The following is a 72,089-nucleotide window of genomic DNA, read 5'->3' as shown; positions in this document are numbered from 1 at the left end:
AATATTTGTCTCGAATATCAAATACGGCCTTAGAAACCATTGTCACCGCCCCGCCATGACCAAATAACATTTTTAGGCATTTTATGGCCATAAAACTAGAAATCCGCGCGAGTCCCAAATTTTTGTGTGCTATAGCCCATGCCTTCCGCCTTGGGCCCGGATGGATCCGTCCTGGAATCGCCTAATATTTGTCCTGGACATCAAATACGGCCTTAGAAACCATTGTCACCGCCCTGCCATGACCAAATAACATTTTTAGGCATTTTACAGCCATAAAACTAAAAATCCGCGCGAGTCCCAAACTTTTGTGTGCTATAGCCCATGCCTTTCGGCTTGGGCCCGGATGGATCCGTCTTGGAATCACCTAATATTTGTCCCAGACATCAAATACGGTCTAAGAAACCATTGTCACTGCCTCGGCATAACCAAATTACATTTTTTTGCATTTTACAGCCATAAAACTGCAAATCTGCGCGAGTCCCAATTTTTTGTGTGATATAGCCCATGCCTTGCGCCTTGGGCCCGGATGGATACATATTGGAATCACCTAATATTTCTCCCGGACATCAAATACGGCTTTACAAAACATTGTCACCGCCCCTCCATGACCATATAACATTTTTAGGCATTTTACGGCCATAAACTAGAAATCCGCGCGAGTCCCAAATTTTTGTGTGCTATAGCCCATGCCTTCCGCCTTGGGCCCGGATGGATCCGTCCTGGAATCGCCTAATATTTGTCCTGGACATCAAATACAGCCTTAGAAACCATTGCCACCGCCCTGCCATGACCAAATAACATTTTTAGGAATTTTACAGCCATAAAACTAAAAATCCGCGCGAGTCCCAAACTTTTGTGTGCTATAGCCCATGCCTTTCGGCTTGGGCCCGGATGGATCCGTCTTGGAATCACCTAATATTTGTCCCAGACATCAAATACGGTCTAAGAAACCATTGTCACTGCCTCGGCATAACCAAATTACATTTTTTTGCATTTTACAGCCATAAAACTGCAAATCTGCGCGAGTCCCAATTTTTTGTGTGATATAGCCCATGCCTTGCGCCTTGGGCCCGGATGGATACATATTGGAATCACCTAATATTTCTCCCGGACATCAAATACGGCTTTACAAAACATTGTCACCGCCCCTCCATGACCATATAACATTTTTAGGCATTTTACGGCCATAAACTGGAAATCCGCGCGAGTCCCAAACTTTTGTGTGCTATAGCCCATGCCTTCCACCTTGGGCCCGGATGGATCCGTCCTGGAATCGCCTAATATTTGTCCCGGACATCAAATACGGCCTTAGAAACCATTGTCACCGCCCCTCCATTACCAAATTACATTTTTAGGCACTTTACGGCATAAAACTAGAAATCCGCGCGAGTCCCAATTTTTTGTGCGATTTAGCCCATTCCTTCCACCTTGGGCCCGGATGGATCCGTCCTGCAATCGCCTAATATTTGTCCCGGACATCAAATACGGCCTAAGAAACCATTGTCATCGCCCCGCCATGACCAAATTACATTTTTGGCATTTTATTGCCATAACACTACAAATTCACGCGAGTCCCAAATATTTGTGTACTATAGCCCATGCCTTCCTCCTTGGGCCCGGATGGATCCGTCCTGAAATCGCCTAATATTTGTCTCGAATATCAAATACGGCCTTAGAAACCATTGTCACCGCCCCGCCATGACCAAATAACATTTTTAGGCATTTTATGGCCATAAAACTAGAAATCCGCGCGAGTCCCAAATTTTTGTGTGCTATAGCCCATGCCTTCCGCCTTGGGCCCGGATGGATCCGTCCTGGAATCGCCTAATATTTGTCCTGGACATCAAATACGGCCTTAGAAATCATTGTCACCGCCCTGCCATGACCAAATAACATTTTTAGGCATTTTACAGCCATAAAACTAAAAACCCGTGCGAGTCCCAAACTTTTGTGTGCTATAGCCCATGCCTTTTGACTTGGCCCGGATGGATCCGTCTTGGAATCACCTAATATTTGTCCCAGACATCAAATACGGCCTAAGAAACCATTGTTACTGCCTCGGCATAACCAAATTACATTTTTTGGCATTTTACAGCCATAAAACTGCAAATCTGCGCGAGTCCCAATTTTTTGTGTGATATAGCCCATGCCTTCCGCCTTGGACCCGGATGGATCCATCCTGGAATCACCTAATATATATCCTGGACATCAAATATGGCCTAGGAAACCATTGTCACCACCCCTCCATGAACATATAACATTTTTAGGCATTTTACAGCAATAAACTGGAAATCCGCGCGAGTCCCAAACTTTTGTGTGCTATAGCCCATGCCTTCCGCCTTGGGCCCGGATGGATACATCCTGGAATCGCCTAATATTTGTCCTGGCCATAAAATACGGCCTATGAAACCATTGTCACCACCCCTCCATGACCAAATTACATTTTTTGGCATTTTACAGCCATAAAACTGCAAATTCACGCGAGTCCAAATTTTTTGTGCGATTTAGCCCATGCCTTCCGCCTTGGGCCCGGATGGATCCATCCTGGAATCGCCTAATATTTATCCCGGACATCAAATACGGCCTAAGAAACCATTGTCACCGCCCCTCCATGACCAAATTACATTTTTTGGCATTTTACAGCCATAACACTACAAATTCACGCGAGTCCCAAATATTTGAGTACTATAGCCCATGCCTTCCGCCTTGGGCCCGGATGGATCCGTCCTGAAATTGCCTAATATTTGTCTCGAATATCAAATACGGCCTTAGAAACCATTGTCACCGCCCCGCCATGACAAATAACATTTTTAGGCATTTTATGGCCATAAAACTAGAAATCCGCGCGAGTCCCAAATTTTTGTGTGCTATAGCCCATGCCTTCCGCCTTGGGCCCGGATGGATCCGTCCTGGAATCGCTTAATATTTGTCCCAGACATCAAATACGGCCTTAGAAACCATTGTCACCGCCCCCCCCCCCCATGACCATATAACATTTTTAGGCATTTTACGGCCATAAAACTAGAAATCCGCGCGAGTCCCAAACTTTTGTGTGCTATAGCCCATGGCTTCCACCTTGGTCCCGGATGGATCCATCCTGCAATCGCCTAATATTTGTCCAGGATATCAAATACGGCCTAAGAAAACATTTTCACCGGCCCGCCAACACCAAATTACATTTTTTGGCATTTTATTGCCATAACACTACAAATTCACGCGAGTCCCAATTTTTTGTGCGATTTAGCCCATGCCTTCCGCCTTGGGGCCGGATGGATCCATCCTGGAATCGTCTAATATTTATCCCGGACATCAAATACGGCCTAAGGAACCATTGTCAATGCCCTGCCATGACCAAATTACATTTTTTGGCATTTTACAGCCATACAACTGTAAATTAGCGCGAGTCCCAATTTTTTGTGTGATATAGCCCATTCCTTCCGCCTTGGACCCGGATGGATCCATCCTGGAATCACCTAATATTTATCCCGGACATCAAATACGGCCTAAGAAACCATTGTCACCGCCCTGCCATGACCAAATTACATTTTTTGGCATTTTATTGCCATAACACTGCAAATTCGCACGAGTCCCAGATATTTGTGTGCTATAGCCCATGCCTTCCGCCTTGGGCCCGGATGGATCCGTCCTGGAATCGCCTAATATTTGTCCCGAATATCAAATACGGCCTTAGAAACCATTATCACCGCCTTGCCATGACCAAATAACATTTTTTGGCATTTTATTGCCATAACACTGCAAATTCGCGCGAGTCCCAAATATTTGTGTGCTATAGCCCATGCCTTCCGCCTTGGGCCCGGATGGATTCATCCTGGAATCACATAATATTTGTCCCGGACATCAAATACGGCCTTAGAAACCATAATATCCGCCCGTCCATGACCATATAATATTTTTACTCATTTTACGGCCATAAAACTAGAAATCCGCGCGAGTCCCAAACCTTTGTGTGCTATAGCCCATGCCTTCCACCTTGGGCCCGGATGGATCCATCCTGCAATCGCCTAATATTTGTCTCAGACATCAAATACGGCCTAAGAAACCATTGTCACCGCCTCGGCATAATAAAATTATATTTTTTGGCATTTTACAGCCATAAAACTGCAAATTCGCGCGAGTCCAAATTTTTTGTGTGATATAGCCCATGCCTTCCGCCCTGGGCCTGGATGGATCCGTCCTGGAATCGCCTAATATTTGTCCCAGATATCAAATACGGCCTAAAAAACCATTTTCACCAGCCCTCCATGACCAAATTACATATTTTTGGCATTTTATTTCCATAACACTGCAAATTCACGCGAGTCCCAATTTTTTGTGCGATTTAGCCCATGCCTTCCGCCTTGGGCCCGGATGGATCCATCCTGGAATTGTCTAATATTTATCCCGGACATCAAATATGGCCTAAGAAACCATTGTCATCGCCCTGCCATGACCAAATTACATTTTTTGGCATTTTATTGCCATAACACTGCAAATTCGTGCGAGTCCCAAATATTTGTGTGCTATAGCCCATGCCTTCCGCCTTGGGCCCGAATGGATCCGTCCTGAAATCGCCTAATATTTGTCTCGAACATCAAATACGGCCTTTGAAACCATTGTCACCGCCCCACCATGACCAATAACATTTTAGGCATTTTACGGCCATAAAACTAGAAATCCGCGCGAGTCCCAAATTTTTGTGTGCTATAGCCCATGCCTTCCGCCTTGGGCCCGGATGGATCCGTCCTAGAATCGCCTAATATTTGTCCCGGACATCAAATACGGCCTTAGAAACCATTGTCACCGCCCTGCCATGACCAAATAACATTTTTAGGCATTTTACAGCCATAACACTGCAAATTCGCGTGAGTCCCAAATATTTGTGTGCTATAGCCCATGCCTTTCGGCTTGGGCCCGGATGTATCCGTCTTGGAATCACCTAATATTTGTCCCAGACATCAAATACGGCCTAAGAAACCATTGTCACCGCCTCGGCATAATAAAATTTCATTTTTGGGCATTTTACAGCCATAAAACTACAAATTCGCGCGAGTCCCAATTTTTTGTGTGATATAGCCCATGCCTTCCGCCTTAGGCCCGGATGGATCCGTCCTGGAATCGCCTAATATTTGTCCCGGATATCAAATACGGCCTAAAAACCCATTTTCACCACCCCGCCAAGACCATATTACATTTTTTTGGAATTTTATTTCCATAACACTGCAAATTCACGCGAGTCCCAATTTTTTGTGCGATTTAGCCCATGCCTTCCGTCTTGGGCCCGGATGGATCCATCCTGGAATTGTCTAATATTTATCCCGAACATCAAATATGGCCTAAGAAACGATTGTCATCGCCCCGCCATGACCAAATTACATTTTTGGCATTTTATTGCCATAACACTGCAAATTCGTGCGAGTCCCAAATATTTGTGTGCTATAGCCCATTCCTTCCGCCTTGGGCCCGAATGGATCCGTCCTGAAATCGCCTAATATTTGTCTCGAACATCAAATACGGCCTTTGAAACCATTGTCACCGCCTCGGCATAATAAAATTTCATTTTTGGGCATTTTACAGCCATAAAACTGCAAATTCGCGCGAGTCCCAAATTTTTGTGTGCTATAGCCCATGCCTTCCGCCTTGGGCCCGGATGGATCCGTCCTGGAATCGCCTAATATTTGTCCCAGACATCAAATACGGCCTTAGAAACCATTGTCACCGCCCCGCCATGACCATATAACATTTTTAGGCATTTTACGGCCATAAAACTAGAAATCCGCGCGAGTCCCAAACTTTTGTGTGCTATAGCCCATGGTATCCACCTTGGTCCCGGATGGATCCGTCCTGCAATCGCCTAATATTTGTCCAGGATATCAAATACGGCCTAAGAAAACATTTTCACCGCCCCGCCATGACCAAATTACATTTTTTGGCATTTTATTTCCATAACACTACAAATTCACGCGAGTCCCAATTTTTTGTGCGATTTAGCCCATGCCTTCCGCCTTGGGCCCGGATGGATCCATCCTGGAATCGTCTAATATTTATCCCGAACATCAAATACGGCCTAAGGAACCATTGTCACCGCCCTGCCATGACCAAATTACATTTTTTGGCATTTTACAGCCATACAACTGTAAATTCGCGCGAGTCCCAATTTTTTGTGTGATATAGCCCATGCCTTCCGCCTTGGACCCAGATGGATCCATCCTGGAATCACCTAATATTTATCCCGGACATCAAATACGGCCTAAGAAACCATTGTCACTGCCCTGCCATGACCAAATTACATTTTTTGGCATTTTATTGCCATAACACTGCAAATTCGCACGAGTCCCAGATATTTGTGTGCTATAGCCCATGCCTTCCGCCTTGGGCCCGGATGGATCCGTCCTGGAATCGCCTAATATTTGTCCCGAATATCAAATACGGCCTTAGAAACCATTATCACCGCCTCGCCATGACCAAATAACATTTTTTGGCATTTTATTGCCATAACACTGCAAATTCGCGCGAGTCCCAAATATTTGTGTGCTATAGCCCATGCCTTCCGCCTTGGGCCCGGATGGATTCATCCTGGAATCACCTAATATTTGTCCCAGACATCAAATACGGCCTTAGAAACCATTATCACCGCCCGTCCATGACCATATAATATTTTTACTCATTTTACGGCCATAAAACTAGAAATCCGCGCGAGTCCCAAATTTTTGTGTGCTATAGCCCATGCCTTCCGCCTTGGGCCCGGATGGATCCGTCCTAGAATCGCCTAATATTTGTCCCGGACATCAAATACGGCCTTAGAAACCATTGTCACCGCCCTGCCATGACCAAATAACATTTTTAGGCATTTTACAGCCATAACACTGCAAATTCGCGTGAGTCCCAAATATTTGTGTGCTATAGCCCATGCCTTTCGGCTTGTGCCCGGATGTATCCATCTTGGAATCACCTAATATTTGTCCCAGACATCAAATACGGCCTAAGAAACCATTGTCACCGCCTCGGCATAATAAAATTTCATTTTTGGGCATTTTACAGCCATAAAACTGCAAATTCGCGCGAGTCCCAATTTTTTGTGTGATATAGCCCATGCCTTCCGCCTTGGGCCCGGATGGATCCGCCCTGAAATCGCCTAATATTCATCTCGAACATCAAATACGGCCTTTGAAACCATTGTCACCGCCCCGCCATGATCAAATAACATTTTTAGGCATTTTACGGCCATAAAACTAGAAATCCGCGCGAGTCCCAAATTTTTGTGTGCTATAGCCCATGCCTTCCGCCTTGGGCCCGGATGGATCCGTCCTGGAATCGCCTAATATTTGTCCGGGACATCAAATACGGCCTTAGAAACCATTGTCACCGCCCTTCCATGACCAAATAACATTTTTAGGCATTTTACAGCCATAAAACTAGAAATCCGTGTGAGTCCCAAACTTTTGTGTGCTATAGCCCATGCCTTTCGGCTTGGGCCCGGATGTATCCGTCTTGGAATCACCTAATATTTGTCCCAGACATCAAATACGGCCTAAGAAACCATTTTCACCGCCTCGGCATAACCAAATTACATTTTTTGGCATTTTACAGCCATAAAACTGCAAATCTGCGCGAGTCCCAATTTTTTGTGTGATATAGCCCATGCTTTGCGCCTTGGGACCGGATGGATCCATCTTGGAATCACCTAATATTTCTCTCGGACATCAAATACGGCCTTACAAAACATTTTCACCGACCCTCCATGACCATATAACATTTTTAGGCATTTTACGGCCATAAAACTGGAAATCCGCGCAAGTCCCAAACTTTTGTGTGCTATAGCCCATGCCTTCCACCTTGGGCCCGGATGGATCCGTCCTGGAATCGCCTAATATTTGTCCTGGACATCAAATACGGCCTTAGAAACCATTGTCACCGCCCCCCATGACCATATAACATTTTTAGGCATTTTACGGCCATAAAACTAGAAATCCGCGCGAGTCCCAAACTTTTGTGTGCTATAGCCATGGCTTCCACCTTGGTCCCGGATGGATCCGTCCTGCAATCACCTAATATTTGTCCAGGATATCAAAAACGGCCTAAGAAACCATTTTCACCGCCCCGCCATGACCAAATTACATTTTTGGCATTTTATTGCCATAACACTACAAATTCACGCGAGTCCCAATTTTTTGTGCAATTTAGCCCATGCCTTCCGCCTTGGGCCCGGATGGATCCATCCTGGAATCGTCTAATATTTATCCCGGACATCTAATACGGCCTAAGGAACCATTGTCACTGCCCCGCCAAGACCAAATTACATTTTTTGGCATTTTACAGCCATAAAACTGTAAATTCGCGCGAGTCCCAATTTTTTGTGTGATATAGCCCAAGCCTTCCGCCTTGGACCCGGATGGATCCATCCTGGAATCACCTAATATTTATCCCGGACATCAAATACGGCCTAAGAAACCATTGTCACCGCCCCGCCATGACCAAATTACATTTTTTGGCATTTTATTGCCATAACACTGCAAATTCGCGCGAGTCCCAGATATTTGTGTGCTATAGCCCATGCCTTCCGCCTTGGGCCTGGATGGATCCGTCCTGGAATCGCCTAATATTTGTCCCGAATATCAAATACGGCCTTAGAAACCATTATCACCACCTCGCCATGACCAAATAACATTTTTTGGCATTTTATTGCCATAACACTGCAAATTCGCGCGAGTCCCAAATATTTGTGTGCTATAGCCCATGCCTTCCGCCTTGGGCCCGGATGGATTCATCCTGGAATCACCTAATATTTGTCCCGGACATCAAATACGGCCTTAGAAACCATTGTCACCGCCCCTCCATGACCATATAATATTTTTACTCATTTTACGGCCATAAAACTAGAAATCCGCGCGAGTCCCAAACTTTTGTGTACTATAGCCCATGCCTTCCACCTTGGGCCCGGATGGATCCGTCCTGCAATCGCCTAATATTTGTCCCGGATATCAAATACGGCCTAAGAAACCATTTTCACCACCCCGCCATGACCAAATTACATTTTTTGGCATTTTATTTCCATAACACTGCAAATTCACGCGAGTCCCAATTTTTTGTGCGATTTAGCCCATGCCTTCCGCCTTGGGCCCGGATGGATCCATCCGGAAATTGTCTAATATTTTTTCCGGACATCAAATATGGCCTAAGAAACTATTGTCATCGCCCCGCCATGACCAAATTACATTTTTTGGCATTTTATTGCCATAACACTGCAAATTCGTGCGAGTCCCAAATATTTGTGTGCTATAGCCCATGCCTTCCGCCTTGGGCCCGAATGGATCTGTCCTGAAATCGCCTAATATTCGTCTCGAACATCAAATACGGCCTTTGAAACCATTGTCACCGCCCTGCCATGATCAAATAACATTTTTAGGCATTTTACGACCATAAAACTAGAAATCCGCGCGAGTCCCAAATTTTTGTGTGCTATAGCCCATGCCTTCCGCCTTGGGCCCGGATGGATCTGTCCTGGAATTGCCTAATATTTGTCCCGGACATCAAATACGGCCTTAGAAACCATTGTCACCGCCCTGCCATGACCAAATAACATTTTAGGCATTTTAGAGCCATAAAACTAGAAATCTGTGTGAGTCCCAAACTTTTGTGTGCTATAGCCCATGCCTTTCGGCTTGGGCCCGGATGTATCCATCTTGGAATCACCTAATATTTGTTCTAGACATCAAATACGGCCTAAGAAACCATTTTTACCACCTCGGCATAACCAAATTACATTTTTTGGCATTTTACAGCCATAAAACTGCAAATCTGCGCGAGTCCCAATTTTTTGTGTGATATAGCCCATGCCTTGCGCCTTGGGCCCGGATGGATCCATCTTGGAATCACCTAATATTTCTCTCGGACATCAAATACGGCCTTACAAAACATTTTCACCGCCCCTCCATGACCATATAACATTTTAGGCATTTTACGGCCATAAAACTGGAAATCCGCGCGAGTCCCAAACTTTTGTGTGCTATAGCCCATGCCTTCCACCTTGGGCCCGGATGGATCCGTCCTGGAATCGCCTAATATTTGTCCCGGACATCAAATACGGCCTAAGAAACCATTGTCACCGCCCCGCCATGACCAAATTACATTTTTTGGCATTTTATTGCCATAACACTGCAAATTCGCGCGAGTCCCAGATATTTGTGTGCTATAGCCCATGCCTTCCGCCTTGGGCCTGGATGGATCCGTCCTGGAATCGCCTAATATTTGTCCCGAATATCAAATACGGCCTTAGAAACCATTATCACCACCTCGCCATGACCAAATAACATTTTTTGGCATTTTATTGCCATAACACTGCAAATTCGCGCGAGTCCCAAATATTTGTGTGCTATAGCCCATGCCTTCCGCCTTGGGCCCGGATGGATTCATCCTGGAATCACCTAATATTTGTCTCGGACATCAAATACGGCCTTAGAAACCATTGTCACTGCCCCTCCATGACCATATAATATTTTTACTCATTTTACGGCCATAAAACTAGAAATCCGCGCGAGTCCCAAACTTTTGTGTACTATAGCCCATGCCTTCCACCTTGGGCCCGGATGGATCCGTCCTGCAATCGCCTAATATTTGTCCCGGATATCAAATACGGCCTAAGAAACCATTTTCACCACCCCGCCATGACCAAATTACATTTTTTGGCATTTTATTTCCATAACACTGCAAATTCACGCGAGTCCCAATTTTTTGTGCGATTTAGCCCATGCCTTCCGCCTTGGGCCCGGATGGATCCATCCTGAAATTGTCTAATATTTTTCCCGGACATCAAATATGGCCTAAGAAACTATTGTCATCGCCCCGCCATGACCAAATTACATTTTTTGGCATTTTATTGCCATAACACTGCAAATTCGTGCGAGTCCCAAATATTTGTGTGCTATAGCCCATGCCTTCCGCCTTGGGCCCGAATGGATCTGTCCTGAAATCGCCTAATATTCGTCTCGAACATCAAATACGGCCTTTGAAACCATTGTCACCGCCCTGCCATGATCAAATAACATTTTTAGGCATTTTACGACCATAAAACTAGAAATCCGCGCGAGTCCCAAATTTTTGTGTGCTATAGCCCATGCCTTCCGCCTTGGGCCCGGATGGATCTGTCCTGGAATTGCCTAATATTTGTCCCGGACATCAAATACGGCCTTAGAAACCATTGTCACCGCCCTGCCATGACCAAATAACATTTTAGGCATTTTAGAGCCATAAAACTAGAAATCTGTGTGAGTCCCAAACTTTTGTGTGCTATAGCCCATGCCTTTCGGCTTGGGCCCGGATGTATCCATATTGGAATCACCTAATATTTGTTCTAGACATCAAATACGGCCTAAGAAACCATTTTTACCACCTCGGCATAACCAAATTACATTTTTTGGCATTTTACAGCCATAAAACTGCAAATCTGCGCGAGTCCCAATTTTTTGTGTGATATAGCCCATGCCTTGCGCCTTGGGCCCGGATGGATCCATCTTGGAATCACCTAATATTTCTCTCGGACATCAAATACGGCCTTACAAAACATTTTCACCGCCCCTCCATGACCATATAACATTTTAGGCATTTTACGGCCATAAAACTGGAAATCCGCGCGAGTCCCAAACTTTTGTGTGCTATAGCCCATGCCTTCCACCTTGGGCCCGGATGGATCCGTCCTGGAATCGCCTAATATTTGTCCCGGACATCAAATACGGCCTAAGAAACCATTGTCACCGCCCCGCCATGACCAAATTACATTTTTTGGCATTTTATTGCCATAACACTGCAAATTCGCGCGAGTCCCAGATATTTGTGTGCTATAGCCCATGCCTTCCGCCTTGGGCCTGGATGGATCCGTCCTGGAATCGCCTAATATTTGTCCCGAATATCAAATACGGCCTTAGAAACCATTATCACCACCTCGCCATGACCAAATAACATTTTTTGGCATTTTATTGCCATAACACTGCAAATTCGCGCGAGTCCCAAATATTTGTGTGCTATAGCCCATGCCTTCCGCCTTGGGCCCGGATGGATTCATCCTGGAATCACCTAATATTTGTCTCGGACATCAAATACGGCCTTAGAAACCATTGTCACCGCCCCTCCATGACCATATAATATTTTTACTCATTTTACGGCCATAAAACTAGAAATCCGCGCGAGTCCCAAACTTTTGTGTACTATAGCCCATGCCTTCCACCTTGGGCCCGGATGGATCCGTCCTGCAATCGCCTAATATTTGTCCCGGATATCAAATACGGCCTAAGAAACCATTTTCACCACCCCGCCATGACCAAATTACATTTTTTGGCATTTTATTTCCATAACACTGCAAATTCACGCGAGTCCCAATTTTTTGTGCGATTTAGCCCATGCCTTCCGCCTTGGGCCCGGATGGATCCATCCTGAAATTGTCTAATATTTTTCCCGGACATCAAATATGGCCTAAGAAACTATTGTCATCGCCCCGCCATGACCAAATTACATTTTTTGGCATTTTATTGCCATAACACTGCAAATTCGTGCGAGTCCCAAATATTTGTGTGCTATAGCCCATGCCTTCCGCCTTGGGCCCGAATGGATCTGTCCTGAAATCGCCTAATATTCGTCTCGAACATCAAATACGGCCTTTGAAACCATTGTCACCGCCCTGCCATGATCAAATAACATTTTTAGGCATTTTACGACCATAAAATTAGAAATCCGCGCGAGTCCCAAATTTTTGTATGCTATAGCCCATGCCTTCCGCCTTGGGCCCGGATGGATCTGTCCTGGAATTGCCTAATATTTGTCCCGGACATCAAATACGGCCTTAGAAACCATTGTCACCGCCCTGCCATGACCAAATAACATTTTAGGCATTTTAGAGCCATAAAACTAGAAATCTGTGTGAGTCCCAAACTTTTGTGTGCTATAGCCCATGCCTTTCGGCTTGGGCCCGGATGTATCCATCTTGGAATCACCTAATATTTGTTCTAGACATCAAATACGGCCTAAGAAACCATTTTTACCACCTCGGCATAACCAAATTACATTTTTTGGCATTTTACAGCCATAAAACTGCAAATCTGCGCGAGTCCCAATTTTTTGTGTGATATAGCCCATGCCTTGCGCCTTGGGCCCGGATGGATCCATCTTGGAATCACCTAATATTTCTCTCGGACATCAAATACGGCCTTACAAAACATTTTCACCGCCCCTCCATGACCATATAACATTTTAGGCATTTTACGGCCATAAAACTGGAAATCCGCGCGAGTCCCAAACTTTTGTGTGCTATAGCCCATGCCTTCCACCTTGGGCCCGGATGGATCCGTCCTGGAATCGCCTAATATTTGTCCCGGACATCAAATACGGCCTAAGAAAACATTGTCACCGCCCCGCCATGACCAAATTACATTTTTTGGCATTTTATTGCCATAACACTGCAAATTCGCGCGAGTCCCAGATATTTGTGTGCTATAGCCCATGCCTTCCGCCTTGGGCCTGGATGGATCCGTCCTAGAATCGCCTAATATTTGTCCCGAATATCAAATACGGCCTTAGAAACCATTATCACCACCTCGCCATGACCAAATAACATTTTTTGGCATTTTATTGCCATAACACTGCAAATTCGCGCGAGTCCCAAATATTTGTGTGCTATAGCCCATGCCTTCCGCCTTGGGCCCGGATGGATTCATCCTGGAATCACCTAATATTTGTCCCGGACATCAAATATGGCCTTAGAAACCATTGTCACCGCCCCTCCATGACCATATAATATTTTTACTCATTTTACGGCCATAAAACTAGAAATCCGCGCGAGTCCCAAACTTTTGTGTACTATAGCCCATGCCTTCCACCTTGGGCCCGGATGGATCCGTCCTGCAATCGCCTAATATTTGTCCCGGATATCAAATACGGCCTAAGAAACCATTTTCACCACCCCGCCATGACCAAATTACATTTTTTGGCATTTTATTTCCATAACACTGCAAATTCACGCGAGTCCCAATTTTTTGTGCGATTTAGCCCATGCCTTCCGCCTTGGGCCCGGATGGATCCATCCTGAAATTGTCTAATATTTTTCCCGGACATCAAATATGGCCTAAGAAACTATTGTCATCGCCCCGCCATGACCAAATTACATTTTTTGGCATTTTATTGCCATAACACTGCAAATTCGTGCGAGTCCCAAATATTTGTGTGCTATAGCCCATGCCTTCCGCCTTGGGCCCGAATGGATCTGTCCTAAAATCGCCTAATATTCGTCTCGAACATCAAATACGGCCTTTGAAACCATTGTCACCGCCCTGCCATGATCAAATAACATTTTTAGGCATTTTACGACCATAAAACTAGAAATCCGCGCGAGTCCCAAATTTTTGTGTGCTATAGCCCATGCCTTCCGCCTTGGGCCCGGATGGATCTGTCCTGGAATTGCCTAATATTTGTCCCGGACATCAAATACGGCCTTAGAAACCATTGTCACCGCCCTGCCATGACCAAATAACATTTTAGGCATTTTAGAGCCATAAAACTAGAAATCTGTGTGAGTCCCAAACTTTTGTGTGCTATAGCCCATGCCTTTCGGCTTGGGCCCGGATGTATCCGTCTTGGAATCACCTAATATTTGTCCCAGACATCAAATACGGCCTAAGAAACCATTTTCACCGCCTCGGCATAACCAAATTACATAATTTTCATTTTACAGCCATAAAACTGCAAATCTGCGCGAGTCCTTATTTTTTGTGTGATATAGCCCATGCCTTGCGCCTTGGGACCGGATGGATCCATCTTGGAATCACCTAATATTTTTCTCGGACATCAAATACGGCCTTACAAAACATTTTCACCGCCCCTCCATGACCCTATAACATTTTAGGCATTTTACGGCCATAAAACTGGAAATCCGCGCGAGTCCCAAACTTTTGTGTGCTATAGCCCATGCCTTCCACCTTGGGCCCGGATGGATCCGTCCTGGAATCGCCTAATATTTGTCCCGGACATCAAATACGGCCTTAGAAACCATTGTCACCGCCCCCCATGACCATATAACATTTTTAGGCATTTTACGGCCATAAAACTAGAAATCCGCGCGAGTCCCAAACTTTTGTGTGCTATAGCCCATGGTTTCAACCTTGGTCCCGGATGGATCCATCCTGCAATCACCTAATATTTGTCCAGGATATCAAATACGGCCTAAGAAACCATTTTCACCGCCCCGCCATGACCAAATTACATTTTTGGCATTTTATTGCCATAACACTACAAATTCACGCGAGTCCCAATTTTTTGTGCGATTTAGCCCATGCCTTCCGCCTTGGGCCCGGATGGATCCATCCTGGAATCGTCTATTATTTATCCCGGACATCAAATATGGCCTAAGGAACCATTGTCACTGCCACGCCAAGACCAAATTACATTTTTTGGCATTTTATAGCCATAAAACTGTAAATTCGCGCGAGTCCCAATTTTTTGTGTGATATAGCCCATGCCTTCCGCCTTGGACCCGGATGGATCCATCCTGGAATAACCTAATATTTATCCCGGACATCAAATACGGCCTAAGAAACCATTGTCACCGCCCCGCCATGACCAAATTACATTTTTTGGCATTTTATTGCCATAACACTGCAAATTCGTGCGAGTCCCAGATATTTGTGTGCTATAGCCCATGCCTTCCGCCTTGGGCCCGGATGGATCCGTCCTGGAATCGCCTAATATTTGTCCCGAATATCAAATATGGTCTTAGAAACCATTATCACCGCCTCGCCATGACCAAATAACATTTTTTGGCATTTTATTGCCATAACACTGCAAATTCGCGCGAGTCCCAAATATTTGTGTGCTATAGCCCATGCCTTCCGCCTTGGGCCCGGATGGATTCATCCTGGAATCACCTAAAATTTGTCCCGGACATCAAATACGGCCGTAGAAACCATTGTCACCGCCCCTCCATGACCATATAATATTTTTACTCATTTTACGGCCATAAAACTAGAAATCCGCGCGAGTCCCAAACTTTTGTGTGCTATAGCCCATGCCTTCCACCTTGGGCCCGGATGGATCCGTCCTGCAATCGCCTAATATTTGTCCCGGATATCAAATACGGCCTAAGAAACCATTTTCACCACCCCGCCATGACCAAATTACATTTTTTGGCATTTTATTTCCATAACACTGCAAATTCACGCGAGTCCCAATTTTTTGTGCGATTTAGCCCATGCCATCCGCCTTGGGCCCGGATGGATCCATCCTGGAATTGTCTAATATTTATCCCGGACATCAAATATGGCCTAAGAAACCATTGTCATCGCCCCGCCATGACCAAATTACATTTTTTGGCATTTTATTGCCATAACACTGCAAATTCGTGCGAGTCCCAAATATTTGTGTGCTATAGCCCATGCCTTCCGCCTTGGGCCCGAATGGATCCGTCCTGAAATCGCCTAATATTCGTCTCGAACATCAAATACGGCCTTTGAAACCATTGTCACCGCCCCGCCATGATCAAATAACATTTTTAGGCATTTTACGGCCATAAAACTAGAAATCCGCGCGAGTCCTAAATTTTTGTGTGCTATAGCCCATGCCTTCCGCCTTGGGCCCGGATGGATCCGTCCTGGAATCGCCTAATATTTGTCCTGGACATCAAATACGGCCATAGAAACCATTGTCACTGCCCTGCCATGACCAAATAACATTTTTAGGCATTTTACAGCCATAAAACTACAAATTCGTGTGAGTCCCAAACTTTTGTGTGCTATAGCCCATGCCTTTCCTCTTGGGCCCGGATGTATCCGTCTTGGAATCACCTAATATTTGTCCTAGACATCAAATACGGCCTAAGAAACCATTTTCACCGCCTCGGCATAACCAAATTACATTTTTTGGCATTTTACAGCCATAAAACTGCAAATGTGCGCGAGTCCCAATTTTTTGTGTGATATAGCCCATGCCTTGCGCCTTGGGCCCGGATCGATCCATCTTGGAATCACCTAATATTTCTCTCGGACATCAAATACGGCCTTTTAAAACATTGTCACCGCCCCTCCATGACCATATAAAATTTTTAGGCATTTTACGGCCATAAAACTGGAAATCCGCGCGAGTCCCAAGCTTTTGTGTGCTATAGCCCATGGCTTCCACCTTGGGCCCGGATGGATCCGTCCTGGAATCGCCAAATATTTGTCCCGAACATCAAATACGGCCTTAGAAACCATTGTCACCGCCCCTCCATGACCATATAACATTTTTAGGCATTTTACGGCCATAAAACTAGAAATTCGCGCGAGTCCCAAATATTTGTGTGCTATGGCCCATGCTTTCCGCCTTGGGCCCAGATGGATCCGTCTTGGAATCGCCTAATATTTGTCCCGGATATCAAATACGGCCTAAGAAACCATTTTCACCGCCCCGCCGTGACCAAATAACATTTTTTGGCATTTTACTACCATAAAACTGTAAATTCGCGCGAGTCCCAATTTTTTGTGTGATATAGCCCATGCCTTACGCCTTGGACCCGGATGGATCCATCCTGGAATCACCTAATATTTATCCCGGACATCAAATACGGGCTAAGAAACCATTGTCACCGCCCCGCCATGACCAAATTACATTTATTGGCATTTTATTGCCATAACAGTGCAAATTCGCGCGAGTCCCAGATATTTGTGTGCTATAGCCCATGCCTTCCGCCTTGGGCCCGGATGGATCCGTCATGGAATCGCCTAATATTTGTCCCGAACATCAAATACGGCCTTAGAAACCATTATCACCGCCTCGCCATGACCAAATAACATTTTTTGGCATTTTATTGCCATAACACTGCAAATTCGCGCGAGTCCCAAATATTTGTGTGCTATAGCCCATGCCTTCCGCCTTGGGCCCGGATGGATTCGTCCTGGAATCACCTAATATTTGTCCCGGACATCAAATACGGCCTTAGAAACCATTGTCACCGCCCCTCCATGACCATATAATATTTTTACTCATTTTACGGCCATAAAACTAGAAATCCGCGCGAGTCCCAAACTTTTATGTGCTATAGCCCATGCCTTCCACCTTGGGCCCGGATGGATCCGTCCTGCAATTGCCTAATATTTGTCCCGGATATCAAATACGGCCTAAGAAACCATTTTCACCACCCTGCCATGACCAAATTACATTTTTTGGCATTTTATTTCCATAACACTGCAAATTCACGCGAGTCCCAATTTTTTGTGCGATTTAGCCCATGCCTTCTGCCTTCGGCCCGGATGGATCCATCCTGGAATTGTCTAATATTTGTCCCGGATATCAAATACGGCCTAAGAAACCATTTTCACCACCCCGCCATGACCAAATTACATTTTTTGACATTTTATTTCCATAACACTGCAAATTCACGCGAGTCCCAATTTTTTGTGCGATTTAGCCCATGCCTTCCGCCTTGGGCCGGGATGGATCCATCCTGGAATTGTCTAATATTTATCCCGGACATTAAATATGGCCTAAGAAACCATTGTCATCGCCCCGCCATGACAAAATTACATTTTTTGGCATTTTATTGCCATAACACTGCAAATTCGTGCGAGTCCCAAATATTTGTGTGCTATAGCCCATGCCTTCCGCCTTGGGCCCGAATGGATCCGTCTTGAAATCACCTAATATTTGTCTCGAACATCAAATACGGCCTTAGAAACCATTGTCACCGCCTTGCCATGACCAAATAACATTTTTAGGCATTTTACGGCCATAAAACTAGAAATCCGCGCGAGTCCCAAATTTTTGTGTGCTATAGCCCATGCCTTCCGCCTTGGGCCCGGATGGATCCGTCCTGGAATCGCCTAATATTTGTCCCAGACATCAAATACGGCCTTAGAAACCATTGTCACCGCCCTGCCATGACCAAATAACATTTTTAGGCATTTTACAGCCATAAAACTAGAAATCCGTGTGAGTCCCAAACTTTTGTGTGCTATAGCCCATGCCTTTCGGCTTGGGCCCGGAAGTATCCGTCTTGGAATCACCTAATATTTGTCCCAGACATCAAATACGGCCTAAGAAACCATTGTCACCGCCTCGGCATAACCAAATTACATTTTTTGGCATTTTACAGCCATAAAACTGCAAATCTGCGCGAGTCCCAATTTTTTGTGTGATATAGCCCATGCCTTGCGCCTTGGGCCCGGATGGATCCATCTTGGAATCACCTAATATTTCTCCCGGAAATAAAATACGGCCTTACAAAACATTGTCACCGCCCCTCCATGACCATATAACAGTTTTAGGCATTTTACGGCCATAAAACTGGAAATTCGCGCGAGTCCCAAACTTTTGTGTGCTATAGCCCATGCCTTCCACCATGGGCCCGGATGGATCCGTCCTGGAATCGCCTAATATTTGTCCCGGACATCAAATACGGCCTTAGAAACCATTGTCACCGCCCCGCCATGACCAAATTACATTTTTTGGCATTTTATTGCCATAACACTGCAAATTCGCGCGAGTCCCAAATATTTGTGTGCTATAGCCCATGCCTTCCGCCTTGGGCCTGAATGGATCCGTCCTGAAATCGCCTAATATTTGTCTCGAACATCAAATACGGCCTTAGAAACCATTGTCACCGCCCATCCATGACCATATAACATTTTAAGGCATTTTACGGCCATAAAACTAGAAATCCGCCCGAGTCCCAAACTTTTGTGTGCTATAGCCCATGCCTTCCGCCTAGGGCCCGGATGGATCCGTCTTGGAATCGCCTAATATTTGTCCCGGACATCAAATACGGCCTTAGAAACCATTGTCACCGCCCCTCCATGACCATATAACAGTTTTAGGCATTTTACGGCCATAAAACTGGAAATCCGCGCGAGTCCCAATTTTTTGTGTGATATAGCCCATGCCTTCCGCCTTGGACCCGGATGGATCCATCCTGGAATCACCTAATATTTATCCCGGACATCAAATACGGCCTAAGAAACCATTGTCACCGCCCCACCATGACCAAATTACATTTTTTGGCATTTTATTGCCATAACACTGCAAATTCGCGCGAGTCCCAGATATTTGTGTGTTATAGCCCATGCCTTCCGCCTTGGGCCCGGATGGATCCGTCATGGAATCGCCTAATATTTGTCCCGAACATCAAATACGGACTTAGAAACCATTATCACCGCCTCGCCATGACAAAATAACATTTTTTGGAATTTTATTGCCATAACACTACAAATTCGCGCGAGTCCCAAATATTTGTGTGCTATAGCCCATGCCTTCCGCCTTGGACCCGGATGGATTCGTCCTGGAATCACCTAATATTTGTCCCAGACATCAAATACGGCCTTAGAAACCATTGTCACCGCCCCTCCATGACCATATAATATTTTTACTCATTTTACGGCCATAAAACTAGAAATCCGCGCGAGTCCCAAATTTTTGTGTGCTATAGCCCATGCCTTGCGCCTTGGGCCCGGATGGATCCATCTTGGAATCACCTAATATTTCTCCCGGACATCAAATACGGCCTTACAAAACATTGTCACCGCCCCTCCATGACCATATAACATGTTTAGGCATTTTACGGCCATAAAACTGGAAATCCGCGCGAGTCCCAAACTTTTGTGTGCTATAGCCCTTGCCTTCCACCTTGGGTCCGGATGGATCCGTCCTGGAATCGCCTAATATTTGTCCCGGACATCAAATACGGCCTTAGAAACCATTGTCACCGCCCCGCCATGACCAAATTACATTTTTTGGCATTTTATTGCCATAACACTGCAAATTCGCGCGAGTCCAAATATTTGTGTGCTAAAGCCCATGTCTTCCGCCTTGGGCCCGAATGGATCCGTCCTGAAATCGCCTAATATTTGTCTCGAACATCAAATACGGCCTTAGAAACCATTGTCACCGCCCCTCCATGACCATATAACAGTTTTAGGCATTTTACGGCCATAAAACTGGAAATTCGCGCGAGTCCCAAACTTTTGTGTGCTATAGCCCATGCCTTCCACCATGGGCCCGGATGGATCCGTCCTGGAATCGCCTAATATTTGTCCCGGACATCAAATACGGCCTTAGAAACCATTGTCACCGCCCCGCCATGACCAAATTACATTTTTTGGCATTTTATTGCCATAACACTGCAAATTCGCGCGAGTCCCAAATATTTGTGTGCTATAGCCCATGCCTTCCGCCTTGGGCCTGAATGGATCCGTCCTGAAATCGCCTAATATTTGTCTCGAACATCAAATACGGCCTTAGAAACCATTGTCACCGCCCATCCATGACCATATAACATTTTTAGGCATTTTACGGCCATAAAACTAGAAATCCGCCCGAGTCCCAAACTTTTGTGTGCTATAGCCCATGCCTTCCGCCTAGGGCCCGGATGGATCCGTCTTGGAATCGCCTAATATTTGTCCCGGACTTCAAATACGGCCTTAGAAACCATTGTCACCGCCCCTCCATGACCATATAACAGTTTTAGGCATTTTACGGCCATAAAACTGGAAATCCGCGCGAGTCCCAATTTTTTGTGTGATATAGCCCATGCCTTCCGCCTTGGACCCGGATGGATCCATCCTGGAATCACCTAATATTTATCCCGGACATCAAATACGGCCTAAGAAACCATTGTCACCGCCCCGCCATGACCAAATTACATTTTTTGGCATTTTATTGCCATAACACTGCAAATTCGCGCGAGTCCCAGATATTTGTGTGTTATAGCCCATGCCTTCCGCCTTGGGCCCGGATGGATCCGTCATGGAATCGCCTAATATTTGTCCCGAACATCAAATACGGCCTTAGAAACCATTATCACCGCCTCGCCATGACCAAATAACATTTTTTGGGATTTTATTGCCATAACACTGCAAATTCGCGCGAGTCCCAAATATTTGTGTGCTATAGCCCATACCTTCCGCCTTGGACCCGGATGGATTCGTCCTGGAATCACCTAATATTTGTCCCAGACATCAAATACGGCCTTAGAAACCATTGTCACCGCCCCTCCATGACCATATAATATTTTTACTCATTTTACGGCCATAAAACTAGAAATCCGCGCGTCCCAAATTTTTGTGTGCTATAGCCCATGCCTTGCGCCTTGGGCCCGGATGGATCCATCTTGGAATCACCTAATATTTCTGCCGGACATCAAATACGGCCTTACAAAACATTGTCACCGCCCCTCCATGACCATATAACATGTTTAGGCATTTTACGGCCATATAACATGTCCGGATGGATCCTTCCTGGAATCGCCTAATATTTGTCCCGGACATCAAATACGGCCTTAGAAACCATTGTCACCGCCCCGCCATGACCAAATTACATTTTTTTCATTTTATTGCCATAAAACTGGAAATCCGCGCGAGTCCCAAATATTTGTGTGCTATAGCCCATGCCTTCCGCCTTGGACTCGGATGGATCCATCCTGGAATCACCTAATATTTATCCCGGACATCAAATACGGCCTAAGAAACCATTGTCACCGCCCCTCCATGACCAAATTACATTTTTTGGCATTTTATTGCCATAACACTGCAAATTCGCGCGAGTCCCAGATATTTGTGTGCTATAGCCCATGCCTTCCGCCTTGGGTCCGGATGGATCCGTCCTGGAATCGCCTAATATTTGTCTCGGACATCAAATACGGCCTTAGAAACCATTGTCACCGCCCCGCCATGACCAAATTACATTTTTTGGCATTTTATTGCCATAACACTGCAAATTCGCGCGAGTCCCAAATATTTGTGTGCTATAGCCCATGCCTTCCGCCTTGGACCCGGATGGATTCATCCTGGAATCACCTAATATTTGTCCCAGACATCAAATACGGCCTTAGAAACCATTTTCACCGCCCCTTCATGACCATATAATATTTTTACTCATTTTACGGCCATAAAACTAGAAATCCGCGCTAGTCCCAAATTTTTGTGTGCTATAGCCCATGCCTTGCGCCTTGGACCCGGATGGATCTATCTTGGAATCACCTAATATTTCTCCCGGACATCAAATACGGCCTTACAAAACATTGTCACCGCCCCTCCATGACCATATAACATGTTTAGGCATTTTACGGCCATAAAACTGGAAATCCGCGCGAGTCCCAAACTTTTGTGTGCTATAGCCCATGCCTTCCACCTTGGGTCCGGATGGATCCGTCCTGGAATCGCCTAATATTTGTCCCGGACATCAAATACGGCCTTAGAAACCATTGTCACCGCCCCGCCATGACCAAATTACATTTTTTGGCATTTTATTGCCATAACACTGCAAATTCGCGCGAGTCCCAAATATTTGTGTGCTATAGCCCATGCCTTCCGCCTTGGGCCCGAATGGATCCGTCCTGAAATCGCCTAATATTTGTCTCGAACATCAAATACGGCCTTAGAAACCATTGTCACCGCCCCTCCATGACCATATAACATTTTTAGGCATTTTACGGCCATAAAACTAGAAATCCACCCGAGTCCCAAACTTTTGTGTGCTATAGCCCATGCCTTCCGCCTAGGGCCCGGATGGATCCGTCCTGGAATAGCCTAATATTTGTGTCGGACATCAAATACGGCCTTAGAAACCATTGTCACCGCCCCTCCATGACCATATAACAGTTTTAGACATTTTACGGCCATAAAACTGGAAATCCGCGCGAGTCCCAATTTTTTGTGTGATATAGCCCATGCCTTCCGCCTTGGACCCGGATGGATCCATCCTGGAATCACCTAATATTTATCCCGGACATCAAATACGACCTAAGAAACCATTGTCACCGCCCCGCCATGACTAAATTACATTTTTTGGCATTTTATTGCCATAACACTGCAAATTCGCGCGAGTCCCAGATATTGTGCGATTTAGCCCTTGCCTTCCGCCTTGGGCCCGGATGGATCCGTCATGGAATCGACTAATATTTGTCCCGAACATCAAATATGGCCTAAGAAACCATTGTCATCGCCCCGCCATGACCAAATTATATTTTTTGGCATTTTATTGCCATAACATTGCAAATTCGCGCGAGTCCCAAATATTTGTGTGCTATAGCCCATGCCTTCCGCCTTGGGTCCGAATGGATCCGTCCTGAAATCGCCTAATATTTGTCTCGAACATCAAATGCGGCCTTAGAAACCATTTTCACCACACCTCCATGACCAAATAACATTTTTAGGCATTTTACGGCCACAAAACTAGAAATCCGCGCGAGTCCCAAATTTTTGTGTGCTATAGCCCATGCCTTCCACCTTGGGCCCGAATGGATCCGTCCTGGAATGGCCTAATATTTGTCCCGGACATCAAATACGGCCTTAGAAACCATTGTCACCGCCCCTCCATGACCATATAACAGTTTTAGGCATTTTACGGCCATAAAACTAGAAATCCGCGCGAGTCCCAAACTTTTGTGTGCTAAAGCCCATGCCTTCCACCTTAGGCCTGGATGGATCCGTCCTGGAATCGCCTAATATTTGTCCTAGATATCTAATACGGCCTAAGAAACCATTTTCACTGCCACGCCATGACCAAATAACATTTTTTGGCATTTTACTACCATAAAACTGGAAATCCGCGCGAGTCCCAAATATTTGTGTGCTATGGCCCATGCCTTCCGCCTTGGGCCCAGATGGATCCATCCTGGAATCACCTAATATTTATCCCGGACATCAAATACGACCTAAGAAACCATTGTCACCGCCCCGCCATGACCAAATTACATTTTTTGGCATTTTACTACCATAAGACTAGAAATCCGCGCGAGACCCAATTTTTTTTGTGATATAGCCCATGCCTTCCGCCTTGGACCCGGATGGATCCATTCTGGAATCACCTAATATTTATCCCGGACATCAAATACGGCCTAAGAAACCATTGTCACCGCCCCTCCATGACCAAATTAATTTTTTTGGAATTTTATTGCCATAACACTTTAAATTCGCGCGAGTCCCAAATATTTGTGTGCTATAGCCCATGCCTTCCGCCTTGGACCCGGATGGATTCGTCCTGGAATCACCTAATATTTGTCCCAGACATCAAATACGGCCTTAGAAACCATTGTCACCGCCCCTCCATGACCATATAACAGTTTTAGACATTTTACGGCCATAAAACTGGAAATCCGCGCGAGTCCCAATTTTTTGTGTGATATAGCCCATGCCTTCCGCCTTGGACCCGGATGGATCCATCCTGCAATTGCCTAATATTTATCCCGGACATCAAATACGACCTAAGAAACCATTGTCACCGCCCCGCCATGACTAAATTACATTTTTTGGCATTTTAGTGCCATAACACTGCAAATTCGCGCGAGTCCCAGATATTGTGCGATTTAGCCCTTGCCTTCCGCCTTGGGCCCGGATGGATCCGTCATGGAATCGACTAGTATTTGTCCCGAACATCAAATATGGCCTAAGAAACCATTGTCATCGCCCCGCCATGACCAAATTATATTTTTTGGAATTTTTTTGCCATAACATTGCAAATTCGCGCGAGTCCCAAATATTTGTGTGCTATAGCCCATGCCTTCCGCCTTGGGCCCGAATGGATCCGTCCTGAAATCGCCTAATATTTGTCTCGAACATCAAATGCGGCCTTAGAAACCATTTTCACCACACCTCCATGACCAAATAACATTTTTAGGCATTTTACGGCCACAAAACTAGAAATCCGCGCGAGTCCCAAATTTTTGTGTGCTATAGCCCATGCCTTCCACCTTGGGCCCGAATGGATCCGTCCTGGAATGGCCTAATATTTGTCCCGGACATCAAATACGGCCTTAGAAACCATTGTCACCGCCCCTCCATGACCATATAACAGTTTTAGGCATTTTACGGCCATAAAACTAGAAATCCGCGCGAGTCCCAAACTTTTGTGTGCTATAGCCCATGCCTTCCACCTTAGGCCTGGATGGATCCGTCCTGGAATCGCCTAATATTTGTCCTAGATATCTAATACGGCCTAATAAACCATTTTCACTGCCACGCCATGACCAAATAACATTTTTTGGCATTTTACTACCATAAAACTGGAAATCCGCGCGAGTCCCAAATATTTGTGTGCTATGGCCCATGCCTTCCGCCTTGGGCCCAGATGGATCCATCCTGGAATCACCTAATATTTATCCCGGACATCAAATACGACCTAAGAAACCATTGTCACCGCCCCGCCATGACCAAATTACATTTTTTGGCATTTTACTACCATAAAACTAGAAATCCGCGCGAGACCCAATTTTTTGTGTGATATAGCCCATGCCTTCCGCCTTGGACCCGGATGGATCCATCCTGGAATCACCTAATATTTATCCCGGACATCAAATACGGCCTAAGAAACCATTGTCACCGCCCCTCCATGACCAAATTAAATTTTTTGGAATTTTATTGCCATAACACTAGAAATCCGCGCGCGTCCCAAACATTTGTGTGCTATAGCCCATGCCTTCCACCTTGGGCCGGGATGGATCCGTCCTGCAATCGCCTAATATTTGTCCCGAATATCAAATACGGCCTAAGAAACCATTTTCACCACCCCGCCATGACCAAATTACATTTTTTGGCATTTTATTTCCATAACACTGCAAATTCACGCGAGTCCCAAACTTTTGTGTGCTATAGCCCATGCCTTGTGCCTTGGGCCCGGATGGATCCATCTTGGAATCACCTAATATTTCTCCCGGACATCAAATACGGCCTTACAAAACATTGTCACCGCCCCGCCATGACCAAATTATATTTTTTGGCATTTTATTTCCATAACACTGCAAATTCACGCGAGTCCCAATTTATTGTGCGATTTAGCCCATGCCTTCCGCCTTGGGCCCGGATGGATCCATCCTGGAATTATCTAATATTTATCCCGAACATCAAATATGGCCTAAGAAACCATTGTCATTGCCCCGCCATCACCAAATTATATTTTTTGGCATTTTATTGCCATAACACAGCAAATTTGCGCGAGTCCCAAATATTTGTGTGCTATAGCCCATGCCTTCCGCCTTGGGCCCGAATGGATCCGTCCTGAAATCGCCTAATATTTGTCTCGAACATCAAATGCGGCCTTAGAAACCATTGTCACCACACTTCCATGACCAAATAACATTTTTAGGCATTTTACGGCCATAAAACTGGAAATCCGCGCGAGTCCCAAACTTTTGTGTGCTATAGCCCATGCCTTCTACCTTAGGCTCGGATGGATCCGTCCTGGAATCGCCTAATATTTGTCCTAGATATCAAATACGGCCTAAGAAACCATTTTCACCACCCCGCCATGATCAAATTACATTTTTGGCATTTTATTGCCATAATACTGCAAATTCGCGCGAGTCCCAAATATTTGTGTGCTATAGCCCATGCCTTCCGCCTTGGGCCCGGATGGATACGTCCTGAAATCGCCTAATATTTGTCTCGAACATCAAATACGGCCTTAGAAACCATTGACACCGCCCCTCCATGACCATATAACATTTTTAGGCATTTTACGGCCATAAAATTGGAAATCCGCGCGAGTCCCAAACTTTTGTGTGCTATAGCCCATGCCTTCCGCCTTGGGCCCGGATGGATCCGTCCTGCAAACGCCTAATATTTGTCCCGGATATCAAATACGGCCTAAGAATTCATTTTTACCACCCCGCCATGACCAAATTACATTTTTTGGCATTTTATTTCCATAACACTGCAAATTCACGCGAGTCCCAATTGTTTTTGCGATTTAGCCCATGCCTTCCGCCTTCGGCCCGGATGGATCCATCCTGGAATTGTCTAATATTTATCCCGGATATCAAATATGGCCTAAGAAACCATTGTCATCGCCCCGCCGTGACCAAATTACATTTTTTGGCATTTTATTGCCATAACACTGCAAATTCGCGCGAGTCCCAAATATTTGTGTGCTATAGCCCATGCCTTCCGCCTTGGGCCCGAATGGATCCGTCCTGAAATCGCCTAATATTTGTCTCGAACATCAAATACGACCTTAGAAACCATTGTTACCGCACCTCCATGACCATATAACATTTTTAGGCAATTTACGGCCATAAAACTAGAAATCCGCGCCAGTCCCAAACTTTTGTGTGCTATAGCCCATGCCTTCCACCTTGGGCCCGGATGGATCCGTCCTGGAATCGCCTAATATTTGTCCCGGACATCAAATACGGCCTTAGAAACCATTGTCACCGCCCCTCCATGACCATATAACAGTTTTAGGCATTTTACGGCCATAAAACTAGAAATCCGCGCGAGTCCCAAACTTTTGTGTGCTATAGCCCATGCCTTCCACCTTAGGCCTGGATGGATCCGTCATGCAATCGCCTAATATTTGTCCTGGATATCAAATACGGCCTAAGAAACCATTTTCACCACCCCGCCATGACCAAATTATATTTTTTGGCATTTTATTTCCATAACACTGCAAATTCACGCGAGTCCCAATTTATTGTGCGATTTAGCCCATGCCTTCCGCCTTGGGCCCGGATGGATCCATCCTGGAATTGTCTAATATTTATACCGAACATGAAATATGGACTAAGAAACCATTGTCATCGCCCCGCCATGACCAAATTATATTTTTTGGCATTTTATTGCCATAACACTGCAAATTTGTGCGAGTCCCAAATATTTGTGTGCTATAGCCCATGCCTTCCGCCTTTTGCCCGAATGGATCCGTCCTGAAATCGCCTAATATTTGTCTCGAACATCAAATGCGGCCTTAGAAACCATTGTCACCACACTTCCATGACCAAATAACATTTTTAGGCATTTTACGGCCATAAACTGGAAATCCGCGCGAGTCCCAAACTTTTGTGTGCTATAGCCCATGCCTTCCACCTTGGGCCCGGATGGATCCGTCCTGCAATCGCCTAATATTTGTCCCGGATATCAAATACAGCCTAAGAAACCATTTTCACCACCCCGCCATGACCAAATTACATTTTTTGGCATTTTATTTCCATAACACTGCAAATTCCCGCGAGTCCCAATTTATTGTGCGATTTAGCCCATGCCTTCCGTCTTGGGCCCGGATGGATCCATCCTGGAATTGTCTAATATTTATCCCGGACATCAAATATGGCCTGAGAAACCATTGTCATCGCCCCGCCATGACCAAATTACATTTTTTGGCATTTTATTGCCATAACACTGCAAATTCGTGCGAGTCCCAAATATTTGTGTGCTATAGCCCATGCCTTCCGCCTTGGGCCCGAATGGATCCATCCTGAAATCGCCTAATATTTGTCTCGAACATCAAATACGGCCTTAGAAACCATTGTCACCGCCCCGCCATGACCAAATAACATTTTTAGGCATTTTACGGCCATAAAACTAGAAATCCGCGTGAGTCCCAAATTTTTGTGTGCTATAACCCATGCCTTCAGCCTTGGGCCCGGATGGATTCGTCCTGGAATCGCCTAATATTTGTCCCGGACATCAAATACGACCTTAGAAACCATTGTCACCGCCCTGCCATGACAAAATAACATTTTTAGGCATTTTACAGCCATAAAACTAGAAATCCGTGTGAGTCCCAAACTTTTGTGTGATATAGCCCATGCCTTTCGGCTTGGGCCCGGAAGTATCCGTCTTGGAATCACCTAATATTTGTCCCAGACATCAAATACGGCCTAGGAAACCATTGTCACCGCCTCGGCATAACCAAATTATATTTTTTGACATTTTACAGCCATAAAACTGCAAATCTGCGCGAGTCCGAATTTTTTGTGTGATATAGCCCATGCCTTGCGCCTTGGGCCCGGATGGATCCATCTTGGAATCACCTAATATTTCTCCCGGACATCAAATACGGCCTAACAAAACATTGTCACCGCCCCTCCATGACCATATAACATTTTTAGGCATTTTACGGCCATAAAACTAGAAATCCGCGCGAGTCCCAAACTTTTGTGTGCTATAGCCCATGCCTTCCACCTTGGGCCCAGATGGATCTGTCCTGGAATCGCCTAATATTTGTCCCAGACATCAAATACGGCCTTAGAAACCATTGTCACCGCCCCGCCATGACCAAATTACATTTTTTGGCATTTTATTGCCATAACACTGCAAATTCGTGCGAGTCCCAAATATTTGTGTGCTATAGCCCATGCCTTCCGCCTTGGGCCCGAATGGATCCGTCCTGAAATCGCCTAATATTTGTCTCGAACATCAAATACGGCCTTAGAAACCATTGTCACCGCCCCGCCATGACCAAATAACATTTTTAGGCATTTTACGGCCATAAAACTAGAAATCCGCGCGAGTCCCAAATTTTTGTGTGCTATAGCCCATGCCTTCAGCCTTGGGCCCGGATGGATCCGTCCTGGAATCGCCTAATATTTGTCCCGGACATCAAATACGGCCTTAGAAACCATTGTCACCGCCCTGCCATGACCAAATAACATTTTTAGGCATTTTACAGCCATAAAACTAGAAATCCGTGTGAGTCCCAAACTTTTGTGTGATATAGCCCATGCCTTTCGGCTTGGGCCCGGAAGTATCCGTCTTGGAATCACCTAATATTTGTCCCAGACATCAAATACGGCCTAGGAAACCATTGTCACCGCCTCGGCATAACCAAATTACATTTTTTGGCATTTTACAGCCATAAAACTGCAAATCTGCGCGAGTCCCAATTTTTTGTGTGATATAGCCCATGCCTTGCGCCTTGGGCCCGGATGGATCCATCTTGGAATCACCTAATATTTCTCCCGAACATCAAATACGGCCTTACAAAACATTGTCACCGCCCCTCCATGACCATATAACATTTTTAGGCATTTTACGGCCATAAAACTAGAAATCCGCGCGAGTCCCAAACTTTTGTGTGCTATAGCCCATGCCTTCCACCTTGGGCCCAGATGGATCTGTCCTGGAATCGCCTAATATTTGTCCCAGACATCAAATACGGCCTTAGAAACCATTGTCACCGCCCCGCCATGACCAAATTACATTTTTTGGCATTTTATTGCCATAACACTGCAAATTCGCGCGAGTCCCAGATATTGTGCGATTTAGCCCATGCCTTCCGCCTTAGGCCCGGATGGATCCCTTATGGAATCGCCTAATATTTGTCCGGAACATCAAATATGGCCTAAGAAACTATTGTCAATGCCCCGCCATGACCAAATTATATTTTTTGGCATTTTATTGCCATAACACTGCAAATTCGCGCGAGTCCCAAATTTTTGTGTGCTATAGCCCATGCCTTCCGCCTTGGGCCCGAATGGATCCGTCCTGAAATCGCCTAATATTTGTCTCGAACATCAAATGCGGCCTTAGAAACCATTGTCACCACACCGCCATGACCAAATAACATTTTTAGGCATTTTACAGCCATAAAACTAGAAATCCGCGCGATTCCCAAATTTTTGTGTGCTATAGCCCATGCCTTCCACCTTGGGCCCGGATGGATCCGTCCTGGAATCGCCTAATATTTGTCCCAGACATCAAATACGGCCTTAGAAACCATTGTCACCGCCCATCCATGACCATATAACAGTTTTAGGCATTTTACGGCCATATAACTAGAAATCCGCGCGAGTCCCAAACTTTTGTGTGCTATAGCCCATGCCTTCCACCTTAGGCCTGGATGGATCCGTCCTGGAATCGCCTAATATTTGTCCTAGATATCAAATACGGCCTAAGAAACCATTTTCACTGCCACGCCATGACCAAATAACATTTTTTGGCATTTTACTACCATAAATCTGGAAATCCGCGCGAGTCCCAAATATTTGTGTGCTATGGCCCATGCCTTCCGCCTTGGGCCCAGATGGATCAGTCTTGGAATCGCCTAATATTTGTCCCCGATATCAAATACGGCCTAAGAAACCATTTTCACCGCCCCGCCATGACCAAATAACATTATTTGGCATTTTACTACCATAAAACTAGAAATCCGCGCGAGTCCCAATTTTTTTTGTGATATAGCCCATGCCTTCCGCCTTGGACCCGGATGGATCCATTCTGGAATCACCTAATATTTATCCCGGACATCAAATACGGCCTAAGAAACCATTTTCATCTCCCCGCCATGACCAAATTAAATCTTTTGGCATTTTATTGCCATACCACTGCAAATTCGCGCGAGTCCCAGATATTTGTGTGCTATAGCCCATGCCTTCCGCCTTGGGCCCGGATGGATCCGTCATGGAATCGCCTAATATTTGTCCCGAACATCAAATACGGCCTTAGAAACCATTATCACCGCCTCGCCATGACCAAATAACATTTTTTGGGATTTTATTACCATAACACTGCAAATTCGCGCGAGTCCCAAATATTTGTGTGCTATAGCCCATGCCTTCCGCCTTGGACCCGGATGGATTCGTCCTGGAATCACCTAATATTTGTCCCAGACATCAAATACGGCCTTAGAAACCATTGTCACCGCCACTCCATGACCAAATAATATTTTTACTCATTTTACGGCCATAAAACTAGAAATCCGCGCGAGTCCCAAACTTTTATGTGCTATAGCCCATGCCTTCCACCTTGGGCCCGGATGGATCCGTCCTGCAATCGCCTAATATTTGTCCCGGATATCAAATACGGCCTATGAAACCATTTTCACCACCCTGCCATGACCAAATTACATTTTTGGCATTTTATTTCCATAACACTGCAAATTTACGCGAGTCCCAATTTTTTGTGCGATTTAGCCCATGCCTTCCGCCTTGGGCCGGGATGGATCCATCCTGTATTTGTCTAATATTTATCCCGAACATCAAATATGGCCTAAGAAACCATTGTCATCGCCCCGCCATGACCAAATTACATTTTTTGGCATTTTATTGCCATAACACTGCAAATTCGCGCGAGTCCCAGATATTGTGCGATTTAGCCCATGCCTTCCGCCTTGGGCCCGGATGGATCCCTTATGGAATCGCCTAATATTTGTCCGGAACATCAAATATGGCCTAAGAAACTATTGTCAATGCCCCGCCATGACCAAATTACATTTTTTGGCATTTTATTGCCATAACACTGCAAATTCGCGCGAGTCCCAAATATTTGTGTGCTATAGCCCATGCCTTCCGCCTTGGGCCCGAATGGATCCGACCTGAAATTGCCTAATATTTGTCTCGAACATCAAATGCGGCCTTAGAAACCATTGTCACCACACCGCCATGACCAAATAACATTTTTAGGCATTTTACAGCCATAAAACTAGAAATCCGCGCGAGTCCCAAATTTTTGTGTGCTATAGCCCATGCCTTCCACCTTGGGCCCGGATGGATCCGTCCTGGAATCGCCTAATATTTGTCCCGGACATCAAATACGGCCTTAGAAACCATTGTCACCGCCCATCCATGACCATATAACAGTTTTAGGCATTTTACGGCCATAAAACTAGAAATCCGCGCGAGTCCCAAACTTTTGTGTGCTATAGCCCATGCCTTCCACCTTGGGCCCGGATGGATCCGTCCTGGAATCGCCTAATATTTGTCCCGGACATCAAATACGGCCTTAGAAACCATTGTCACCGCCCCTCCATGACCATATAACAGTTTTAGGCATTTTACGGCCATAAAACTGGAAATTCGCGCGAGTCCCAAACTTTTGTGTGCTATAGCCCATGTCTTCCACCTTAGGCCTGGATGGATCCGTCCTGGAATCGCCTAATATTTGTCCTAGATATCAAATACGGCCTAAGAAACCATTTTCACTGCCACGCCATGACCAAATAACATTTTTTGGCATTTTACTACCATAAATCTGGAAATCCGCGCGAGTCCCAAATATTTGTGTGCTATGGCCCATGCCTTCCGCCTTGGGCCCAGATGGATCGGTCTTGGAATCGCCTAATATTTGTCCCCGATATCAAATACGGCCTAAGAAACCATTTTCACCGCCCCGCCATGACCAAATAACATTATTTGGCATTTTACTACCATAAAACTGGAAATCCGCGCGAGTCCCAATTTTTTTTGTGATATAGCCCATGCCTTCCGCCTTGGACCCGGATGGATCCATTCTGGAATCACCTAATATTTATCCCGGACATCAAATACGGCCTAAGAAACCATTTTCATCTCCCCGCCATGACCAAATTAAATCTTTTGGCATTTTATTGCCATACCACTGCAAATTCGCGCGAGTCCCAGATATTTGTGTGCTATAGCCCATGCCTTCCGCCTTGGGCCCGGATTGATCCGTCATGGAATCGCCTAATATTTGTCCCGAACATCAAATACGGCCTTAGAAACCATTATCACCGCCTCGCCATGACCAAATAACATTTTTTGGGATTTTATTACCATAACACTGCAAATTCGCGCGAGTCCCAAATATTTGTGTGCTATAGCCCATGCCTTCCGCCTTGGACCCGGATGGATTCGTCCTGGAATCACCTAATATTTGTCCCAGACATCAAATACGGCCTTAGAAACCATTGTCACCGCCACTCCATGAACAAATAATATTTTTACTCATTTTACGGCAATAAAACTAGAAATCCGCGCGAGTCCCAAACTTTTATGTGCTATAGCCCATGCCTTCCACCTTGGGCCCGGATGGATCCGTCCTGCAATCGCCTAATATTTGTCCCGGATATCAAATACGGCCTATGAAACCATTTTCACCACCCTGCCATGACCAAATTACATTTTTGGCATTTTATTTCCATAACACTGCAAATTTACGCGAGTCCCAATTTGTTGTGCGATTTAGCCCATGCCTTCCGCCTTGGGCCGGGATGGATCCATCCTGGATTTGTCTAATATTTATCCCGAACATCAAATATGGCCTAAGAAACCATTGTCATCGCCCCGCCATGACCAAATTATATTTTTTGGCATTTTATTGCCATAACACTGCAAATTCGCGCGAGTCCCAGATATTGTGCGATTTAGCCCATGCCTTCCGCCTTGGGCCCGGATGGATCCCTTATGGAATCGCCTAATATTTGTCCGGAACATCAAATATGGCCTAAGAAACTATTGTCAATGCCCCGCCATGACCAAATTATATTTTTTGGCATTTTATTGCCATAACACTGCAAATTCGCGCGAGTCCCAAATATTTGTGTGCTATAGCCCATGCCTTCCGCCTTGGGCCCGAATGGATCCGACCTGAAATCGCCTAATATTTGTCTCGAACATCAAATGCGGCCTTAGAAACCATTGTCACCACACCGCCATGACCAAATAACATTTTTAGGCATTTTACAGCCATAAAACTAGAAATCCGCGCGAGTCCCAAATTTTTGTGTGCTATAGCCCATGCCTTCCACCTTGGGCCCGGATGGATCCGTCCTGGAATCGCCTAATATTTGTCCCGGACATCAAATACGGCCTTAGAAACCATTGTCACCGCCCATCCATGACCATATAACAGTTTTAGGCATTTTACGGCCATAAAACTAGAAATCCGCGCGAGTCCCAAACTTTTGTGTGCTATAGCCCATGCCTTCCACCTTAGGCCTGGATGGATCCGTCCTGGAATCGCCTAATATTTGTCCTAGATATCAAATACGGCCTAAGAAACCATTTTCACTGCCACGCCATGACCAAATAACATTTTTTGGCATTTTACTACCATAAATCTGGAAATCCGCGCGAGTCCCAAATATTTGTGTGCTATGGCCCATGCCTTCCGCCTTGGGCCCAGATGGATCGGTCTTGGAATCGCCTAATATTTGTCCCCGATATCAAATACGGCCTAAGAAACCATTTTCACCGCCCCGCCATGACCAAATAACATTATTTGGCATTTTACTACCATAAAACTGGAAATCCGCGCGAGTCCCAATTTTTTTTGTGATATAGCCCATGCCTTCCGCCTTGGACCCGGATGGATCCATTCTGGAATCACCTAATATTTATCCCGGACATCAAATACGGCCTAAGAAACCATTGTCATCGCCCCGCCATGACCAAATTAAATCTTTTGGCATTTTATTGCCATACCACTGCAAATTCGCGCGAGTCCCAGATATTTGTGTGCTATAGCCTATGCCTTCCGCCTTGGGCCCGGATGGATCCGTCATGGAATCGCCTAATATTTGTCCCGAACATCAAATACGGCCTTAGAAACCATTATCACCGCCACTCCATGACCAAATAATATTTTTACTCATTTTACGGCCATAAAACTAGAAATCCGCGCGAGTCCCAAACTTTTATGTGCTATAGCCCATGCCTTCCACCTTGGGCCCGGATGGATCCGTCCTGCAATCGCCTAATATTTGTCCCGGATATCAAATACGGCCTATGAAACCATTTTCACCACCCCGCCATGACCAAATTACATTTTTGGCATTTTATTTCCATAACACTGCAAATTTACGCGAGTCCCAATTTTTTGTGCGATTTAGCCCATGCCTTCCGCCTTGGGCCGGGATGGATCCATCCTGGATTTGTCTAATATTTATCCCGAACATCAAATATGGCCTAAGAAACCATTGTCATCGCCCCGCCATGACCAAATTACATTTTTTGGCATTTTATTGCCATAACACTGCAAATTCGCGTGAGTCCCAAATATTTGTGTGCTATAGCCCATGCCTTCCGCCTTGGGCCCGAATGGATCCGTCCTGAAATCACCTAATATTTGTCTCGAACATCAAATACGGCCTTAGAAACCATTGTCACCACACCGCCATGACTAAATAACATTTTTACTCATTTTACGGCCATAAAACTAGAAATCCGCGCGAGTCCCAAACTTTTGTGTGCTATAGCCCATGCCTTCCACCTTGGGCCCGGATGGATCCGTCCTGCAATCGCCTAATATTTGTCCCGGATATCAAATACGGCCTAAGAAACCATTTTCACCACCCCGCCATGACCAAATTACATTTTTTGGCATTTTATTTCCATAACACTGCAAATTCACGCGAGTCCCAATTGTTTTTGCGATTTAGCCCATGCCTTCCGCCTTCGGCCCGGATGGATCCATCCTGGAATTGTCTAATATTTATCCCGGATATCAAATATGGCCTAAGAAACCATTTTCATCGCCCCGCCATGACCAAATTACATTTTTTGGCATTTTATTGCCATAACACTGCAAATTCGCGTGAGTCCCAAATATTTGTGTGATATAGCCCATGCCTTCCGCCTTAGGCCCGAATGGATCCGTCCTGAAATCGCCTAATATTTGTCTCAAACATCAAATACGACCTTAGAAACCATTGTCACCGCCCCTCCATGACCATATAACACTTTTAGGCATTTTACGGCCATAAAACTAGAAATCCGCGCGAGTCCCAAACTTTTGTGTGCTATAGCCCATGCCTTCCACCTTGGGCCCGGATGGACCCATCCTGGAATCGCCTAATATTTGTCCCGGACATCAAATACGGCCTTAGAAACCATTGTCACCGCCCCTCCATGACCATATAACAGTTTTAGGCATTTTACGGCCATAAAACTAGAAATCCGCGCGAGTCCCAAACTTTTGTGTGCTATAGCCCATGCCTTCCTCCTTAGGCCTGGATGGATCCGTCCTGCAATCGCCTAATATTTGTCCTGGATATCAAATACGGCCTAAGAAACCATTTTCACCGCCCCGCCATGACCAAATAACATTGTTTGGCATTTTACTACCATAATACTGGAAATCCGCGCGAGTCCCAAATATTTGTGTGCTATGGCTCATGCCTTCCGCCTTGGGACCCAGATGGATCCGACTTGGAATCGCCTAATATTTGTCCCCGATATCAAATACGGCCTAAGAAACCATTTTCACCTCCCCGCCATGACCAAATAACATTATTTGGCATTTTACTACCATAAAACTGGAAATCCACGCGAGTCCCTATTTTTTGTGTGATATAGCCAATGCCTTCCGCCTTGGACCCGGATGGATCCATTCTGGAATCACCTAATATTTATCCCGGACATCAAATACGGCCTAAGAAACCATTGTCATCGCCCCGCCATGACCAAATTAAATCTTTTGGCATTTTATTGCCATAACACTGCAAATTCGCGCGAGTCCCAGATATTTGTGTGCTATAGCCTATGCCTTCCGCCTTGGGCCCGGATGGATCCGTCATGGAATCGCCTAATATTTGTCCCGAACATCAAATACGGCCTTAGAAACCATTATCACCGCCACTCCATGACCAAATAATATTTTTACTCATTTTACGGCCATAAAACTAGAAATCCGCGCGAGTCCCAAACTTTTATGTGCTATAGCCCATGCCTTCCACCTTGGGCCCGGATGGATCCGTCCTGCAATCGCCTAATATTTGTCCCGGATATCAAATACGGCCTATGAAACCATTTTCACCACCCCGCCATGACCAAATTACATTTTTGGCATTTTATTTCCATAACACTGCAAATTTACGCGAGTCCCAATTTTTTGTGCGATTTAGCCCATGCCTTCCGCCTTGGGCCGGGATGGATCCATCCTGGATTTGTCTAATATTTATCCCGAACATCAAATATGGCCTAAGAAACCATTGTCATCGCCCCGCCATGACCAAATTACATTTTTTGGCATTTTATTGCCATAACACTGCAAATTCGCGTGAGTCCCAAATATTTGTGTGCTATAGCCCATGCCTTCCGCCTTGGGCCCGAATGGATCCGTCCTGAAATCACCTAATATTTGTCTCGAACATCAAATACGGCCTTAGAAACCATTGTCACCACACCGCCATGACTAAATAACATTTTTACTCATTTTACGGCCATAAAACTAGAAATCCGCGCGAGTCCCAAACTTTTGTGTGCTATAGCCCATGCCTTCCACCTTGGGCCCGGATGGATCCGTCCTGCAATCGCCTAATATTTGTCCCGGATATCAAATACGGCCTAAGAAACCATTTTCACCACCCCGCCATGACCAAATTACATTTTTTGGCATTTTATTTCCATAACACTGCAAATTCACGCGAGTCCCAATTGTTTTTGCGATTTAGCCCATGCCTTCCGCCTTCGGCCCGGATGGATCCATCCTGGAATTGTCTAATATTTATCCCGGATATCAAATATGGCCTAAGAAACCATTTTCATCGCCCCGCCATGACCAAATTACATTTTTTGGCATTTTATTGCCATAACACTGCAAATTCGCGTGAGTCCCAAATATTTGTGTGATATAGCCCATGCCTTCCGCCTTAGGCCCGAATGGATCCGTCCTGAAATCGCCTAATATTTGTCTCAAACATCAAATACGACCTTAGAAACCATTGTCACCGCCCCTCCATGACCATATAACACTTTTAGGCATTTTACGGCCATAAAACTAGAAATCCGCGCGAGTCCCAAACTTTTGTGTGCTATAGCCCATGCCTTCCACCTTGGGCCCGGATGGACCCATCCTGGAATCGCCTAATATTTGTCCCGGACATCAAATACGGCCTTAGAAACCATTGTCACCGCCCCTCCATGACCATATAACAGTTTTAGGCATTTTACGGCCATAAAACTAGAAATCCGCGCGAGTCCCAAACTTTTGTGTGCTATAGCCCATGCCTTCCTCCTTAGGCCTGGATGGATCCGTCCTGCAATCGCCTAATATTTGTCCTGGATATCAAATACGGCCTAAGAAACCATTTTCACCGCCCCGCCATGACCAAATAACATTGTTTGGCATTTTACTACCATAATACTGGAAATCCGCGCGAGTCCCAAATATTTGTGTGCTATGGCTCATGCCTTCCGCCTTGGGACCCAGATGGATCCGACTTGGAATCGCCTAATATTTGTCCCGGATATCAAATACGGCCTAAGAAACCATTTTCACCTCCCCACCATGACCAAATAACATTTTTTGGCATTTTACTACCATAAAACTGGAAATCCACGCGAGTCCCTATTTTTTGTGTGATATAGCCAATGCCTTCCGCCTTGGACCCGGATGGATCCATCCTGGAATCACCTAATATTTATCCCGGACATCAAATACGGCCTAAGAAACCATTGTCACCGCCCCGCCATGACCAAATTACATTTTTTGGCATTTTATTGCCATAACACTGCAAATTCGCGCGAGTCCCAGATATTTGTGTGCTATAGCCCATGCCTTCCGCTTTGGGCTCGGAAGGATCCGTCCTGGAATCGCCTAATATTTGTCCCGAACATCAAATATGGCCTTAGAAACCATTATCACCGCCTCGCCATGACCAAATAACATTTTTTGGCATTTTATTGCCATAACACTGTAAATTCGCGCGAGTCCCAAATATTTGTGTGTTATAGCCCATGCCTTCCGCCTTGGGCCCGGATGGATTCGTCCTGAAATCACCTAATATTTGTCCCGGACATCAAATACGGCCTTAGAAACCATTGTCACCGCCCCTCCATGACCATATTATATTTTTACTCATTTTACAGCCATAAAACTAGAAATCCGCGCGAGTCTCAAACTTTTGTGTGCTATAGCCCATGCCTTCCACCTTGGGCCCGGATGGATCCGTCCTGCAATCGCCTAATATTTGTCCCGGATATCAAATACGGCCTAAAAACCATTTTCACCACCCCGCCATGACCAAATTACATTTTTTGGCATTTTATTTCCATAACACTGCAAATTCACGCGAGTCCCAATTGTTTTTGCGATTTAGCCCATGCCTTCCGCCTTCGGCCCGGATGGATCCATCCTGGAATTGTCTAATATTTATCCCGAACATCAAATATGGCCTAAGAAACCATTGTCATCGCCCCGCCATGACCAAATTACATTTTTGGCATTTTATTGCCATAACAATGCAAATTCGCGCGAGTCCCAAATATTTGTGTGCTATAGCCCATGCCTTCCGCCTTGGGCCCGAATGGATCCGTCCTGAAATCACCTAATATTTGTCTCGAACATCAAATATGGCCTTAGAAACCATTGTCACCACACCGCCCTGACCAAATAACATTTTTAGGCATTTTACGGCCATAAAACTAGAAATCCGCGCGAGTCCCAAATTTTTGTGTGCTATAGCCCATGCCTTCCGCCTTAGGCCCGGATGGATCAGTCCTGGAATCGCCTAATATTTGTCCCGGACATCAAATACGGCCTTAGAAACCATTGTCACCGCCCTGCCATGACCAAATAACATTTTTAGGCATTTTACAGCCATAAAACTAGAAATTTGTGTTGGTCCCAAACTTTTGTGTGCTATAGCCCATGCCTTTCGGCTTGGGCCCGGATGTATCCGTCTTGGAATCACGTAATATTTGTCCCAGACATCAAATACGGCCTAAGAAACCATTTTCACCGCCTCGGCATAACCAAATTACATTTTTTGGCATTTTACAGCCATAAAACTGCAAATCTGCGCGAGTCCCAATTTTTGTGTGATATAGCCCATGCCTTGCGCCTTGGGCCCGGATGGATCCATCTTGGAATCACCTAATATTTCTCCCGGACATCAAATACGGCCTTACAAAACATTGTCACCGACCCTCCATGACCATATAACATTTGTAGGCATTTTACGACCATTAAACTAGAAATCCGCGCGAGTCCCAAGTTTTTGTGTGCTATAGCCCATGCCTCCTCCTTGGGCCCGGATGGATCCGTCCTGCAATCGCCTAATATTTGTCCCGGATATCAAATACGGCCTAAGAAACCATTTTCACCACCCCGCCATGATAAAATTACATTTTTGGCATTTTATTGCCATAACACTGCAAATTCGCGCGAGTCCCAAATATTTGTGTGCTATAGCCCATGCCTTCCGCCTTGGGCCCCGATGGATACGTCCTGAAATCGCCTAATATTTGTCTCGAACATAAAATACGGCCTTAGAAACCATTGTCACTGCCCCACCAAGACCAAATTAAATTTATTGGCATTTTACAGCCATAAAACTGTAAATTCGCGCGAGTCCCAATTTTTTGTGTGATATAGCCCATGCCTTCCACCTTTGACCCGGATGGATCCATCCTGGAATCACCTAATATTTATTCCGGACATCAAATACGGCCTAAAAACCATTGTCACCGCCCTTCCATGACCAAATTACATTTTTTGGCATTTTATTGCCATAACACTGCAAATTCGCGCGAGTCCCAGATATTTGTGTGCTATAGCCCATGCCTTCCGCCTTGGGCCCGGATGGATCCGTCCTGGAATCGCCTAATATTTGTCCCAGATATCAAATACGGCCTAAGAAACCATTTTCACCACCCCTCCATGACCAAATTACATTTTTGGCATTTTATTTCCATAACACTGCAAATTCACGCGAGTCCCAATTTTTTGTGCGATTTAGCCCATGCCTTCCGCCTTGGGCCGGGATGGATCCATCCTGGAATTATCTAATATTTATCACGTACATCAAATACGGCATAAGAAACAATTTCCACCCACTCGGAATGACCACATTATATTTTTTGGCATTTAACAGCCATAAAACTGCAAATCCGCGCGAGTCCCAAATATTTGTGTGCTATAGCCCATGCCTTCCGCCTTGGGCCCGAATGGATCCGTCCTGAAATCGCCTAATATTTGTCTCGAATATCAAATACGGCCTTAGAAACCATTGTCACCGCCCCTCCATGACCAAATAACATTTTTAGGCATTTTACGACCATTAAACTAGAAATCCGTGCGAGTCCCAAACTTTTGTGTGCTATAGCCCATGCCTTCCACCTTGGGCCCAAATGGATCCGTCCTACAATCACGTAATATTTGTGACGGATATCAAATACGGCCTAAGAAACCATTTTCACCGCCCCACCATAACCAAATTACATTTTTTGGCATTTTATTGCCATAACACTGCAAATTCACGCGAATCCCAATTTTTTGTGCGATTTAGCCAATGCCTTCCGCCTTGGGCCCCGATGGATACGTCCTGAAATCGCCTAATATTTGTCTCGAACATCAAATACGGCCTTAGAAACCATTGTCACTGCCCCACCAAGACCAAATTACATTTTTTGGCATTTTACAGCCATAAAACTGTAAATTCGCGCGAGTCCCAATTTTTTGTGTGATATAGCCCATGCCTTCCATCTTGGACCCGGATGGATCCATCCTGGAATCACCTAATATTTATTCCGGACATCAAATACGGCCTAAGAAACCATTGTCACCGCCCTTCCATGACCAAATTACATTTTTTGGCATTTTATTGCCATAACACTGCAAATTCGCGCGAGTCCCAGATATTTGTGTGCTATAGCCCATGCCTTCCGCCTTGGGCATGGATGGATCCGTCCTGCAATCGCCTATCGAATATCAAATACGGCTTTAAAAACCATTATCTCCGCCTCGCCATGACCAAATAACATTTTTTGGCATTTTATTGCCATAACACTGCAATTCGCGCGAGTCCCAAATATTTGTGTGCTATAGCCCATGCCTTCCGCCTTGGGCCCGGATGGATTCATCCTGGAATCACCTAATATTCGTCCCGGACATCAAATACGGCCTTAGAAACCATTGTCACCGCCCCTCCATGACCATATAATATTTTTACTCATTTTACGGCCATAAAACTAGAAATCCGCGCGAGTCCCAAACTTTTGTGTGCTATAGCCCATGCCTTCCACCTTGGGCCCGGATGGATCCGTCCTGCAATCACCTAATATTTTTCCCGGATATCAAATACGGCCTAAGAAACCATTTTCACCACCCCTCCATGACCAAATTACATTTTTTGGCATTTTATTTCCATAACACTGCAAATTCACGCGAGTCCCAATTTTTTGTGCGATTTAGCCCATGCCTTCCGCCTTGGGCCGGGATGGATCCATCCTAGAATTATGTAATATTTATCCCGAACATCAAATATGGCCTAAGAAACCATTGTCATCGCCCCCCATGATCAAATTACATTTTTTGGCATTTTATTGCCATAACACTGCAAATTCGCGCAAGTCCCAAATATTTGTGTGCTATAGCCCATGCCTTCCGCCTTGGGCCCGAATGGATCCGTCCTGAAATCGCCTAATATTTGTCTCGAACATCAAATACGGCCTTAGAAACCATTGTCACCGCCACTCCATGACCAAATAACATTTTTAGGCATTTTACGGCCATAAAACTAGAAATCCGCGCGAGTCCCAAATTTTTGTGTGCTATAGCCCATGCCTTCCGCCTTGGGCCTGGATGGATCCGTCCTGCAATCGCCTAATATTTGTCCCGGATATCAAATACGGCCTAAGAAACCATTTTCACCACCCCTCCATGACCAAATTACATTTTTGGCATTTTATTGCCATAACACTGCAAATTCGCGCGAGTCCCAAATATTTGTGTGCTATAGCCCATGCCTTCCGCCTTGGGCCCGGATGGATACGTCCTGAAATCGCCTAATATTTGTCTCGAATATCAAATACGGCCTTAGAAACCATTGTCACTGCCCCGCCAATACCAAATTACATTTTTTGGCATTTTACAGCCATAAAACTATAAATTCGCGCGAGTCCCAATTCTTTGTGTGATATAGCCCATGCCTTCCACCTTGGACCCGGATGGATCCATCTTGGAAATACCTAATATTTATCCCGGACATCAAATACGGCCTAAGAAACCATAGTCACCGCCCTTCCATGACCAAATTACATTTTTTGGCATTTTATTGCCATAACACTGCAAATTCGCGCGAGTCCCAGATATTTGTGTGCTATAGCCCATGCCTTCCGCCTTGGGCCCGGATGGATCCGTCCTGGAACCGCCTATTATTTGTCCCGAATATCAAATACGGCCTTAGAAACCATTATCTCCGCCTCGCCATGACGAAATAACATTTTTTGGCATTTTATTGCCATAACACTGCAAATTCGCGTGAGTCCCAAATATTTGTGTGCTATAGTCCATGCCTTCCGCCTTGGGCCCGGATGGATTCATCCTGGAATCACCTAATATTCGTCCCGGATATCAAATACGGCCTTAGAAACCATTGTCACCGCCCCTCCATGACCATATAATATTTTTACTCATTTTACGGCCATAAAACTAGAAATCCGCGCGAGTCCCAAACTTTTGTGTGCTATAGCCCATGCCTTCCACCTTGGGCCCGGATGGATCCGTCCTGCAATCGCCTAATATTTGTCCCGGATATCAACTACGGCCTAAGAAACCATTTTCACCAACCCGCCATGACCAAATTACATTCTTTGGCATTTTATTTCCATAACACTGCAAATTCACGCGAGTCCCAATTGTTTTTGCGATTTAGCCCATGCCTTCCGCCTTCGGCCCGGATGGATCCATCCTGGAATTGTCTAATATTTATCCCGGATATCAAATACGGCCTTAGAAACCATTGTCACCGCCCCTCCATGACCATATAACAGTTTTAGGCATTTTACGGCCATAAAACTAGAAATCCGCGCGAGTCCCAAACTTTTGTGTGCTATAGCCCATTCCTTCCTCCTTAGGCCTGGATGGATCCGTCCTGCAATCACCTAATATTTGTCCTGGATATCAAATACGGCCTAAGAAACCATTTTCACCGCCCCTCCATGACCAAATAACATTGTTTGGCATTTTACTAATATAAAACTAGAAATCCGCGCGAGTCCCAAACTTTTGTGTGCTATACCCCATGCCTTCCACCTTGGGCCCGGATGGATCCGTCCTGGAATCGCCTAATATTTGTCCCGGACATCAAATACGGCCTTAGAAACCATTGTCACCGCCCCTCTATGACCATATAACAGTTTTAGGCGTTTTACGGCCATAAAACTAGAAATCCGCGCGAGTCCCAAACTTTTGTGTGCTATAGCCCATTCCTTCCTCCTTAGGCCTGGATGGATCCGTCCTGCAATCACCTAATATTTGTCCTGGATATCAAATACGGCCTAAGAAACCATTTTCACCGCCCCGCCATGACCAAATAACATTGTTTGGCATTTTACTAATATAAAACTGGAAATCCGGGTGAGTCCCAAATATTTGTGTGCTATGGCCCATGCCTTCCGCCTTGGGCCCAGATGGATCCGTCTTGGAATCGCCTAATATTTGTCCCGGATATCAAATACGGCATAAGAAACCATTTTCACCGCCCCACCATGACCAAATTACATTTTTTTGGCATTTTATTGCCATAACACTGCAAATTCACGCAAGTCCCAACTTTTTGTGTGATTTAGCCCATGCCTTCCGCCTTGGGCCCGGATGGATCCATCCTGGATTCGTCTAATATTTATCCCGGACATCAAATACGGCCTAAGAAACCATTGTCACCGCCCCTCCATGACCATATAACATTTTTAGGCATTTTACGGCCCTAAAACTAGAAATCCGCGCGAGTCCCAAACTTTTGTGTGCTATAGCACATGCCTTCCACCTTGGGCCCGGATGGATCCGTCCTGCAATCGCCTAATATTTGTCCCGGATATCAACTACGGCCTAAGAAACCATTTTCACCACCCCGCCATGACCAAATTACATTTTTTGGCATTTTATTTCCATAACACTGCAAATTCACGCGAGTCCCAATTGTTTTTGCGATTTAGCCCATGCCTTCCGCCTTCGGCCCGGATGGATCCATCCTGGAATTGTCTAATATTTATCCCGGATATCAAATATGGCCTAAGAAACCATTGTCATCGCCCCGCCATGACCAAATTACATTTTTTGGCATTTTATTGCCATAACACTGCAAATTCGCGCGAGTCCCAAATATTTGTGTGATATAGCCCATGCCTTCCGCCTTAGGCCCGAATGGATCCGTCCTGAAATCGCCTAATATTTGTCTCGAACATCAAATACGGCCTTAGAAACCATTATCACCGCCCCTCCATGACCATATAACATTTTTAGGCAGTTTACGACCATAAAACTAGAAATCCGCGCGAGTCCCAAATTTTTGTGTGCTATAGCCCATGCCTTCCGCCTTGGGCCTGGATGGATCCATCCTGGAATCACCTAATATTTATCCCGGACATCAAATACGGCCTAAGAAACCATTTTCACCGCCCCGCCATGACCAAATTACATTTTTTGGCATTTTATTGCCATAACACTGCAAATTCGTGCGAGTCCCAAATATTTGTGTGCTATAGCCCATGCCTTCCTCCTTGGGCCCGGATGGATTCGTCCTGGAATCACCTAATATTTGTCCCGGACATCAAATACGGCCTTAGAAACCATTGTCACCGCCCCTCCATGACCATATAATATTTTTAGGCATTTTAAGGCCATAAAACTAGAAATTCGCGCGAGTCCCAAACTTTTGTGTGTTATAGCCTATGCCTTCCACCTTGGGCCCGGATGGATCCGTCCTGCAATCGCGTAATGTTTGTCCTGGATATCTAATACGTCCTAAGAGACATTTTCACCGCCCCGCCATGACCAAATAACATTTTTTGGCATTTTACTACCATAAAACTAGAAATCCGCGCGAGTCCCAAATTTTTGTGTGCTATAACCCATGCCTTCTGCCTTGGGACCGGATGGATCAGTCCTGGAATCGCCTAATATTTGTCGTGGACATCAAATACGGCGTAAGAAACCATTGTCACCGCTCCGAAATGATCAAATTACATTTTTTGGCATTTTACTGCCATAAAACTAGAAATCCGCGCGCGTCCCAAATTTTTGTGTGCTATAGCCCATGCCTTCCACCTTGGGCCAGGATGAATCCGTCCTGGAATCGCCTAATATTTGTCCCGGACATCAAATACGGCCTAAGAAACCATTGTCACCTCCTTGCCATGACCAAATAACATTTTTTGGCATTTTACTGCCATAAAACTTGAAATCCGTGGGAGTCCCAAATTTTTGTGTGCTATAGCCCATGCCTTCCGCCATGGGCCCGGATGGATCCGTCCTGGAATCGCCTAATATTTGTCCCAGACATCAAATACGGCCTATGAAACCATTGTCACCACCCTGCCAAGACCAAATTACATTTTTTGGCATTTTACAGCCATAAAACTGCAAATTCGCGCGAGTCCCAATTTTTTGTGTGATATAGCCCATGCCTTCCGCCTTGGACCCGGATGGATCCATCCTGGAATCACCTATTATTTATCTCGGACATCAAATACGGCCTAAGAAACCATTGTCACCGCCCTTCCATGACCAAATTACATTTTTTGGCATTTTATTGCCATAACACTGCAAATTCGCGCGAGTCCCAGATATTTGTGTGCTATAGCCCATGCCTTCCGCCTTGGGCCCGGATGGATCCGTCCTGGAACCGCCTATTATTTGTCCCGAATATCAAATACGGCCTTAGAAACCATTATCTCCGCCTCGCCATGACGAAATAACATTTTTTGGCATTTTATTGCCATAACACTGCAAATTCGCGTGAGTCCCAAATATTTGTGTGCTATAGTCCATGCCTTCCGCCTTGGGCCCGGATGGATTCATCCTGGAATCACCTAATATTCGTCCCGGATATCAAATACGGCCTTAGAAACCATTGTCACCGCCCCTCCATGACCATATAATATTTTTACTCATTTTACGGCCATAAAACTAGAAATCCGCGCGAGTCCCAAACTTTTGTGTGCTATAGCCCATGCCTTCCACCTTGGGCCCGGATGGATCCGTCCTGCAATCGCCTAATATTTGTCCCGGATATCAACTACGGCCTAAGAAACCATTTTCACCAACCCGCCATGACCAAATTACATTCTTTGGCATTTTATTTCCATAACACTGCAAATTCACGCGAGTCCCAATTGTTTTTGCGATTTAGCCCATGCCTTCCGCCTTCGGCCCGGATGGATCCATCCTGGAATTGTCTAATATTTATCCCGGATATCAAATACGGCCTTAGAAACCATTGTCACCGCCCCTCCATGACCATATAACAGTTTTAGGCATTTTACGGCCATAAAACTAGAAATCCGCGCGAGTCCCAAACTTTTGTGTGCTATAGCCCATTCCTTCCTCCTTAGGCCTGGATGGATCCGTCCTGCAATCACCTAATATTTGTCCTGGATATCAAATACGGCCTAAGAAACCATTTTCACCGCCCCTCCATGACCAAATAACATTGTTTGGCATTTTACTAATATAAAACTAGAAATCCGCGCGAGTCCCAAACTTTTGTGTGCTATAGCCCATGCCTTCCACCTTGGGCCCGGATGGATCCGTCCTGGAATCGCCTAATATTTGTCCCGGACATCAAATACGGCCTTAGAAACCATTGTCACCGCCCCTCTATGACCATATAACAGTTTTAGGCGTTTTACGGCCATAAAACTAGAAATCCGCGCGAGTCCCAAACTTTTGTGTGCTATAGCCCATTCCTTCCTCCTTAGGCCTGGATGGATCCGTCCTGCAATCACCTAATATTTGTCCTGGATATCAAATACGGCCTAAGAAACCATTTTCACCGCCCCGCCATGACCAAATAACATTGTTTGGCATTTTACTAATATAAAACTGGAAATCCGGGTGAGTCCCAAATATTTGTGTGCTATGGCCCATGCCTTCCGCCTTGGGCCCAGATGGATCCGTCTTGGAATCGCCTAATATTTGTCCCGGATATCAAATACGGCATAAGAAACCATTTTCACCGCCCCACCATGACCAAATTACATTTTTTTGGCATTTTATTGCCATAACACTGCAAATTCACGCATGTCCCAACTTTTTGTGTGATTTAGCCCATGCCTTCCGCCTTGGGCCCGGATGGATCCATCCTGGATTCGTCTAATATATATCCCGGACATCAAATACGGCCTAAGAAACCATTGTCACCGCCCCTCCATGACCATATAACATTTTTAGGCATTTTACGGCCCTAAAACTAGAAATCCGCGCGAGTCCCAAACTTTTGTGTGCTATAGCACATGCCTTCCACCTTGGGCCCGGATGGATCCGTCCTGCAATCGCCTAATATTTGTCCCGGATATCAACTACGGCCTAAGAAACCATTTTCACCACCCCGCCATGACCAAATTACATTTTTTGGCATTTTATTTCCATAACACTGCAAATTCACGCGAGTCCCAATTGTTTTTGCGATTTAGCCCATGCCTTCCGCCTTCGGCCCGGATGGATCCATCCTGGAATTGTCTAATATTTATCCCGGATATCAAATATGGCCTAAGAAACCATTGTCATCGCCCCGCCATGACCAAATTACATTTTTTGGCATTTTATTGCCATAACACTGCAAATTCGCGCGAGTCCCAAATATTTGTGTGATATAGCCCATGCCTTCCGCCTTAGGCCCGAATGGATCCGTCCTGAAATCGCCTAATATTTGTCTCGAACATAAAATACGGCCTTAGAAACCATTATCACCGCCCCTCCATGACCATATAACATTTTTAGGCAGTTTACGACCATAAAACTAGAAATCCGCGCGAGTCCCAAATTTTTGTGTGCTATAGCCCATGCCTTCCGCCTTGGGCCTGGATGGATCCATCCTGGAATCACCTAATATTTATCCCGGACATCAAATACGGCCTAAGAAACCATTTTCACCGCCCCGCCATGACCAAATTACATTTTTTGGCATTTTATTGCCATAACACTGCAAATTCGTGCGAGTCCCAAATATTTGTGTGCTATAGCCCATGCCTTCCTCCTTGGGCCCGGATGGATTCGTCCTGGAATCACCTAATATTTGTCCCGGACATCAAATACGGCCTTAGAAACCATTGTCACCGCCCCTCCATGACCATATAATATTTTTAGGCATTTTAAGGCCATAAAACTAGAAATTCGCGCGAGTCCCAAACTTTTGTGTGTTATAGCCTATGCCTTCCACCTTGGGCCCGGATGGATCCGTCCTGCAATCGCGTAATGTTTGTCCTGGATATCTAATACGTCCTAAGAGACATTTTCACCGCCCCGCCATGACCAAATAACATTTTTTGGCATTTTACTACCATAAAACTAGAAATCCGCGCGAGTCCCAAATTTTTGTGTGCTATAACCCATGCCTTCTGCCTTGGGACCGGATGGATCAGTCCTGGAATCGCCTAATATTTGTCGTGGACATCAAATACGGCGTAAGAAACCATTGTCACCGCTCCGAAATGATCAAATTACATTTTTTGGCATTTTACTGCCATAAAACTAGAAATCCGCGCGCGTCCCAAATTTTTGTGTGCTATAGCCCATGCCTTCCACCTTGGGCCAGGATGAATCCGTCCTGGAATCGCCTAATATTTGTCCCGGACATCAAATACGGCCTAAGAAACCATTGTCACCTCCTTGCCATGACCAAATAACATTTTTTGGCATTTTACTGCCATAAAACTTGAAATCCGTGGGAGTCCCAAATTTTTGTGTGCTATAGCCCATGCCTTCCGCCATGGGCCCGGATGGATCCGTCCTGGAATCGCCTAATATTTGTCCCAGACATCAAATACGGCCTATGAAACCATTGTCACCACCCTGCCAAGACCAAATTACATTTTTTGGCATTTTACAGCCATAAAACTGCAAATTCGCGCGAGTCCCAATTTTTTGTGTGATATAGCCCATGCCTTCCGCCTTGGACCCGGATGGATCCATCCTGGAATCACCTATTATTTATCTCGGACATCAAATACGGCCTAAGAAACCATTGTCACCGCCCCGCCATGACCAAATTACATTTTTTGGCATTTTATTGCCATAACACTGCAAATTCGCGCGAGTCCCAAATATTTGTGTGCTATAGCCCATGCCTTCCGCCTTGGGCCCGGATGGATTCATCCTGGAATCACCTAATATTTGTCCCGGACATCAAATACGGCCTTAGAAACCATTTTCACCGCCCCTCCATGACCATATAATATTTTTAGGCATTTTACGGCCATAAAACTAGAAATTCGCGCGAGTCCCATACTTTTGTGTGCTATAGCCTATGCCTTCCACCTTGGGCCCGGATTGATCCGTCCTGCAATCGCCTAATATTTGTCCCGGATATCTAATACGGCCTAAGAAACCATTTTCACCGCCCCGCCATGACCAAATAACATTTTTAGGCATTTTACGGCCATAAAACTAGAAATCCGCGCGAGTCCCATACTTTTGTGTGTTATAGCCCATGCCTTCCTCCTTAGGCCTGGATGGATCCGTCCTGCAATCGTCTAATATTTGTCCCGAATATCAAATACGGCCTAAGAAACCATTTTCACCGCCCCTCCATGACCAAATAACATTTTTTGGCATTTTACTACCATAAAACTGGAAATCCGCGCGAGTCCCAAATTTTTGTGTACTATAACCCATGCCTTCCGCCTTGGGCCCGGATGGATACGTCCTAGAATCGCATAATATTTTTCCCGTACATCAAATACGGCCTTAGAAACCATTGTCACCGCCCCGCCATGACCAAATATCATTTTTAGGCATTTTACAGCCATAAAACTAGAAATCCGTGTGAGTCCCAAACTTTTGTGTGATATAGCCCATGCATTCGCCTTGAGCCCGGATGTATCCGTCTTGGAATCACCTAATATTTTTCCCAGACATCGAATACGGCCTAAGGAACCATTGTAACCGCCCTGCCATGACCAAATAACATTTTTAGGCATTTTACTGCCATAAAACTGGAAATCCGCGTGAGTCCCAAATTTTTGTGTGCTATAGCTCATGCCTTCCGCCTTGGGCCCGGATGGATCCGTTCTGGAATCGCCTAATATTTGTCTCGGACATCAAATACGGCGTTAGAAACCATTGTCACCACCCCTCCATGACCAAATTACATTTTTTAGCATTTTACAGCCATAAAACTAGAAATCCGTGTGAGTCCCAAACTTTTGTGTGCTATAGCCTATGCCTTCCACCTTGGGCCCCGATGGATCCGTCCTGCAATCGCCTAATATTTGTCCCTGATATCTAATACGGCCTAAGAAACCATTTTCACCGCCCCGCCATAAACAAATAACATTTTTTGGCATTTTACTACCATAAAACTAGAAATCCGCGCGAGTCCCAAATTTTTGTGTGATATAGCCCAAGCCTTCCGCCTTGGGCCCGGATGGATCCTACCTCGAATCACCTAATATTTGTCCTGAACTTCTGCGCGAGTCTAAAATTCTCGTGTGCTATATAGCCCACGCCTTCCGTTGTGGGCCTGAATTGATCTGGCCCGTATCGCCTAATATATGTCCTGGACATCTAATACGACCTAAGAAACCATTGTTACCTCCCCATTGTCACTGCTCCGCCATGACCATTCCTCGTTTTTGCCGTTTTACGTCCATAGTTTTGGAATTCCGCCCGATTCCCATATTTTCGTATGCTATAGCCTGTGGACCTAGCCATTGTCACCGAGTCCCAAATTTTTGTGTGCTATAGCCCACGCCTTCCGCCGTGGCCCCGGATGGATCCTGCCCCAAATCGCCTAATATTTGTCCTGAACATCAAATACGACCTAAGAAACAATTTTCACCGCCCTGCCATGAGGAAATTGCATTTTATTGCATTTTACGGCTATAAAATTGGAAATCCGTGCGAGTCTCAAATTTTCGTGTGCTATAGCCAACGCCTTCCGCCGTGGGTCCGGATGGATCCTGTCCCGAATCGCCTAATATCTGTCGTGGACATCAAATACAACCTATGGAACCATTGTCACCGTCCTACCATGACCAAATTAATTTTTTTGGCATTTCATGGCTATAAAACTGGAAATCCGTGCGAGTCCCAAATTTTCGTGTGCTATAGCCCACGCCTTCCACCGTGGGCCCGGATATATCCGGCCCTGAATCGCCTAATATATGTCTTAGACATCAAATACGACCTAAGAAACCATTATCACCGCCCCACCATGATCAAATTACATTTTTTGGCATTTTACGGCCATAAAATTGGAAATCCGAGCAAGTCAAAAAATTTCTTGTGCTATATAGCCCACACCTTTCGCCGTGAGACCGGATAGATCCGGCCCCAAATCACCTAATATATGTCATGGACATCAAATACGACCTAAGAAATCACTGTCACCACCCCGCCATGACCAAGTAACATTTTTTTGCATTTACAGACATATTACTGGAAATCCGCGCAAGTCCCAAATTTTCGTATGCTATAGCCCACGCCTTCCGCCGTGGGTCCGGATGGATCCTACCCCGAATCGCCTAATATTTGTCCTGAACATCAAATCTGACCTAAGAAACCATTGTCACCGCCCCGCCATGAACAAATTACATTTTTTGCATTTTATGGCTATAAAACTGCAAATCCACGCGAGTCCAAAATTTTCGTGTGCTATAGCCCACGCCTTCCGCCGTGGGTCCGGATGGATCCTGCCCCGAATCGCCTAATATCTGTCGTGGACATCAAATACAACCTAAGGAACCATTGTCACCGTCCTACCATGACCAAATTAAATTTTTTGGCATTTTACGGCTATAAAACTGGAAATCCGTGCGAGTCCCAAATTTTCGTGTGCTATAGCCCAAGCCTTCCACTGTGGGCCTAGATGGATCCTGCGCCGAATCACCTAATATTTGTCTTGAACATCAAATACGACCTAAGAAACAATTGTCTCCACCCCGTCATGACCAAATTACATTTTTTTGCATTTTACGGCCATAAAATTGGAAATCCGAGCAAGTCAAAAAATTTCTTGTGCTATATAGCCCACGCTTTTCGCCGTGAGTCTGGATAGATCCGGCCTCCAATCACCTAATATATGTCATGGACATCAAATATAACCTAAGAAATCAATATCACCGCCCCGCCATGACCAAATAACATTTTTTTGCATTTACGGACATATTACTGGAAATCCGCGCAAGTCCCAAATTTTCGTATGCTATAGCCCACGCCTTCCGCCGTGGGTCCGGATGGATCCTACCCCGAATCGCCTAATATTTGTCCTGAACATCAAATCTGACCTAAGAAACCATTGTCACCGCTCCGCCATGACCAAATTACATTTTTTTGCATTTTATGGCTATAAAACTGCAAATCCACGCGAGTCCAAAATTTTCGTGTGTTATAGCCCACGCCTTCCACCGTGGGTCCAGATGGATCCTGCCCCGAATCGCCTAATATTTGTCCTGAACATCAAATCTGACCTAAAAAACCATTGTCACCGCCCCGCCATGACCAAATTACATATTTTGCATTTTATGGCTATAAAATTGCAAATCCACGCGAGTCCAAAATTTTCGTGTGCTATATAGCCCACGCCTTCCACCGTGGGCCCGGATATATCCGGCCCTGAATCGCCTAATATATGTCTTAGACATTAAATACGACCTAAGAAACCATTATCACCGCCCCACCATGACTAAATTACATTTTTGGCATTTTACGGCCAAAAAACTGAAAATCCGCGCGAGTCCCAAATTTTCGTGTGCTATAGACCACGCCTTCCGTCATGGGCCCGGATGGATCCTGCCCCGAATCACCTAATATTTGTCCTGAACATCAAATACGACCAAAGAAACAATTGTCTCTGCCCCGCCATGACCAAATTACAATTTTTTGCATTTTACGGCCATAAAACTGGAAATCCGAGTGAGCCCCAAATTTTCGTGTGTTATATAGCCCACACCTTCCATCATGAGTCCGAATAGATCTGGCTCCGAATCGCCTAATATATGTCCTGGACATCAAATACGACCTTAGAAACCATTGTCACTGCACCGCCATGACCAAATTATATTTTTTGGCATTTTACGGCCATAAAACTGGAAATTCGCGCAAGTCCCAAATTTTCGTGTGCTATAGCCCACGCCTTCCGCCGTGAGCACGGATGGATCCGGCCCCGAATCACCTAATATATGTCCTAAACATCAAATACAACCTAAGAAACCATTGTCACCGCCCCGCCATGACCAAATTAGATTTTTTTTTCATTTTATGGCCATAAAACTAGAAATCCGCGCGAGACCCACATTTTCGTGTGCCATATAGCCCACGGCTTCTCCCGGATAGATCCGACCCCTAATTGCCTAATTTATGTCCTGGACACCAAATACGACCTAAGGAACCATTGTCACTGCCCCGCCATGACCAAATTACATTTTTGGCATTTTACGGCTATAAAACTGGAAATCCGCGCGAGTCCCAAATTTTCGTATGCTATAGCCCACGCCTTCAGCTGTGGGCCCGGTTGGATCCTGCCCTAAATCGCCTAATATTTGTCCTGAACATCAAATACGACCTAAGAAATAATTGTCTCTCCTACGCCATGACCAAATTACATTTTATTGCATTTTACGGTCATAAAACGGGAAATCCGCGCGAGTCCCAAATTTTTGTGTGCTATATAGCTCATGCATTCTGCCGTGGGCCCGGATAGATCTGTCCCCGAATGGCCTAATATATGTCCTCGACATCAAATACGATCTAAGGAACCATTGTCGCCACCCTGCCATGACCAAATTACGTTATTTGGCATTTTACGGCCATAAAACTGGAAATCCACGCTTGTCCCAAATATTCATGTGCTATATCCCACGCCTTCCGTCGTGGGCCCAGATGGATCCGGCTCCGAATCGCCTAATATTTGTCCTGGACATCAAATACGACCTAAGAAACCATTATCACCTCCCCGCCATGACCAAATTACATTTTTTGGCATTTTACGACCATAAAACTGGAAATCCGCGTGAGTCCAAAATTTTCGTGTGCTATGTAGCCCACACCTTCCGCCGTGGGCCCAGATAGATCCGGCCCCAAATCACCTAATATATGTCCTGGACATCAAATACGACATAAGAAACCATTGTCACCGCCCCACCATGACCAAATTATATTTTTTGGCATTTTACATCCATAAAACAGAAAATCCGCACGAGTCCCAAATTTTTGTGTGCTATATAGCCCACGCCTTCCGCCGTGGGCCCGGATGGATCTGGCCCCGAATCGCCTAATATTTGTCCTAGACATCAAATACGACCTAAGAAACCATTGTCACTGCCCCACCATGACCAAATTAGATTTTTTGGCATTTTACGGCCATAAACCTGGAAATCCGCGCGAGTTCCAAATTTTTGTGTGCATAGCCCACGCCTTCCGCCGTGGGCCCGGATGGATCCTTCCCCGAATCACCTAATATTTGTCCTGAACATCAAATACGACCTAAGAAACAATTGTCTCCACCCCGCCATGACCAAATTACATCTTTTTGCATTTTACGGCCATAAAACTGGAAATCCGCACGAGTTCCAAATTTTCGTGTGCTATAGCCCACGCCTTCCGCCGTGGGCCCGGATGGATCCTACCTCGAATCACCTAATATTTGTCCTGAACTTCTGCGCGAGTCTAAAATTCTCGTGTGCTATATAGCCCACGCCTTCCGTTGTGGGCCTGAATTGATCTGGCCCGTATCGCCTAATATATGTCCTGGACATCTAATACGACCTAAGAAACCATTGTTACCTCCCCATTGTCACTGCTCCGCCATGACCATTCCTCGTTTTTGCCGTTTTACGTCCATAGTTTTGGAATTCCGCCCGATTCCCATATTTTCGTATGCTATAGCCTGTGGACCTAGCCTCCAGACCTAGATCATCTAAAAAAAATTCAGGACGTCAAATATGACCTAAGGAACTAATTTTCACCGTCCCGCCATGACAGTTCCTCATTTTTGACATTTTTTTGCCATAAATCTAGAATTCCGCCCGATTCCCATATTTTTTTGTTCTATAGCCCACGCCTTCCGTCGTGGGCCTACGTCCCTAGAATCGGATCGCCTAAAGATTTTCTGGGAAGTCAAATACGACCTATGGAAGCATAGTCACTACCCCTCCATTTCCGTTCCTCCTTTTTTGGCTTTTTACGACCATTAAACTAGAATTTCGCCTAATTCCCATATTTTCATGTGATATAGCCCAAGCCTTCCGCTGCAGGCTTGGGCCCCTAGACCTGGATCACCTAATAAAATTTAGGTACGTCAAATATGAACTAAGGAACAGCATTCACTGCCCCGTCATGATCGTTCCTCGTTTTTTGGCATTTAAGGACATAAAACAGGAATTTCGCCCCATTCCCATATTTTTATGTACTATAGCCCACGCATTCTGCCGTGTACCCGGGCTCCCAAACCCGAATTGCCTAAAACTTTTTTGGGACATCAAATCCGACCTTAGGAACCATATTCACCACCTTGACAAGACTGTTCAACTTTTTTCGGTGTTTTACGGCCATAAAATAGGAATTCCGCCTGATTCCTATATTTTCATGTGTTATAGCCCACGCCTTCTACCGTAGGCCCGGGCCCCCACACCCGGATCGCCTAAAAAAATTTCAGGTACGTCAAATACGACCAAAGGAATAAATTTTGACCTCCTGCCATGACCATTTCTCATTTTTGGCGTTTTACGGCCAAAAAAACTGGAATTCCACCCGATTCCCTTATTTTTGTGTGCTATACACGCCTTGCGCTGTGGGCCCGGCCCCGAACCCATATCACCTAAATTTTTCATAGATGTCAAATACGATCGAAGGAACCGTAGTCACCGCTCCCCTGACCGTTCCTTGTTTTTTGTCGTTTTACGACTATAATACGAGAATTCTACCCTATTACCATATTTTTGTGTGCTATAGCCCACACCTTTCGCCGGGGCCTAGGACACCGGATTCGGATTACCTAAAATGTCATGACCCATACCGAAGGGCCGCGACGGGCACCCGGTGCCTTAGTCAACCGAGTAACAATGTAATATATCTTTCTTATAATACTATCATTGGTAAATGAGCCAGAAAACCCATCATGAGACAACAAGAATTACATAAAGGAATACTGAACATCTGACGACCCAGCATGATATACAAACTTATACATGTGATATACGGGCCTATAAGGCCGACATGACCATTTGTAAACTCAAAACACAGGCCAACAAGGCCATACAAGTATCCATATACCTGACATCTATCTACAAGCCTCTAAGAGTACATAAAGTCATAAAGGTCGGGAGAGGGCCCCGCCATACCAATCAATACAAATCCAATGCATACTAACCAAATAGGCAACTACGAAGCAGGTGGATTGCACCAACACCTCCGCTGTGCTGATATCCTATTAGAAGGACTGTCAACCTATCAATCGGGCCTTGTGGGAATGAAACGCTACGTCCCCAGGCAAAAGAGACGTCAGTAAGAATAAAGTACCGAGTATGTAAGGCAGGAAAGCATAAACAAGAACAGTAATGTAAAGAGAGATAGAGGAGATACACAACCTGTAACATCTGAGTGCCTCTGGGGGCTACTAACATGAAATGCATAATACATATATATACATAAACTTTTAAAAACATACACCTCTGTGGGCATCATCGTCATTATATCGTACCCGGTCTCAAAGAGGATTCGGTAAAAATGTACTCGGCCATCATAAGGCTTGGTAGAATTGTACCCGGCCACTTGGAGCTCGGTAAACCCAACCGATAAGTGGTTGCAAAATAGATGTCGTACCCGGCCGACTATAGCACAACTCGGTAGAGTAAAATAGATACTATATATAATGCATGCTAGACTCATGGAATCACGTTCTAAACCTTTTAGAGTGACTTAAGAACATTATGGACATCCATAACCTCAATATGAACCTTAGTAGGATTCAAGGATTGTACACACTTGGTTAGAATAATTTTATAAGGTAAGAACATCAAGGACAACCTTAGTTTCTAGGAGTAGATCCTTTATGAAATAGTGTATTCATTTCACTTTAGATCATGCCAAAAGAAAGAAGGAAGTGCCTTAACATACCTTAAACCCATTGAATCCTTAATCCCTTCCAAGCAGCTCTTAAAACAAGTCAACTCAATCTATCATAGTATAAGGAGATTCAAAATCAGTGCTAAGCAAAGGCTAAGTGTGTAACTTAAGCTAGTAGCTCATTAACCTAAATTCGGGCAGCATCTCCCTTGTAACAAGAGCCTCCTCCAATACCATATACCTACAACAACAACCAGATAAATCCATCAACATATAAATATCAATAACAAGATACCATATAACAACAACAAGTCACAACTACTTCACGACGAGCGGAAAGCTCTGATTGGAATCTGTATAACCCATATCACCCCTTATAGACTTCTTATATTAACTTAACAACATCACTAACATGATAATGAATTATTTCATCAATTATTCCACCCATATAACATATATTTATAACAAAGGAAATAATCCACAACTCCAACTATCTTCAGTTAGAAACTTTATTTACTAGTTCATGTCTAGTCCAACTATTTAACTTAATCAACATCAAGATAACCTTAAGCACCTGAAAGAACACAATACAAATACCTCCTACAGTTGCCTCAAGTCTAAATACGAGTTATATTTAGCTTACTACAGCCCTCAATGACAATACAACACCATAGAAGTGACTTAAGCTAATCCAAGTATTATCTTGTAGTTTATTATCCTAACAACTTAACCAACATACAAGAAAGATTAAGTACAATTAGTAGGCTGTTATACTCATTTTATCCAGCAGCAACAACTTGAAATTTCAGCACAAAACAGCCCACAACTATCCTCAATGACAACACAACCTCAAAGAGGTGTTATTCTTCACTTTTGATGTTGAAATATGGTGTAATCCAATTGCAAGACTTGACATAACCTTAGGGTTGATATGAAAACCATGGGATAGTATTTTAAAGAACATAAACCACTTAAAACAACCTCCAACACAAATCGGAACCACCCAAAAATCAGCAACAAGAAGAAGAACAAGAAACTTACTAGCGCCGCGGGATTTCCGACACTTGATTTATATTGTTTGCCCTTTGTTTGGGTATTTGATCATGAGAGAACCTTAAGAGAGTGTTTCTAGGGTTCTAAGGTCTGAATATACTGAAATTAATGACTTAAAACGGGCTTGAGGCATCTTACATATATCCATATGTCTCAAACCGCCTATGTGGGCCCATAGAGAGCTGCTTGGCGCAGTCTCGCGAAAACGCGAATATCTCTCTAGTACGATGTAGTATAGATAACGGTTTAATGCGTTAGAAACTAGACTCGTAGATATTCAATTTGATATGTATATCATCCCTTGATTCCAAGTATATTGTGAGAAAAATGCATCTACATTTGACCTAACTTTCAGCACATTATGAATGCAACTTGTGATGACCTTTGCCAACTTTTGTTCCACAACTCGCTTGACTTAGAAACATAACGCACGACTATCATACGAATAAAATAACTCATAACTTAACCTCCTTATCATGTTAATCACTCTAGTCTCTCCCCAAAATTATATGTTATAACATTCCAAACCTGTCGACTTTCGATGAAACTTATTTTTTTTAGTTCATTTAACGTCTAAGCTTTCCAACCCTTTTGGTATTTGTTATTCATAATCTTAAAGATTTGTAACCTCCAAGATAAAATGATGAACTTACATTATGTACTTTAAAAAACAATCTCATTTTCGAGCTTACATCAATTGGCTTACGACGTATTCTCACGTACAAAAACATGGGATGTAACATCATTCCCCCCTTTGGAACATTCGTCCTCGAATGTTGACTGATGCATTTATCAGTCTCATAAATTGTAGATCTTCCGAATAATTTAATATTGTCCTTGACATCTAGGAAAATGTTCTGTAAATATATCCAAGGGCCAGGGTGTTCCCCCCTTTAGACCTCTTTCTCATACCACAATCTGTGGTCGGAATTCTTCCAATCTCGTAACTGTTGTTACCTTCTGTCATGCATCATGTACAATCGTGTCCTTTTATGAGTGCCTAGCCACTCTTCTCCCCTTTTTCCTCCATGTTTTATCCAATCTCTAAGCCTCACTTTATGAACATAGACTAAACTATGACAAGTTGTCCCTCTAGGCATCTATAGGTGTACTGAAGTCCTTCACTTGTTACTTTGTTGAACTTACGACTATTGATATATCTTGTTTCATAGCCTCGGTTATCTATGCTTATGGTTTTACTACATCTAGTTAGTTCATACTATGTCCTAACTCTTACTTCGGTTTATTATTATTGAGGTCTTCCACCCAGCTCCGAGTCACTCTTTTGCTGCTTGTCCTATATGTATAAATCGAAGTACTTTAATGCTTCCTCATTACTGTTCATCTTAATAATGCCGATATAATCTCATCTCATACTTTGCAACTTTTATCCATCCATTGGTGATTCACCTTAATGTTGATCCATAATCTACCATTGATAACTTAAAACCTCTTACGTAATACATTGTTACTAGAGCTCACGTCTCATCGGGAAATATCTGAAGTGATTTGTCCGATCCATCTACGCACTATACTACACTTCCATAACCGTATTTCATAGCATCCTATCATGATTCATCTTATGGGGGTATTCCAATCCCGTGCAATTCATAAAATCCTTTTTCTTTAAATTATTCCTCAATCAAAGGCCTAAATGTCATCCTCTTATCTATCACAATTACACCCTTATTCAACTACCGGGGAAGCATTTCATCTATTCTAATTGCTCCTAGTCTTAGACTCCTCTGTGTTCATTCAGGTTGTATCGAGCTTTTTATTACATATGGAAATCATCAGCTCCCTTGTTTTGATGGGTTTAATCCCGAGGACATACATATTCTCGTCACCTTCTAACTAACCTTTTCTTATCCTTACTCCTATATACCTAAAACTTTGTTGCTCTACAATACTTTACCTTACGACCTACACCTATCTATTTATACTACTCGCAACCTTCATTTAACTTGATAGCACCATAAATTTCCTTTCGTGCCTTCTCAGTTGTCCTTAAATGTAAGAAATTACTTTTCCTGGTCGTTCTATCACTTGTTGCATGAATACTTGGCTTGTTTTATTGCCCACAAATAGTGTAATTTCATGTACCTCATATGATCTCAAACATCACCTTTGATGACTTTTTTTCCATTCATTAGCCATGATAGGTGCCACTTTCTTATGGAGTGTATACAATATTGTAGTGAGACTGTTATTACAAGATCATTTACTCTTTAGCTCACTATGCTTAGGTGGAAACCTTCTTCCTTATTTTCTCAGATAGTCTTTCATTGTAGTACTTAGGGAGACCTTCTGGCTCTTGTAAAGTTGTGGTCTTGTTATATCGTACACCAGAAGGAAATTTTCGTTGTTCTTACTCGCCTATAATAATCCTTAGTTACATAACTTCATTCCCTTGTGCTCGTAGGGTTACTTCTTAGCTCAAATTTTGATTGTCTCCTTAGTGGAACTCTCTCTCATTTTCATAAAACTTAAACGGTACCTTTAGCTGCCTCAACTCCTATTTGAAGTTTTTTCAGATGATTGCGATCTCGTATCTGCGAGATAGAATTCCTTATGCTGCGGTTCACTACATTAATCTTGCATGATCTATTAATTTATCTGTGACCTCTTGTCTAGCCATAACTGGGCTCTTCCTGAATCAACTACTAATTACTCGTTGGTTCATTCTCATATATATATATATATATATATATATATATATATATATATATTCTGCATAATCTCTCTTGGGATATATCCTTTGTCTTAACTTACCTCTCGTCACTAGCTCCTGATGTATCAAGTGTCCATTCACACTTATTTATCAATAACATCTTGGCCGAAAATTTTTACTACCTCTCCCTGGTATCGTGCTTGTATAATGCTCTGGAGTCGCAACATATCTGTAGGAACTTAATAAATGCAACATCATCCCTTTCTCCTTTTTACCACATTCTTCCTTTACCATTCCATAGTTACCTGAACCGCTTAACTCCGACTTAATACCATATCACACTTTCCCCCTTTAGGGGAGTACTAACTACGATTATTTACCTATAGATGTTTTACCTCTTCATCTTTGGTGTCTTTTCACATTATCAATGAACCTTAATCACCTTATGGTAACCTTCTGTACCAGGGATAACAAAATTTCTTACGCACGAAGGTGACACCTAGTGTAACTGGCATACTTAGTCCCTTAAGATTAATTCTGCTTAGAGTGCTTGCTTTAGGTAAGTGACTTCCTAAATAACCTTTAAAGGTTATTCGTTTGTTGTCTATTCTATTATTGTTGGAGCACGATCTCTGAAATTACTCATGATGTCGACCATTCTCAAATCCTCTGGTCCCTAATTCATGTTTGATTTTATCTTATTTACTAAACCATACTAATTTCTGTTACTACAGGGGGTCTAACTTAGCCTTTTGGTAATCGCGTTGGACTCACCAACTCATTTCTCGAATTGAGGATACGACCTTTGGCCTATACTATATTATTGTCTCAAGGCCTATTACCTCTTGTCTTTTCCTTCACTTGACTATAGACTTTATCACTCTATCATATTTTGATTTACCGTTATCATCCATTTATCACATCTTACTCATAATGCTTCAATTACTCTCTTCTTATTCTCCGGCTAATATTTTTGTCTATCACTTTATTTTGATAATTTCAACAAAACATTCTTTCACTTGTAGCACCCCTTGCTTCATCTCACTGGCTCTTTAGGTCACCTAGCATTCTCTCTTTACTAGGAACGGGAACCATACAAAGGTAAATATTTATCCCTTCTAGGATTCCAGTGCCAATCTTCTAAATTTTTCCAGACATTCTAATATTCATATCTAAATGTACTATTCTAGATTGCACCATCGGGGTGTCTCACAAGGAGAACTATTACCACATGCGCAATATCCTTCAGAAATGTTAGCTAATGATAATAATCCATCTACCATTTTGGGATACTCTAGCCCCAATTGGATCTTGCTATCCTTTTCCTCTCTTAAACTATATCTTTCAACTCCAATAGGGCATACTGAAATGGACGTGGCCAATTGTACATACCTCTGTTACTGTTGAAGGTAACTCAGAATACATATATTTCTCTGCCTGAATTGTAAAAAATCAAAACCTTTAATAACTGGTACCTCATAACCTTTGCCACCTTGCTTATTTTACTTGTATCTACCTTATGATTCTCTTGTTGCTTTATAAACCATATGGTGGATAGATATTCATGTCTTAGGCCTCCTTATTAAGAAACTTACGCATCTTAGTACACACATAATCTACTGAAGACCTTACATTTACTCATCATAAGTATGATGCAAAATCGAGTTCCATTGACTCAACTCTTCCACAACAACATTTAATCTATTACCAACTATCTGTTTGGATGAGGTATCATTGTCTAACGAAAAAAATAGAATTTAGAAGTTTTAATTCTTACAATTGAGCTCTACCACACGATCTAGAGTAAGAAGAAAGAGTGACAATCCTAAATGCCCCACAACCTCCTGCTTATAAGTGTGGTGCACTACACACCCATAAACAAGACTCTACTAGACACGACTTGTAGACTCCCTAGGACAGAACTGGCTCTGATACCACTTCTGTCACGACCCAAACCAAAGGGCCGCGACGGGCACCAGGTGCCTTACTCAACCGAGTACCAACGTAACATATCTTTATTATCATACTATCATAGGTAAATGAGCCAGAAAACCCGTCATAAGATAACAAGAATAAAACATAAGGGAATATAGAACATATGACGACCTAGTATGATACACAAACTTATACATGTGACATACGGGCCTATAAGTCTGATATGACTATTTGTAAACTCAAAACATAGGCCGACAAGGCCATACAGATATCCATACACCAGACATCTGTCTACAAGCCTCTAAGAGTACATAAAATTATAAAGGTCAGGACAGGGCCTGTCATACCAATCAATACATATCCAAAGCATACTGACCAAATAGGCAACTCCGGAGCAAGTGGATTGCACCAACACCTCTACTGAGTTGAAAGCCTACTAGGAGGACTGTCAACTTATCAATCAGGACCTACGGGCATGAAATGCAGCGTCTCCAGATAAAAGGGACGTTAGTATGAATAAAGTACCGAGTATGTAAGGCAGGAAAGCATAAACAAGAACGATAATGTAAAGAGAGATAGGGGAGATACAACTTGTAACAATTGAGTAACTCTAGGGCCTACTGACATGAAATGCATAATACATACATATACATAAACCTTTAAAAACATATGCCTCTATGGGCATCATCATCATCATATTGTACCCGGCCTCAAAGAGGACTCGGTAAAAACGTACCCGGCCATCATAAGGCTCGATAGAATCGTACACGGTCACGTGGAGCTCGGTAAACCCAACTAATAAGTGGTTGCATAATAGGTATAGTACCCGACCGAGTATAGCGCAGCTCGGTATAGTAAAATAGATACTATATATAATGCATGCTAGACTCATGGAATCACGTTCTAAACGTTTTGGAGTGACTTAAGAATATTATGGACATACATACCCTCAATATGAACCTCAGTAGGATTCAAGGATTGTACACACTTGCTTAGAATAATTTTATAAGGAAAGAACAACATGGACAACCTTAGTTGCTAGGAGTAGATCCTTTATGAAATAATGTATTCATTTCACTTTAGATCATGCCAAAAGAAAGAAGGAAGTGCCTTAACATACCTTAAACCCATTGAGTCCTAATCCCTTCCAAGCAACTCTTCAAACAAGTCAACTCAATCTATCATAGTATAAGGAGATTCAAAATCAGTGCTAAGCAAAGGCTAAGTGTGTAACTTAAGCTAGTAGCTCATTTACGTAAATTCGGGCAACATCTCCCCTGTAACAAGGACCTCCTCCAATACCAACAACAACAACCAGAGAAATCCATAACATATAATATCAATAACAAGACACCATATAACAACAACAAGTCACAACTACTTCACGACGAGCGGCAAGCTCAGACTGGAATCCGTATAACCCATATCACCCATTATAGACTTCTTACATTAACTTAACAACATCATTAATATGATAATTAATTATTTCATCAATGATTTCACCCTTATACCATATATTTATAACAAAGGAAACAATCCACAACTCCAACTATCTTCAATTAGAAACTTTATTCACTAGTTCACATCTAGTCCAACCATTTAACTTAATAAACATCAAGATAACCTTAAGAACCTGCAAGAACACAATACACATACCTCCTACAGTAGACTCAAGTCTAAATCCAAGTTATATTTAGTTTACTACAGCACTTAATGGCAATACAACACCATAGAAGTGGCTTAAGCTAATCCAAGTATTATCTTGTAGTTTATCATCCTATCAACTTAACCAACATACAAGAAAACTTAAGCACAATTAGTAGGTTGTTATACTCACCTTAGCTCATAGCAAAACTTGAAATTTCAGCACAAAACAGCCAACAACTATCCTCAATGACAACACAGCCTCGAAGAGGTGTTATTCTTCATTTTTGATGTTGAAATATGGTGTAATCCATTTGCAAGACTTGAAATAACCTAGGATTGATATGAAAACCATCGGAGAGTATTTTACAAAACATAATGGAACCACCAAAAAATCAGCAACAACAAGAAGAACAAGAAACTTACTAGCGCCACGGGATTCCGACACTTGATTTGTGTTATTTGCCCTTTGTTTGGGTATTAGATCATGAGAGAACCTTGAGAGAGTGTTTCTAGTGTTTTAAGGTATGAATATACTGAAAATAATGACTTTAAACGTGCTTGAGGCATCTTACATATATTCGTATGTCTTAAACCACCTATGTGGGCCCTATAGAGAGCTGCTTGGCGCAGTCTCGCAAAAATGCGAATATCTCTCTAGTCCGATGTAGTTTAGACAAACGGTTTAATGTCTTAGAAACTAGACTCTTTGATATTCAATTTGGTATGTAGATAATCCCTTGATTCCAAGTATATTGGGAGAAAAGTGCATCTACATTTGACCTAAATTTCAGCACATTATGAATGCAACTTGTGATGACCTTTGCCAACTTTTGTTCCACAACTCGCTTGAATTAGAAACATAACACACGACTATCACATGACTAAAATAACTCATAACTTAACCTCCTTATCATGTTAATCACCCTAGTCTCACTTCAAAACTTTATGTTATAACATTCCAAACTTTTCGACTTTCAATGAAACTTATTTTCTTCAGTTCGCTTAGCGTCTAAGCTTTCCAACCCGTTTGGTACTTGTTATTCATGATCTTAAAGATTTATAACCTCGAAGATAAAATTATGAACTTACGTTATGTAATTTCAAAAATGATCTCATTTCCGAGCTTACATCAATTGTCTTAAGACGTATTCTCACCTACGAAAACATGGGATGTAACATAAAACTTTTCCTGGATGTTAAATATAACCTAAGGAACAAATTTTGAAAGCCTTCCATGACCGTTCCTCATTTTTTGGCATTTTACCGCCTCAAAATTGGAATTCTGCACAATTCCCATATTTTCATATGATATAGCCCACGTCTTCCGCCGTAGGCCCAGACCCCCGGACTCGGATCGTCTACAATTTTTTCGGGACGTCAAATATGACCTAAGGAACCATAGTCACCACCACACCATGACCGTTCCTCATTTTTTGGTGTTTTACGGCCAGAAATTTGGAATTCTGCTCGATTCCCATATTTTCGTGTGCTATAGCTAACGTCTTCCGCCGTGGGATCGGGCTCCAAGACTCGCATAAATTTTTTTTGGGACAAAAAATATGACCTAAGGAACAAATTTTGACTGCCACCGTGACTGTTTCTTATTATTAGGCGTTTTATGTCCATAAAACTAGAATTCCGCCCTACTCCCATATTTTCGTGTGCTAAAGACTATGTCTTCCACCGTGGGCCCCGGGCCCCCAAATCCGGATCGCCTAAAACATTATCGGGACATCAAATATGACCTAAAGAGCCATAATCACTGTCCCACCATGACCGTTCCTCATTCTTTGGCATTCTATGGCCATAAAACTTGAATTCGACCTGATTTCCATATTATCGTGTGTTATAGTCCACGTCTTCCACCGTGGGCTCGAGCCGTTGCACCTTCATAGTCTAAAATTTTTCTGGAACGTCAAATACGACCTAAGGAACCATGGTCACCACACCGCCATGACCATTCCACGTTTTTGGCGTTCCATTAAACTAGAATTTCACCCGATTCCCATATTTTCATATGTTATAGCACACGCCTTCCGCCCTGGGCCTAGGCCTCCGGACCTAGATCACATAACATTTTTTTGGGACTTCAAATACGACCTAAGGAAGAAATTTTGCCCGTCTCGGCATGACCATTACTCATTTTTTGGTGTTCTACGGCCATAAAACTGGAATTCCGCCCGATTTCCATATTTTCATGTGCTATAGCCCGCACCTTCCGCCGTGAGTCCGGGTCCTCGAACCCGGATCGCCAAAATATTTTCTAAGACATTAAATATGACCTAAGGAACTATAGCCATCACCCCTTCATGACCATTCCTCATTTTTTGGCATCTTACCGCCATCAAATTGGGATTCTGCCTGATTCCCATATTTTCGTGTGCTATAACCCATGCCTTCCACCGTGGGCCCGGGCCCCCGAACCTGTATCGCCTATAATTTTTTTGGAGCGTCAAATACGACCTAAGGAATAAATCTTGAATGCCCCGCCATGACCGTTCCTGATTTTTTGGTATTTTACGGCCATAAAATTGGAATTCTACCTGATTCCAATATTTTCGTGTGCTATAGCCCACGCCTTCCGCCGTGGGCCCGGGCCCCTAGACCCGGATAGCATAAAATAATTTTGAAACGTGAAATACGACCTAAGAAAAAAAATTTAACCGTCGTGTCATGACCGTTCCTCGTTTTATGGTGTTTTATGGCCATAAAATTTGAATTCTGCCTGATTCCCATTTTTTCGTCTGCTATAGATTACGCCTTCCGTCGTGGGCCTGGGCCCATGAATCCGGATCGCCAAAAAAAATTTAGGGACGATAAATATGACCTAAGGAACCATAGTCACTTCCCCTCCATGATCGTTCCTCGTTTTTAGCATTTTACGGCCATAAAATTGGAATTACGCTCGATTCCAATATTTTCATGTACTATAGTCCACGCCTTCCGCCATCGGCCGGTTCCCCCAGACCCAGATCGCCTAAAGTTTTTCTGGGACATCAGATACGACCTAAGCAACCATTTTAACCACCCCTCCATGACCTTTCCTCTTTTTGGCATTTTCGACCATAAAACTGTAATTCCATCCAATTCCCATATTTTCGCGTGCTTAGCCCACACCTTCCGTCGTGGGCCTGGTCCCTCGGACCCCGATCACCTCAAAACATTTTGGGACATCCTATACGACCTAAGGAAAAAATGTTGAATGCCCCGTTATGACGATTCCTCATTGTTTTGCATTTTATGGCCATAAAACTGGAATTCCGCACGATTCCCTTATTTTTGTGTGTTATAGACCGCGCCTTCCGCCGTGGGCCCGGGTCCCTGAATCGAGATCACATAATAATTTTTCGGGACATCAAATACGACCTAAGGAACCATAGTCACCGCCCCGCCATGACCATACCTCATTATTTGGCCTTTTACCGCTATAAAATTGGAATTCAGCACAATTCCCATATTTTCGTCTGCTATAGCCCATGTCTTCTGCTGTGGGCCCGGGCCCTCGGACATGGATCGTCTAAAAAAATTTCGGGACGTCAAAAACGAGCTAAGGAAGAAATTTTGACTGCCCCGCCATGACCGTTCCTCATTTTTTTGTATTTTGCGGCCATAAAACTAGAATTGGGCCCAGGCCCCGGGGCCTAGATCGTCTAAAGGAAACAAACTTTAATCATCCCACCATGACCGTTCCTTATTTTTTTGTATTTAAGGCCATAAAACTGAAATTCGGCCCGATTCCCATATTTTCATGTGTTTTAGACCACGCCTTCCACCATGGGCCTAGGCCCCTGGATGCAGATCGCCTAAATTTTTCCGGAACATCAAATGCGACCTAAAGATTATTTTGACTACCCCTCCATCACCGTTCCACATTTTTGGTATTTTACAGCAATAAAACTGGAATTCCGCCTAATTCTCATATTTTTGTGTGCTATAGCTCACACCTTCTACCGTAACCAAGGCCCCCAGACCTAGATCATCTAAAAAAAAATTGGGACGTCAAGTATGACAAAAGTAACAGTAGGCACCGCCATTCCATGACCATTACTCATTTTTTGGCGTTTTATGGCCATAACGCTGAAATTTTGCCCGATTTCCATATTTTCTTGTGATATAGACCACATCTTCCGCCATGGGCCGGGGCCCCCGAATCCGGATTGCCTAATAGTTTTCTGAGACATCAAATACGACATAGCGAATCATGTCACTGCCCCTCCATGACCGTTCCTTGTTTTTTGGCATATACGGTCATAAAACTGGAATTTTGCCTGATTCCCATATTTTGTGTGTTATTGCCCACTCCTTCCGCCATGAGCCTGATTCCCCGAACTCGGATAGCCTAAACATTTTCCAAAATGTTAAAAACGGCCTAAGGAACAAATTTTGACCGCCCTGCCATGACCGTTCCTCATTTTTTGGCATTTTAGGACCAGAAAACTTGAATTCCGTCTGATTCTCATATTTTCGTATGCTTAGCCCATGCCTTCTGTCGTGGGCCTGGGCCCCCAGATCTGGATCACTTAAAAAAAATTGGGATGTCAAATATGACTTAAGGAACAAATTTTAACCGCCCTCCTTGACCGTTCATCATATTTTGGTGTTTTACGGCCATAAACTGGAATTTCGCCCAATTCCAATATTTTCGTGTGTTATAGCCCATGCCTTTTGCCGTAGGCCCAAGCCTACGAACCCGAAAACCTAATAACAATTAGGGTTGTCAAATACTACCGACTAAACCATAGTATCTGCCCCGTCATGACCGTAACTCATTTTTTGGTATTTTACAGCCAGAAAATTGGAATTCTGCCCGATTCCCACATTTTCGTGTGCTATAGCCCACGCCTTTTACCGTGGGCCTAGGCCCCTGGACCCGAATCGCCTTAAGTTTTTCCAAGACATTAAATATGACCTAAGGAACCATAGCCATCACCCCGCCATAACCATTTCTCATTTTTTGCGTTTTATGTCCATAAAATTGGAATTCTTCCCGATTCTCATATTTTTGTGTGCTATAGACCACGCCTTCCGCCGTGGGTCTAGGTCCCCAGACCTGTATCGTCAAAATATTTTTTGGGACATCATATACAATCTAAGTAAAAAAATTTGAAAGCCCCGCCATGATGGTTCCTTATTTTTTTGCGTATTATGGCCATAAAACTTGAATTCCGCTCAATTCCCTTATTTTCGTGTGCTATAGACCGCGCCTTCCACCTTGGGACCGGGCCCCTGAATCCAGATTGCATAACAATTTTCTGGGATATCCAATACGACTAAAAGAACCATAGTCACTGCCTCTCTGTGACCATAACTCATGTTTTGGCATTTTTAAGTACCCAACATGATATACAAACTTACACATGTGACATACGGGCCTATAAGGCCGACAT

Source organism: Nicotiana sylvestris, chromosome 7 (genome assembly GCF_000393655.2).
Source record: "Nicotiana sylvestris chromosome 7, ASM39365v2, whole genome shotgun sequence".
Classification (NCBI taxonomy): Eukaryota; Viridiplantae; Streptophyta; class Magnoliopsida; order Solanales; family Solanaceae; genus Nicotiana; species Nicotiana sylvestris.
Note: the sequence above shows the minus strand (reverse complement) of the source record.